The following is a 72,089-nucleotide window of genomic DNA, read 5'->3' as shown; positions in this document are numbered from 1 at the left end:
TTTAACCCGTCTACAGAATACGTTGTCAACATCTAAGCCTATAGCATAGCTTTTCAACAAAGCCCACTCCACGATTTTTTTTTACTCATAGACCTGCCCGGTCTTAGATACTACCTGAAACCGAGAGCTATGACATAGGCAAACAACCCCTATAGTCAGACTTATGAAGGGCGTATCTAACTCCGACCCTCGCAAGCCTAAATACAACAACACTTGGGATGTTTCAATTGTTTTGAATCACTTTTTTATCTTTTCAAGATACCTATGAACTATAGATTCCTTCAGTGCCTTGAGCCAAAAACAAATTTCCTAGCTCGTTTCGGCAAAACGTACACAAATGCTGAGACATCTAGTTCTTATGACATTACCGGAAGATGATGCCACGTTTGTACATTAGAGATATGGAAGGCATATCTCTAACCAGGTAATTAAAGTGCCTTCTTTTACCTCCAACCCTAAACTCTGTGTTCCGATCAACTCTTCATGAGTATATTAAATGCACAGAACATCTCCAACGAGCAAGTTCAGAAAGCAAACCCATAATTTCTCCGAAGCATGCATCCCAACAAATCGGTGACGACAAGCATCTTGGAGCGGAGGCTGAAAGCCAGTCCCTCGCAGCTGCTTGTATAAACACTTAAAATATAACTAATATACTGTCAATAGCTGTACGTATACATCCCTGTACAATGTACTGACTGCTGCATACAATTAGGTATGAATGTATTGTTGCTATGGGAACATGTACCGAGTTTATTCTGTCTTCGAGATCAGTATGAAAGGGTACCACAGGACGTACCTCGTGTTCATATACATAAGGATTTGGGAGCACAGTCATCCCGCGTTCATCCCAGACTCTGGTCTGGTAAGACATCCACGGATGCTATATGAAAGTTGTATCACATTATCAGCTCATAGCTACAGAAGCGCCGCAACTTCTAAACTTTCGCGCATGAAGTATAAAGGTCATAATGAAATCTTGTCCACAACTGACTGGACGAACGCTGGTACATTTTGAACCTTCTACCTTCTAACAATTGATTCCACATTAGTTCAACAATTCTCAGTTCTGCTGAGTTAGAAAGATACATGTAAATTGTGATAGTATGTGTATACCTGTATATTAGTATCTCAGTTAAGAACAATGTCATAATACGAGTCAGATAAGACACAAGACCATAAATCACGTTACGTTGGGCATATTGGAAAATGGCGACACATTATTCGGCCACTCGTTTAGGAGATTCGGTCCACCAAACTGATGAATTTAAACTCTAATATCAACCCCAAATGCAATGGACTTGCCTCTAATTATTGCTGCAATATTACTATGCCGAGTATGAACTGGTTAATGTCTAATTCTTCCTTCAAATGTACATGAATAATTAAGGAACATGATTAGGATTATGTCTTGATTGGAAAATCGGTACAAGAGGTCCATTGTATTTGATTGATTTGTCTGTGCGCTATCATGCTTAATCCTGCTCCAGTTAAAGCACGCACGATATCAAAATGATATCATACTCAAAACCTATGCCTTGCACCTTATACTAGTAGGTTCTCAAGCAAACTTTGCTCGAGTTCTTCTCTTGTTTGCGACAATGTGTGTCACCATCGATAGACATTCTCTATGCATGAGGAGTCATGACCAAAGTTTCAACCTTGTTGTGAAAACTGTCCATCATCCTTGTCCTCTTGCCCTCACTCATGCCACTAGACTGACTTCTGTACGGAACTTTGAACATGCTAACCTCTGAAGACTTATAAGAGTATTACGTAATAGAATTCCTAAATTATACAAGTAATAAGAAGTATAATTAGAATTCTATTAGTAATAATGAAGTATAAGTCGAAGAGGTTCCCACCCAGCATCTCATTTGATCGATACTCTTCAGTCCTGAACCCTCCCTTTACAACACTGTACAGAAGTCAAAACTGGTGGGCCCTTATACTGTAAGCTGATGTTCTGCTTAATTGCTTGACTTGAGATGTCCATACGTATAAGAATGCTCCGTGCCTTTGGAACAGCAATTGTGCTTTATTTATTGCTTGTCTGTATGATGAGAAGGACCAGTGAGCTAATTGTCTGCATTGCACCCAATACTGCATGGTGTTGCTGGTCTGTCTATTTAAAGCCGTATTCTCTTTGAAAAGATGCTTACTGCTCACTGACACGGGTATTTATAGCCAACTGGGACTGCCTGGAATTTTTACCTACTTTGAATTTCATTATGTGACTTCACTGCCTTGAACACCTGGGAAATGCTAACCTCTTCGACTTATACTTCATTATTACTAATAGAATTCTAATTATACTTCTTATTACTTGTATAATTTAGGAATTATGTGACTTGTGTATGAGTTTGCGCATAGCTCTGTGTGTGTGTGTTTGGAGTATAATAATACAAAATGTGGAAACTGTATGCATGTGTGGTATTTGTATAATGGTAGTGGTTTGTTTGTTTGTGTGTATACGTGTGCATTCTTCCATAGTATGCAATAACACACACACACACACACACACACACACACACACACACACACACACACACACACACACGAACGGACATTCAATTATCATGTGAGCGCGCACAAACACACTTCCTTGAAACAGGTAATTCCGTTACTTTTTACATGGCTTGTTTGCATGGATGTAGCAATGTAAGTTATGTGTTGGTACTTCAACGACTATGTCAAGAATCATTGTACTCCCAAAATGTGCTTTAGGGGCGGGCGATGCCGTCAGCCCTCAGCACAAATTGTCGCCAGACGAGAATTTCTGCTGGGGCGACAATTTAAGCCGCCAGCTGCATGCACAATTTGTCGCCTATTTCAGGGGGCCACAATTAAATTTTGTGTTTTGTGTTATCTTGTGTAAAGGCTACGACGTGCTGTATGTTGCGATTCAAGTCCTTACCTTATACATTGGGAACTTAATTTTCATCATAGCAGAGATGATGATTGCCTATATAAAAGGAACTGGTCAGTTCATTATTTCATGATGTGCAGTAGGAATTCCAAAGAGAAAATGCTCTGGCAACAGTCTACCCATCCCCGCCGCAAAGAACTCCGTGTGAACACGGTGTGTAATCTCTTCACACTATTAGATTCGAGCATTTTAACAGTGCAAACACATTGCGTAGAACATTACCATGTGATCACTCTGTGAAAACCAAACCACAGTGTGAAATTATCTCCACACTGCTAAATTCGAACATTTTCACATGAAGGGTTTATTTGCAAAAACCGATAAGTCCATTTTTGAAGATTTTGAAGTACGATCTCTGTCATAAAGAACAAAATAATACCTTTTAAATGATATATAGGTCACTACATACAAAGGTATATTTTTTAAAGGTAGGGGATACCTTTTACAGACCTCCCAAAATGCAGCAAAACATTAAATATGAACCTCAGGGGACTTGTTTAGGCCACTGCTGAGAAATTTGGAAGTCAACAGGTATCTACAATTTGAATAATGCACAAAACTCAACTACTCAGTAGTTCTGTGTGTCAGCCACACTTAAGCCTTTTTGTTGCAGTCTTCTGTATTTTTTCTATAAACACAAATCTAAAAGTATAAGAGCTGATGTAATAACATGTAGAATGTGCGGCAAGAATGTATATAGAAATGTTTGTAAGTTTTGATGAACTTTCTTCACAAAATATACATGATGGACACACATGAAATGCATGGGTCTGCAAAGGTAGCCTAGTAATGTACTGGAATTTACGGTGAGCCCCGAAAAAAAATTCAATTCAAAATCTAACGGTCAATAAAAATGTACTAAATGTTACCTTCCACTTTCCATAATTTATGGGAGTTTCTAAAATGATACTCTCTTCAACATACCACTGTATTTATACAACTCTTCATTTAAGGCATGTAAATGGGATTCCCTACCTTTAAGTTATTGTCAAAAGAAGCAAAATTTTTCTTATAATTCTCTTTATTTTTCTTGACCTTTAATCGCAAATATCTCTATTTGGCAAATATGGACTTATCGGTTTTTGCAAACAAACTCTTCACATAGTCTACTATGTGAACACAGTATGAACACACTGTGGGACACTGTTTTCATTCCAGTAGGGATATTCCAAATTATGTGGGGGAAGAACGTTATTATAAGCACAGGAACCCTATCAAAGGTACTGTTTACCATTGTGAACAGTGATTTTCAAAATGTTTGATTTATCACATCTGATGCCTATATAGGTCAGTTGTATCACAAAACACCCAACCATAATATGGTACCCTAGGATGTTTTGCAATGAAAGCATAAAATATAAGGATATAAAATATAAGGGAAAAACCATAAAATAAAAAAAGTAAAAGCATATTTTCCTCGATAAACCATAACTGTAGACGGTTTAGTCTAGAAACACTCTTATTGTAAATCTCGTCTATTTAACAATTCTTTACATTGATTGTACTGGTTCAAATGTTCACCTTACTTGTGTCTATTTTATTATAGGCCATGGGGTGAGGCTCAAAAAGAGGCTTAAAAAAATGGGTTTCTTTCCAGCAACACTGGAACTACATTCTAAATGCGGAAATGTGATGTTTTGTACATCCTAAATATGCTGTAAAAAGTTCGCCTCAAAATATCCTGTAGTTGTTGAGTAAATCCATAGTTTACGTTCCCATAGTGTTTCTATGGTAAAATATATAATGTACACACTTGCAAAGCACTGCTTTTAGCCATATACCTAGAAAAAATTAAAGTTTTCGTTTAATAGTTGCATTATATTTCATGTTTCATCTTTTCCTGATGCTGGCTATGCCTTGGAGGACAAGAGCAAATTGGTTCGAGACCATGAGAGAGAGAGCACCGACTGACTGTCCAAGCCCATGGACAAGGCAAATGCCTTATATTTTGTTCAAAGACATGTCAAATCAAATGACTGATTATTCAAGACAGCCAAAAAAAAAACAAAACAACAACAACAACAACAACAACAACAACTTCAGTGTGTTTGTTTGCGTGTGCGTCCGCGCGCATGTGGGAGAATGTTATTGTACACACACACATACACACACACACACATACACACACACATAGGTATGAAGATTATACCCAAGTGTATTAAAATATTCTACATGCCTTGGCCATTCATCACATCAGCATCATCATAAAAATCATAATCATAAACATGAACACACGTAATGATCGGTGAATTACACATACACAGGTGCATACAAACACTCACATATAATACACACGCACACACACACACACATGCACTCTCATTTACACACATGAGACATTACTATTAGACAGAACATATTGTTTATCAATAAACATGTTTTTTTTTCTTCTTCTTCTTCTTAAGAAGCTTTAATATATTTCTGTCACATAGCCATCACGTTGTTCATGAAATACAGGTATTATACAGTACTTTCGAAAATATAATCTTCATCAAATTTCCTGAAGTTTTCATTGCTATCATTACGACATGGTGGGACACTACTTCCTTTCCTTACACGTAAGGTAGCTCAAAATAATAATCGTTCAAATTTTCTAGTATTATTAAATTTCCTGGATCATTCCATTAACCAAATATCCTTGAAAGGATGTAAACGTTTTGAAAAATTCCAATATATAAAATAAAGGCGAAATTATAGTTTACCCATTCACGAGTGAAAAACTTATGGATTCTGTTTTGGAGGCAATGTGTACCTGAAAATCTCGAAGAGAATCAAACAGGTTTGGCATTAAAAATTATAACATTGCAATTAGCTTCCAATATCAGAGGATCTGTGCAAACCTGACTCAACTTATGCACAATTTTTATTCAGCTGGTACTAGTTCAGCAAACTGATTTTGTACTCACACCTACTAACCTTTCTACATGAACATTCTGTCTCAGTATTAATAATAGTTACGTCTTTCTTTCTTTTTTCCAGAGTGGGAGAAACAAATATTGATTTTAGTCATTCAGTTATATAAAAAAACACACTTATGGAAAAATATTTGTTATTAGAATAATTCAACCCTGATTAAATCATAATAGTGGGCAGAAATGTTTGCTACAGGGCGAACTATCACATACTGAGGCAAAGAGTCAAAACAACATATTGCATAAACAGTAGCACTCAAAACTTAGGAAACAGAATATTACAAAGACATTTCAACATGGACAACTTTGGTAAGATGTCAATTCTTGAATGTTAATCACATTGACCAAAGCATTGATGCATATACATTCTGTTGTTTCTAAACTTTGCACTGAAGTTCTTTTGTGTATGTGTGTGTGTTCCAATCCTTGTGAGATTCATTTAAGAGTACATTATGTATCTATTTTTGTGTGAAAATTATTTGCTTCAGAACGGTCTCATATTCAAGTAATGTGCAGATTAATGCCCCGTCACTGACCAGGCACGCTAACCCGGAAACATTAAACTGCACATTACTTGAATATAAGACCATTCTGAAGCAAATAATTTTCACACAAAAATAGATACATAATGTACTCTTAAATGAATCTCACAAGGATTGGAACAATTATCCTCCAGCATTGCCACTGATTCCCACTGATCAGTTACTAGCCATCCCCTTTAAATCATCACTTCTAAAATGTTGCTACTTAAAATAAAACAAAAATATATGGGTCCGCTTCTTTCTTGGACAACTCATAGTCGCATGACAATGTATTCTTTCTTGAATATTTATCATATTGACCAAAGCATCAATGCATACAAACATAATGTTGTATCTGAACTTTGCACCAAAGTTTCTTCATATACATACATGAACACCATCTCTTCTCAAAAAGAAATAAAAGAAAATTTAAGTTACAAACTTCGCTTCTTAATATAAAACAAACATATTGCTCCATTTCATCATGGACAACTTGTAATAACATGACAATGTATTTATTCTTGAATATTAATCATATTGCCCAAAGCATCAATGCATATAAACATCCTGTTTTTTTTTTTCTGAATTTTGCATCGAAGTCTCTGCGCGTACATACATGAACACATTCTCTTCTCAAACAGAATTAAAAGAAAATTTGTGTTACAAATCTTGCTACTGCGCATAAAACAAGAGTACATATATGTATATTGGTCAATTTCATCATGGAGAACTTTAAGATGACAATGAATTCTTTGATAAATATTTAAGTGAATTGCTACTGGTCGGACACTATTTTCGCCTGTTGTTAATTTCGCGGTTGCTACATTATTACATAAAAAAATGGATATCCATATTACCATCCACTGCTTTTATTTCATTTAACTTTTTTAAAGGCAGCCGATCGTCATCCCTAATGGTACGTAAACTCCGAACGACCGAAGTCTGTCCATGTAATTGCGCAATGCCAGACTCGGTGCTATATCCATAAACGTGTGGGACAAAGCTGCAACTGAGACACGACGTGTGTGTGCGTGCGTGTGTGTGTATGCATCATACACAAACATTGTCACCGCGAGCTGCGGTGATTGGAGGAGAGAGGCCAGAAGACGCGTGTGTGTGTGTGTGTGTGTGTGTGCGTGTGTGTGTACGCATCATACACAAATATTGTCGCCGTGAGCTGCGGTGATTGGAGGAGAGAGGCCAGAAGACGTGTGGCTCTTTTGGTCTCTCTTCATGCGCATGCGCATTGAGAGTGTGCGTCCATTCGGAAGCTCTCGTGGCTGGCTCGGACAGCCATTTTGGTTAAGGAGATTAGCACCGAGAGCTCTCTTGTAGCCTAGCGTTTTGTTCGCTGACCCATTGAGCCAGCGCTATTCTCATTCGGGGTCACTACATTTGATACAGAATGGGGGAGGCAGCGTGTTCCGTTCGTCTCCGTGCCGCACAAACCACTCGCCACGATTGAGTGCCTTTAAGAAAACCTATAAATCGCGGGTGTGTGCGCATTAATTAGGGTAACGCTTCGTTTTTAGAAAGGGGGGGGGGGGGTGTCAAAATCTTCTGTCAAGCAAAAAGCACTGGATCTTGTAGTACAAAGTTTGATCCTGGGATGGATGTTCCTTAGGTCAAAAGCAAATGATTCATCTAAAGAAACAAACGGTCTCTATGCAAACAACTTGTTATTTGCATAATATGCATATCAATACCTACATATCGATAATCAAAACAAACAAAAAGCAATTATGTGACAATGACTTAAATCGCTTTGAACTAAATATCCAAAAAGCTAATAGAATAAGACAATATTCCCACAACAACACTTTTCACTGTTGCTTAAATTGTTTCCATATTATATAATTAACTTAGGCATTTTATGCATAAATTATGTACATAAGTACACAAGACGTAAAATTTCGAAACATATTGGTCTTTAAAATAATTTTTACTATCAATTTTCCCTCATTCCATAAACGCTTTGCAGGGTGGGAAAAATAGCAATCGATAGTGACACTCTTTAAATCATTCGCTTGCTCCGTGAAATCCCACCCTAAGGGTGGGATTTCACGGAGCACGCGAACGATTTGCGAAGGACGCGAATGACAAAATCCAACATTCGGAAAAGTTTTTCTCCGAATGTGTTCCGACAATGAAGCCGAAAACTATTCTTGCGCAATTTGTGCGAAGTTTCCACGACGTATGTGCGAATGTCGTGTGTATCATTGCTAAAGTACAGCATGTTACGTACACGAAGAACACGCGACGGAAATGCGAACAACGAAAATTTTTCAATAATCATGGGAGAAAATGTACCCAAGGAGAGGTGGAAGCTGTCTTGAGTTGAATTTTTTTTTTTATTTCCTCTATTTCTCCTTTCTTTTTCTCTCATTTCTCTATCGTGTGCTTGCCTACATTTTTCCCTAGAACCTATCTCCACTAGTAAAGCATTTGATTTTTTTTTGCAGTTCCTCCAACACATAATCTCTATAGTTCAAATGAAATTTTACACACTTAGATAGATTAATTTTAAGTGCATTCTGTGATTTTTTTTTGTACATCAAACATTTCTTTCTCTTTGCTAGTCTTTAATTTCTTTTGTTACTATAGTTGTTAATAATTGTTTGATGTTTAGATGTATGCTACGAATTTTATTTGTAGAAAACCTATAGGTCATACATCTCCCAAACGTGTGCTAAACGTTCGCGAGAATGTCTCGAAAGGTACGCGAACTGTTTGCGATCACGTCGTAAAATGATCGGAAAAACTTCGCAGATTTCGCGAAACATACGCGAGACATTCTCCAAAGTTTCGGAATTTGTTTGGGGTTTTACGAACATTTTGCGAACATCGCGCGTGTCTTGCGAAGGTCTTGCGCATATGACGAGGCTTTAAAGACACTTTCGAGAACAATTCACGAGCAAATCACGACGAAGTGTGCGGAAAAGGTTCGCAAAAAATTTCAAACTTTTTTGAAATTCTCGCCGAAGTAAAAACGACATTCGCGAACAATTGACGACGCTTCCGAACCCTCACGTTCGTTTGGCGATCTTTTGCCGACTAAAATACGAATGCTGGATTTTGCCATTCGCGTCCTTCGCAAATCGTTCGCGTGCTCCGTGAAATCCCACCCTAACGGGTTATGCAGTGTATCTATCTGTAGGATGAGATTTTAGGGGTTTCAATATTTATAAATAAATTTGCATAACTGGCATAGTTATGCAAATTTTATGGTTATTTACATAGGTATGAAATCAATTTTTGCAGGAATTGTTTCCACATACTCTATAGAATACTTTTACCAAGTTAGGTATTTCTGCTGGATGCACATATATTTTTTATTAATTTTCATAATATTATTATGTATTTTACAAAAATTATGCAAATTAAGGCTTATTTGCATAGATACAGATTGTCTCCTTAGATTGAAAAAATTCCAATTGTACCGAGGAACATGTGTGCCAAATAGGACATTTGTACTAAAAAATGCAGCGATCACCCCTTTTTTTCGCCCTTAGCAAGCCTACTAGTGAGCGGGCAGCGATAAATGGTCCCTTAGGAAGGGGTTGACTTCACACCATAAATTTTTTTGTCTTTTTTAATATGCGAAAGCAGAGAAAAGAAATATCAAGTGAAGCTATTGCAATTTCTGAAGACCCTTGTTCAGTAAAATGAAAAGTCGTTTACGGTGAATAGATAGAGTTTAAGAAAATTCTCAAAAGCCTTTTTCTTCACTTACTTCCTACGTCATAAACCGCGTTTTAAACGTCGAGCAGGTACGTTCTCATTGAAACGTAACATTTTTTTTTTTTTGAGAGAGAGAGAGAGAGTGAACCTTCATTGAGATTTAAAAAGTTTACAACAATATATTCAGCTCCTATAATATAAGACCTTTCTCTCTCCGAAATCGGTGAAGTAGAAAGTATTGTAAAATCGAATGAATTCTCATAAGTCACTATGAAATCAGTGATGGCCGACATCACTGTTGTCTTACACTACAATTATCAAAGCAACCATACTGGAATCAAGTTGAAATAAAAAGATTCTTCATGTTATTGTCAATTCTACTTTAGAGTTGGCCGACCGTCTGTTGTGTTACAAATACAAATTGATAGAACAAGCTCGCTACAGCAGGCATGGACAATTAATACCAATTATCGAACATGCGCCATGTCAAATTAAAGGTGCATGTTCCGGGTGTTAATAGTCAAATGCGTGCGCGGGCGCACGGCGCAAGTTTCCTATAGAGACCAGCCTACGCTATCGACTCCTCTTTGGCGCTTACGCTTTGACCCGATTCCCCGAGGCCGATGAAGTCCGAATTATTGTAGTCAGTGGTGGGATCACAGTTCGGCTCATGATTCGGCCGAAGGTGATGGCAGCTTAGCAAACTTCTTTTGTGATGTCATAATAACAAGCACATATGCACGCACCATGGCAGCGTGATTGTTTAGACGAAACAGATTGGGGACCCTAACCCTAACCCTAACGCTAACCCTAACCCTAACTCTAACCCTAAATCCTAACCCTAACCCAACGTGTTTCCAATAGGTTTAATACGCGCCATGCCCCAATATGTGCCGTCTAAACCAAAAAAAAAAAAAAACAAAACAAAACAAAAAAAAAAACAAAAAAAAAAAACGCACCCTGGCATGTACTACAGACTGCGCTATGCGCAGAAAAGACGACAGCAACGTTACTTAGCAACACCTACGAACGTTATAGCTCAACATCGGTAATCTTCGTATCAATGCTAACTGTCACCGTGATCGGCAGTATCATTAACAGTATCATTAACCTCTACACAGTATCATTAACCTCTACACTACTGGGACTATGCCCCTTTAAATTTTACTTTTTTTGTCAAAGCATGCAAATTATTTTTTTCCTTCCTTGCCTTAATCTAGGCAGGTGTGGTATTCTACCGGTGTCAAATTTTCCAGCACGCTGTCGATGTGTACTTGCATGTATTCCATGACATTGGGAAGGCTTTGACTTTTCTACTGCGTGTTCCCGGAGTGTCATGGAGTCTTATTCGCCACTTTCGCGGACCCCTTTTTGTCACGGTTACCAACAAAGTCATCAAGTAGTTACTATATTACCCAACGGTGTACTAATGTCCGGATTTTTGATGAAAAAATGCATCAAACACTGTCATTATCTTGATGGGGTGGAGCAATTTGAAATTGTGAGTGTCTTCACGTATTGATCGTCTGCAACGTTCAGAATGTATGAATGTATGCATAAGCTTCAGAAATCAGCAGCAAAATTGAATCAACTTAGAACCAACACCCGTCAGATGTGTTTTACATAATTCATTTTTGTTTTTGCTATTTTTCATCCACATGACGCAAATGTATACTATACATATTTTTATCATTAACACTTTATTTGACAGTTCGTGAATGAATTTACCATCCTTATAGAATTGGCTAGAAAAAATTCATTATTCTTCCAGGGAGTTGGAAGATAATTCCACCACCTCCCTAGTTCTACTGACTTACCAACAAAATCCACCTATAATATTAAACCCCAGATAGATCAAGTAAACCAGGTAACCCCCACCAGCCACCTCTCCTCGGAGTTGTACATGTTCCCCGAATTTCCTGAAAATGGATCATTTTTGTGTGACAAGTGGCTAGAGAATGGTAACAATACATTATAATATTGTAACAACGCATATGTGGTACCTGGTGTATATTGACCTTTCACCCGGAAATGTCTTTTGAACAAGGAGTGGCTTTGTATTTTTCGTCCTCTCTTTCCCTTTGGATCACTGCAAGTTATTTTCATGAAGTTTTACAACGTGTATTGAAAAACCATCTTTCAATGTCACGACATTTCTCTTCTTGTTTGGTTACCTCAGAGTTCTGAGATTTTTTTTAAGACACACACACACACACACACACACACACACACACACACACACACAAATCTCTCGAATTGTATTGTAAGTGGAAAAGTGAGCAAAGAAAATGGGATTCCATCGGGATTCGAACCCGAGACCTCCGGATTGCTAGACCGGTGCTCTACCGACTGAGCTATAGAAAGCCCTAGTGCAGTGTTCGTCCCAGAAACCCTTAATTCTCAATGCTCGGGTGGTCAGAAGCTATAGCAGTGTGTTTGTGTGTGACACACACGCACACACTTGAACCTGACATAAACCCGAAGGATAATTCAACTTGGGGATAAATGCGAGGGATCACCGAAGTGATGCAGCTTTTTGAGTTTGTAACAAATAAAGACAGAAAAAACTGACCAGAAAGAATATAAATTATTAGTGGAAAAGTGAGCAAAGAAAATGGGATTCCATCGGGATTCGAACCCGAGACCTCCGGATTGCTAGACCGGTGCTCTACCGACTGAGCTATAGAAAGCCCTAGTGCAGTGTTCGTCCCAGAAACCCTTAATTCTCAATGCTCGGGTGGTCAGAAGCTATAGCAGTGTGTTTGTGTGTGACACACACGCACACACTTGAACCTGGCATAAACCCGAAGGATAATTCAACTTGGGGATAAATGCGAGGGATCACCGAAGTGATGCAGCTTTTTGAGTTTGTAACAAATAAAGACAGAAAAAACTGACCAGAAAGAATATAAATTATTAGTGGAAAAGTGAGCAAAGAAAATGGGATTCCATCGGGATTCGAACCCGAGACCTCCGGATTGCTAGGCCGGTGCTCTACCGACTGAGCTATAGAAAGCCCTAGTGCAGTGTTCGTCCCAGAAACCCTTAATTCTCAATGCTCGGGTGGTCAGAAGCTATAGCAGTGTGTTTGTGTGTGACACATGGGCGTAAATCCCGGGGGGATGGGGGGGATATATCCCCCCCACTTTTGAAGGAGGGGGGGATGGCCTGTACAAATATCCCCCCCTGAAATTCTCCCAAGAAAAAGATGTAGGAACAAAAAAAAAAAAAATGTGGTGATATTGATTTCAGCATGATGGATTATTGCATAGCCTATAATCTAGGCGGAGAATGCAGTTATTGTTTTTGTAATTTGCTGTTAAGCTGAACGTATGATGCAGCGAGATAATTGTCTTTGCCAAGCGATACATCTGATGCGGCGAGACTACGAACAGTGGACGCATCTACCGCGTCCGCTAGGCGCCACGATCGGTGGCAGTTTTTTGTTGTTTTTTTGGCATAAGAAGACTGCCACCGATTAAAAAAAAGATAACAAAACAACGACAAACAACTGGATCATAGGCGGTGTATTCGCGCGCATCCACTGTTCGTAGTCTCGTCGCATCAGACCAGCTGCATCCCCACCTAGGTTATAGGCTACAACATGAGCCATGACGTTCGCACGCCCGCCTCGTGAAGAGAGCATATACTGCTGAACAGTGCTAGCAGCGCTCGTGTACTTCTCTCGCACACCAATGCATGCAGTGGCGTATCTAGGGGGGGGGGAGGGGCAAGGGGGCACGTGCCCCAAGCGCCACTCCTTGGGGGCGCAAAAAAAAAAAAAAAACGAAGAAGAAGAAGAAAAAAATGAAAAAATAACAGAAGAAGAAGAAGAAGAAGAAGAAGAAGAAGAAACTCGCCCGGAAGGGGGGGGGGGGAGGGGAATGGTGGGGGTGGGCAGAAAACCAAATCAAAGAAGATAAAAACAAAACATGATGATGACGCGGACAAAATGACAATTTTCATTGCGTTCACACAAGAATTCCATGTTCTGTAAACTGAAATACAAAAATTTTCGGCTCGCTCGCTGCGCTCGCTCGCCAAAATTTATATAAAAAAAGAAGGTAAGAACAAAACGTGATGATGACGCGGACAAAATGACAATGTCTATTGTGTTCACACATGTCATTTTATATTTAGCAGGCAAAACATTTCACGGAGCAGCGGCTGCAATTTCTTTCGTTCTGAAGCGATCGCCAATTGGTTTAAAAGAAGGCGCCAACGGTTTCGAACATACGGGGGGGGGGGGGGGGGGGCGCAAAAAAAAAACAAATCAAACAAGATAAGAACAAAACGTAATGATGACGCGGAAATATACAAATTTCGGCTCACTCGCTCGTACTAATTTAGAGTATTTTTTCCAAGTCCTGAGTTTGTTGGTATAAATCGTTATCTATAAGGCCGTCACTATAATCTTGATTAAAATTGTAAGGTGTAATAAGCAAAAAATGACAAGAGTTCCATGTTTTGTAAGCTGAAATACGAAAATTTTCGGCTCGCTCGCTGCGCTCGCTCGCCAAAATTTATCAAAGAAAAAAAAAGAGATAAGAACAAAACGTGATGATAATGCGGAAATAGGCCTATACAAATTTCGGCTCACTCGCGCGTACTAATTTAGGGTATTTTTTAAAGTCCTCAGCTTGTTGGTATAAATCCTTATCTATAAGGCCGTCACTATATCTTGATTAGAATTGTAAGATTTAATAAGCAAAAAATGACAAGAATTCCATTTTTGTAAGCTGATATACAAAAATTTTCGGCTCGCTCGCTGCGCTCGCTCGCCAAATTTTATCAAAATTCATTACATTTAAATCACCCTCAAAATGACCCCTTTTAAGTTCTTGAAAAAGCATATCATATGGACTTTCTATAAAGTCCTTACCGGGATGGGGTTGGGGTTGAACACTTTTTCAGAAATTAAGGGCGCAATTTTCTCGCTTGCCCCGGGCGCCGTTTTCCCTAGATACGCCACTGAATGCATGTAAAGCAATATCGACCGTAATGCATGCTTCGGATGTTGAACTACTATCGTAGCCACACTACCAGATGGCAACCAGCTGCATTCAACCAGGGAGGTGCTCTTCCCACCTCCTTGATGCAACACAGTCTGTAGGGCCATGGACGTAGGCGTGAACGAGTGCACCATGCCGAGCGCGATACGACTCACGTGGAGCTCCGCATGAGTTACCCAATTAAGATCTAGATAACAAACGAGTTCGTTAACAGCCTTGTACGAGTTTCAGTCGTAGGAATTGCAACGCATTTACCCTCTCCATATTGGCTCATATTTGCTCAGTTAGTATAATTCGTTTGCCTCCAGAAAAAAAACAAACAAAAGGAACGGGTGTCGATTCCCATATTTTGCCATAATTTATGCAAGTACCTCCTTTAATCTAGTGAACATTGCTTTAGATTAATGGTTCAGACCTATTAAACAAACGGCAGTTTTTGGACTGTAAAATGTCAAAATTCTCAAGCTCGCTCGCTTCGCTCGCTCGCATTGAATCGTCATGCCATTCTCCTGATGTTGCTGCCGGGTAATTGCCAGCAGTTGCGCCCGGTGCCCCCCCCCCCCTTATTTTTTCAAAGCGAAAAAAAAAAATATAGCTACAAGCGGCAGTTTGGGGACTGTAAGATGTCAAAATTGTCAAGCTCGCTCGCATCAGGGAGGTGGGAAGAGAAACACCTCCCTGCTCGCATAAAATTGTTATGTCATTCTCCTGATGTTGCTGCCAGTAATTGCCAGCAGTTGCGCCCGGTGCGCCCCACCCCCTTAATTTCCTAAGCGAAAAAAGTACAGCTACAAACGGTAGTTTTTGGATAGTAAAATGTCAAAATTTTCAAGCTCGCTCGCTCGCACTTAATCGTCATGCCATTCTCCTGATGTTGCCGCCGGGTAATTACCAGCAGTTACCCTTATTTTTCAAAGCGAAAAAGATAAAGCTACAAACGGCAGTTTTTGGACTGTGAAATGTCAAAATTTTCAAGCTCGCTCGCATTTAATCGTTAGGTCATTCTCCTGATGTTGCTGCCAGTAATTGTCAGCAGTTGCGCCCGGTGCGCCCCCACCCCCCCCCCTTAATTTCCTAAGCGAAAAAATATAGCTACAAACTGCCGTTTTGGGACTGTACAATGTCAAAATTTTCAAGCTCGCTCGCTTCGCTCGCTCGCATTTAATCGTTATGTCATTCTCCTGATGTTGCTGCCAGTATTAAATTGCCAGCAGTTGCGCCCGGTGCGCCCCCTTAATTTTCAAAGCGAAAAAAAAAAAAAAATAGCTACAAACGGCCGCTTTTGGACTGTACAATGTCAAAATTCATGATCGCGTTCATGGTCTTCAGTGTAAGAATTAAGACAAGAAGTTTCTCTAAATGATACCATTTTATAGGCAAAATTGTTCAATAATAATCTACATAAAATGTACTGCTACCTTAAACATGTTGGACTGTTTCAAGTCGATAGAACACGCCAAAAAAAAAAAAAAAAGAAAATGAATCAAATTGCACCATTTACAACATCAATATGCAAAAAGTTCTCACTGTGGGAGGGGGAAACCCCCCTCCCACACCCTCCCCCCTCGCTCGCATCGCTCCTTCGCATCTAATCGCTCCCCCTAAGATCAAATCCTGGCTACGCCGGTGATAGGCCCCACTATTTAGGCCTTCACAGTGATGTCGCACAGGCGGAGCAAGAGCTGAAATACCACGATGTAGTCATTCAATTATCTATGAATATTTCTTTTTCTTACTTGTTTTTTATAGGAAAAATCCCAAATTTCACCAAAAGTGTGCACCAGATCGCTGAATTTGAGGTCTGAAAATGCCAAATTTTCCTCGTGTGGGAGGGGGATACCCCCTCCCACATCCTCCCCCCGCTAGGCCGCTCCGCTCCCTCACACAGATATTCAAACTCAAAGTCCCTCCCCTACCCCCCATCATTAAAACGGAACGATGCCTCTGTGATGATTGCTTTACTGACTTAAATCAAGAAAATTGAAGAATACAATTTATTAATAGCTACAGGAAAATATCTACTACGTTATTCAAGAAATGGATATCCTTATTAGCATTTTATTGAATTTATTTGGGTATTATTCAGGGCTGCGCTACGTTTTTGAAAGGGGGGGGGGCAAAATCGCCTGTCAGTCAAGAAGAAAGAACATTAAAAGACAAGAGAAACAACAACAAAAAAGTCTTCATACTTATAAGGTCTGACTGACAAGGAAAAACAAAAAAACAAAAACAAGAACAAAAAGTCGTCATATTTTTGCTGCCACTTCTCTCCCACTTTGCATGGAAAAGAGTGGGACATTTGATCCTTGTAAAGTGTGTGTGTGTGTGTGGGGGGGGGGGGGGGCAAGCTTCCACCCCCCCCACCCCCCCCCCCCCCCCCCCCCAGGGCTGCGCCGGTCCGCTTATGGGCTTGTAATGGTGGTGATGGTGACTATCGCCAGTCATCCCCCCCACTCCTCAGTACGGATTTACGCCGTTGGTGTGACACACACGCACACACTTGAACCTGGCATAAACCCGAAGGATAATTCAACTTGGGGATAAATGCGAGGGATCACCGAAGTGATGCAGCTTTTTGAGCTTGTAACAAATAAAGACAGAAAAAACTGACCAGAAAGAATATAAATTATTAGTGGAAAAGTGAGCAAAGAAAATGGGATTCCATCGGGATTCGAACCCGAGACCTCCGGATTGCTAGACCGGTGCTCTACCGACTGAGCTATAGAAAGCCCTAGTGCAGTGTTCGTCCCAGAAACCCTTAATTCTCAATGCTCGGGTGGTCAGAAGCTATAGCAGTGTGTTTGTGTGTGACACACACGCACACACTTGAACCTGGCATAAACCCGAAGGATAATTCAACTTGGGGATAAATGCGAGGGATCACCGAAGTGATGCAGCTTTTTGAGTTTGTAACAAATAAAGACAGAAAAAACTGACCAGAAAGAATATAAATTATTAGTGGAAAAGTGAGCAAAGAAAATGGGATTCCATCGGGATTCGAACCCGAGACCTCCGGATTGCTAGACCGGTGCTCTACCGACTGAGCTATAGAAAGCCCTAGTGCAGTGTTCGTCCCAGAAACCCTTAATTCTCAATGCTCGGGTGGTCAGAAGCTATAGCAGTGTGTTTGTGTGTGACACACACGCACACACTTGAACCTGGCATAAACCCGAAGGATAATTCAACTTGGGGATAAATGCGAGGGATCACCGAAGTGATGCAGCTTTTTGAGCTTGTAACAAATAAAGACAGAAAAACTGACCAGAAAGAATATAAATTATTAGTGGAAAAGTGAGCAAAGAAAATGGGATTCCATCGGGATTCGAACCCGAGACCTCCGGATTGCTAGACCGGTGCTCTACCGACTGAGCTATAGAAAGCCCTAGTGCAGTGTTCGTCCCAGAAACCCTTAATTCTCAATGCTCGGGTGGTCAGAAGCTATAGCAGTGTGTTTGTGTGTGACACACACGCACACACTTGAACCTGGCATAAACCCGAAGGATAATTCAACTTGGGGATAAATGCGAGGGATCACCGAAGTGATGCAGCTTTTTGAGTTTGTAACAAATAAAGACAGAAAAAACTGACCAGAAAGAATATAAATTATTAGTGGAAAAGTGAGCAAAGAAAATGGGATTCCATCGGGATTCGAACCCGAGACCTCCGGATTGCTAGACCGGTGCTCTACCGACTGAGCTATAGAAAGCCCTAGTGCAGTGTTCGTCCCAGAAACCCTTAATTCTCAATGCTCGGGTGGTCAGAAGCTATAGCAGTGTGTTTGTGTGTGACACACACGCACACACTTGAACCTGGCATAAACCCGAAGGATAATTCAACTTGGGGATAAATGCGAGGGATCACCGAAGTGATGCAGCTTTTTGAGCTTGTAACAAATAAAGACAGAAAAAACTGACCAGAAAGAATATAAATTATTAGTGGAAAAGTGAGCAAAGAAAATGGGATTCCATCGGGATTCGAACCCGAGACCTCCGGATTGCTAGACCGGTGCTCTACCGACTGAGCTATAGAAAGCCCTAGTGCAGTGTTCGTCCCAGAAACCCTTAATTCTCAATGCTCGGGTGGTCAGAAGCTATAGCAGTGTGTTTGTGTGTGACACACACGCACACACTTGAACCTGGCATAAACCCGAAGGATAATTCAACTTGGGGATAAATGCGAGGGATCACCGAAGTGATGCAGCTTTTTGAGCTTGTAACAAATAAAGACAGAAAAACTGACCAGAAAGAATATAAATTATTAGTGGAAAAGTGAGCAAAGAAAATGGGATTCCATCGGGATTCGAACCCGAGACCTCCGGATTGCTAGACCGGTGCTCTACCGACTGAGCTATAGAAAGCCCTAGTGCAGTGTTCGTCCCAGAAACCCTTAATTCTCAATGCTCGGGTGGTCAGAAGCTATAGCAGTGTGTTTGTGTGTGACACACACGCACACACTTGAACCTGGCATAAACCCGAAGGATAATTCAACTTGGGGATAAATGCGAGGGATCACCGAAGTGATGCAGCTTTTTGAGCTTGTAACAAATAAAGACAGAAAAACTGACCAGAAAGAATATAAATTATTAGTGGAAAAGTGAGCAAAGAAAATGGGATTCCATCGGGATTCGAACCCGAGACCTCCGGATTGCTAGACCGGTGCTCTACCGACTGAGCTATAGAAAGCCCTAGTGCAGTGTTCGTCCCAGAAACCCTTAATTCTCAATGCTCGGGTGGTCAGAAGCTATAGCAGTGTGTTTGTGTGTGACACACACGCACACACTTGAACCTGGCATAAACCCGAAGGATAATTCAACTTGGGGATAAATGCGAGTGATCACCGAAGTGATGCAGCTTTTTGAGTTTGTAACAAATAAAGACAGAAAAAACTGACCAGAAAGAATATAAATTATTAGTGGAAAAGTGAGCAAAGAAAATGGGATTCCATCGGGATTCGAACCCGAGACCTCCGGATTGCTAGACCGGTGCTCTACCGACTGAGCACTAATAATTTATATTCTTTCTGGTCAGTTTTTTCTGTCTTGAATTGTATTGTAATTACACCAATTACACCTAAGATAATAGCTACGGCATTTCCTATTGATTTTTTTTTTTCATAACCATATTTCATGGGGTTTCTGTTCTTGTTTTGCTTGTTATGAGTTCGGAGAATTCTTAGTGAACTTACACGAAAAACTCTCCTATTGTATTGAAATTACAGCAGTTACACCAAGGTGGGGGTCTGAAAGTGGGTGTTGGAAATAAAAGGTAACCTGAAGGAGGGCGTATTTAAGAAGCATCATGTCAGGTTTCGGAACGGTGATCGAGGGGAACTACAACATTCTCCAAGGAAAGATTGCATTTTTCAATCAGTATGCTGAAATTGTATGATAAACAATGTTCTCTTATGAATTCTATGTCAGAGAGAGAGAGAGAGAGAGAGTGTGTGTGTGTGTGTGTGTGTGTGTGTACGCGCGTATGTACGTGTGTACCAAGTCATAAAGAAAATTACTTAATTCAAGAATATTTGGAAAGAAGAAGATATGGTGTGGGGACAAGAATTTTAGTGAGGCATAGCCTTTTTGTCTGTCTCCGAACACTTTCAAAGGTATTGTATATTCGTCATGTTATGTTATTGTGATAATTCTTTTGTCTGTGATTGTATGGTAATATCACTTGTTTTTTGTATTGTCCTTTGTTTTTTACTGAAAATGTTAAATAAATCGAAATCGAAATCGAAAGAAAAGCCCCCGGGAGGGAACAAGCTCTACGTATACCCTAATTGATTGGGGGGGGGGATGTTCATCTGACTCAATATACTTATTTGTGCAGATTGAAACGCACAACCTCGCACGAATACTTGTTATGTGCAAGAAAACAGTCGTATCTTTGACATAAAATTTACATCACAAAAATGTTAGTAATGTTCAATACTATTTTGCCGCGCTCTGTTTTTAATACGAATGCTTTTTTCAACAAAACACATAATTCTGAAAGCAAAACTATATTCTAAAATTCCTCATGCGTTACGGTTATATGCAGAAGTAAAGGAAGTAAAGGAGAACATATGAAACTGTGTGTTGTTCAAGCAGCACAGCGAATGCTACTAATCCAATGATAACAATGCTTTGATAAGATGCAAAACAGATCCCTGTACTCACTTGAGTCGGACTATGTATTCATTCCCATTGCTACTTCGTATTGGCAGTTATGCATAACAATACCAGTAATACATCACGCACGCTGATTTTGTGTAAAGACTCGAATTAAGTAACATGGCAATCTTAGTCATTTTTTTCTGAAATGATATGTATTAATTTATGTTATTCTATAGTTTGGGTACACACAACTTGTGGGATATTGTTTTTTAAGGACTTCTTACAGACTTTTTTTTTGTTCGAATAGTGTTAGTGGGTACGTCTTAGTGGGCCCTTTTCAATTTCATAGAAACTTTTACATAGTGATAAATTTTAACTCTGGCAGCTTTTTAAGAGAATGGTGCTATTGTTAACCAATGGGAGTAGTGAATTAAAAGTGGTCAAGTTATCACATTTGATGCATGTTTGTATGTGTCCGTCAGTCGTATCACAAAATATCCCATCTTATTTTGCATTAAAGCCTGAAATACGGGGATATAACACTATTTTTCTCAATAAACCACAACTGTAGACGGTTTATATTGATAACAGGTTCATTCTAACTATTTTCACTTTTTAAATATCTAACGATTTTTAACATTTATTAGGCCAATACTCGAAAATTTAGCAAAGAAAATGGGATTCGATCGGGATTCGAACGTTCATACGTTGTATTAACAGATATTTTCATAAGTCGCGTTTACTGTTAGAAAACCATGGTAAAAACTCTTGGTCTATCATGGGTTCACAGAATCATGGATGAATTTCAGTGTCATTCATTTAATCACTTTATCTGGCTTCGAATTTGTATACAGAAACAGCAATAACGGCAAGGGTAACAGAATTGGTTTGAATAGGTTTGAATTCAACAACTTTAAAATTAAGAGCGGAATGTCACGATAACTTGAAATGACCCCCCCCCCCCAAAAAAAAAAAAAAAAATGTTAAGATTTATTTATAGAACCCCGGTCGAATGTACATGTTTTATATATATATATATATATATATATATATATATATATATATATATATATATATATATGTATATATATGTATATATATATATATATATATACATATATATATATATGAAGAGTTTGTTCGCAAAAACCGATAAGTCCATATTTGCCAAATGCAGATATTTGCGATTAAAGGTCAAGAAAAATAAAGAGAATAATAAGAAAATTTTTGCTTCTTTTAACCATATTTTCCAAAATGTACCTTTTATGTAGTGACCAATATATCATTTAAAAGGTATTATTTTGTACTTTATGACAGAGACCGTACTTCAAAATCTTCAAAAATGGACTTATCGGTTTTTGCAAACAAACTCTTCATATATATGTATATGTATATATATATATATGTATGTATATGTATATATATATATATGTACATATATATATATATATATATATATATATATATATATATACATATCATGGAGGCCTAATTCTTCTATGTAATTGAAATATTATGTAAATGTTTTAATTTTCATACATTATACGTTTTTGTTGATGAGATGATGTTACATTCTATTTTTGTGTTGAAGTAGGGATTGCACGACAAGGTAATATTTCAGAAGACTGGTATTATTACTATTATTATACGACGCTACGCTATACCGTATGTCAAAAAAAAAAACCAACAACTACAACGTGACTCTCCGCAATGATAACTTTATAGATAGTGAATCAATCCAAATACAAATTCAGGGTATGAAACTATATCTCATTGCCCACATCATACAGAAAACCCCATTCTATTTGCTTCAGTGGTCAAAGAGAAATAAGGAATTTTGTAGAGCAATTTTTAGACAATTTTTAGATAATTATTGTAATGTGTGTTCTGCTTAGAGATCCTGATAAAGGCCATGACTGGCCGAAAGCTCGATTAAAAGTGCAACCAAGAGAGCACCGTCCGCCTCAAACCTGATCATTTCACAATGTATGTATATAATTGTATAGTTTTATATATGCAACCATCGTTTGTAGCTCCATGATACAACATATAATCCACTTTTTACGAATAAGTATTATGTTATATCATTGTTAGACGATCCCCAATATCCACCTCATGAACATACTGCTATTTCCAAGATATCTCAGAAGAATTCCCAGACATAGTAATGACTTAATTTTTTTTTTTTTTTTAAATTACGGTTAATTTTCAACCTGCCCATGTTGCCGATCAATCTGCTACTCATATGGATATTTTCCGTCCCGGTCATCCCGGCCGTCCCAGTCATATTCGTAAAATGATCATTCAAACGCAACGACGCCGTACATGTTTCATTATGTCTATCGCTTGTTTAGTTTAACACAAAAGAGTAAATTGATTTAGTATTTAGTTTACATAGATCACGCGATTTCCCTTTTGTGCGATCAAAAAAGGAAGGGGGGAGGGTTAATCAGTCAACAGGCACAAATCCATTTCCTAGACCGGAAGAATGCGGTATTGTCACGGAGTGCTTCCGGTAGATGTCTTCCGATAGTTTTGGTGTTTTTTTTTTTTTTTTCATACTGCTACATAATACTGCACACAGTGACACACGTGCACGATACGATGCACATACTAATAAAGGTTTTTCCGTCCTTTTTTGGCAGTTTTTTACAAATTCATTTCAAAGAAATTTCTTTAATTAAGATTGTTCCATATAGGAGGACAAGAAATTTATTTTTTGTTCAAGTATTATTGTAATTCGTTTTTCGTCAACAGTTGTCAAAGACATTGCATTCATAATCGTCAATTGTCATTGAAATCCATCCCCGGCGGATATCGACTGCAAAATGTAGGAATCACATTCGTCTCTGTTCGCACAATTACATGAATTTTTAAAACAAATTAGTCAGATCTTATTTGTTGTTGTTGTTGTTGTTGATGTGAGGGTGAGCCAATTCTAAGCGGGCATTTTCTCACTTTCTTCCGATATTCGGCAGTCAGAGAAAATGAAAAACAGAACAGACAATCTTTAATCATCATGACAATGTTTGGACTTGAGATCTTTTATTTTCTAATTTTTTGTCACTGCATCTTATGAATAAAACAAACTGTATTCAACATTGAAAACGGAAAACGCATAATGTCTTTTAGTTTGTAGGTACATTAAGACGGGTTTAAACTCTTGGGCCCCACAATGGCCTGCCTGTAAATGTAAACTTGTCTTAATCATAATGTACCTTGAAATCGTGGGGCATATTGTTTTCGTTTGTGTGACAAACATTGTCTCCGTGTGTACTCTGATTAGGGCGCGTTTTTATGTGTGGGTGTGATTATATGGGTGTGGGCATGTGCATGTATATGTGTCTGTATTTTTTGTGTGGGATGGGATACAAGAAACAAGTGTGTGTGCGCTATTTCTTAATGAGGAAAAGTGAGATGGTCGCAGCGAAAATGAAATAACCAAGAAATCACAAAACTTTAGATATGAGATGAATTTGAAGGAAAATTTGACGCAAATGATAACTAAACATCGTGCTTAAAGACAAATTGCTTTTGATGTTACGTCTGCAGTGAGTATGACGGACGACTTTGAATTGTTATAAATGACGAGAATATGTGACAAATAGTGAATAGACTTGATTCTAAAATGATCCACTAAAGAAGAATTTGAAACTAGGATCCCTATATTTCAGATTTCTTGGGACAAGATGTTGAAGTACAATTAATTCAATATATCAAACGGAGTGATAATGAGAAAAAAAGTTTGAAAATGAAGGGTATAACCTATACATGTACGTATACTATATATGTAGCAATATGTGCTTTCACTTTCTGTATTCCACGACCGTCACTTGACGAAACTTCAATCAGAATTTATTGGGGGGAATTACTACAGCCGTAGTGGGTAATGTCGGTATTTCCGGTGTTATTCCCAGCCACTTTTCTCATTTTTTTTTTCCGCTGAAACGGGGTTAGTAGGGAAAACAAAAAAAAAAAAAAGCATGTCATGTTTCAATGCAGACATCACGCACACACACGCACACACACACACACACACACACATACATACACACGTACATGTTACATTTATGCGATATTTTCATCTTGCAAATCTGTTTTACATTTTACCTCTGCCCTGATGCACTTTGTTATTGTTATCAAATTGCAAAGAGCATACTTACAGTGTGTACATGCAAGCCTGAGACGAGATTATTAGTTCACAACATAATGGGAAGGTAATGAATTTCCGAGTTCACTTTGCAACATGAAGACGGTACCCTATACTAGGCCTACATCAATGTCACGTATAGGAACTTTAATTCATTTTACATGCCAGCATAACATCTGGTAGGAAGGCTAAGCAACCAAACCGAAAGATCTGCTAAAATAGCCATTAATAATGTCCTCTTAAAGCCGCAACCACGTAGCACAAGAGTAACGATCATTTTCTGAGTTGGTGTCATTGCATGCACATCATGCCGTCCATGCTGGTATGCTGTATGTTGCCGATAACGCCTTGCGCGTTGGTTTACGTATTTCCGGAGCAAGGTGTCACACTCGGAGGAGTATTCGGTGAGTAGGATTAGTTTACGTTGTTGTCAATGACTGGCTAATTTACTCATGCCCGCAAAAAGTTCAAAACTTAATCGAAAAGAACATACTTGTCGAACTGCCACGTCATAAAAGACAAAAATGCAATATTGGTACTAAACGATGTGTGTATGAATATTTTCGTTTCTCCTTAGTGTACCTGTTGTTGTGTAGATTCTTTTATCTTTTATCACTATAATAATAATTGGCAAGTTCAGACAGTTGTTTTGGTCGGTTTATAATCAAGAGTGTAAATGTGCTGCTTTTTTTTTTGTCGAACTATATATATATATATATAATTTATGGATACAGTGCGAACTGTTATCTCTGAAGCCAAATAAAGCCAGTGAAAATTTGCAAATCGATCCAAGGATGCCAGTATTTGCAACGTGCAGAACTGTACTTTTATACGAGAGTGATAAAACACACATACTCACAAACAAGCACGCATGGAAAGACTAAAAGTTTAACAGCAGCAACAAAAAATTGTGCAACATGCCCCAAATTAGTATGTGAGCGTGTGTGTATGTGTAGAAAAAAAAAACAACAACACAAACCTCTGTTCAATTGAAGGGATGGTATAGTATTGGTTAAAGTGATCAGGATTCCGTTAGCTTGTAACTTTTAAGGAGATACTTACAAAATCACTTAAATCTCAGACAAGGGTGATAAGGATATAAAACTTTCTATTATTTTCCAACGACACTGACAGTTGACAAAAATATTCAGAATTAGTCATGTAGAGACTACCGCTCCTCGTTGCAAACCGTTTTCTGTGCGTGAAAGACGACAAAGGACTTCGTCTTGTATTCAGTATCGTGATGTTACTGAACTTTATTCATCAGAGTTCTTCCATGGTGGAGTCGTATTGTGCATTGGTCGTGTTGATACACTTCTAGAATTCCAACATCCAAAGCCATCGTAAAGACAACGAGCTACCAGCACATTTTGAGGACACATATTATTGGTTCTAGAACCAATGTCACAATCAACTGAATTGAAACTTAACACACTCGAACACAGTTAACTCTGCCCACGTAAACACACGCTGAAACACAACCATCTAGAGTTATGCACAAATGAAAGCAAAATGGAAAGAGGAAGATGGGTGGGGTGAGAGGGAGAGAGAATGGCTGACAAATTATATGGATAGATGAGAAGATTGTATGTTCCACAAAGTGTTCCTTGTGTGTGTGTATGTGGGTGTGTATGTGTGTTTTTTTTCTTGTGCATTTGCATGTTCTTGTTTTAGCAAAAGAAAAACGCTTCTTAATAACTGCAGAATGTTAACTATTGAATTATCCATTAGAGATATAATGCAAAATACGGGTTGTCAATAACATTTAACTGGATTAATATTTTAGTATTTTAGCATGTTTACTCCACAAGATATCCTACGACGCTTTGTTATTCTATACTAAATCTAGAAACATTTTCAGACCACCTCAGTAAGATCTGCGCCATTCGCCATCACATTTTATCCTATTTCGAGACAATCTCCTGTATCTCACAGTTGACAAGGATAATACGTTATGTGAATCCTGTAAATAAGAGTACCGTGAGCTTCTGATGAAAAGTTTATAAGCTTGAGTTTGTACACTATACGTCAGTAACTTTAGAATACATTCGAAAGTGTAAGCATCAGTAAACTGAATAAAGAAACAGCGAACGGATAAATGCCTGTGAAGATTTTGCTGCTTGAAATTACAGGGAAAACAACATCTTGGATATCGCATTGATGAATAATACATATTGAAGAAAATGATGCAAATTTGTTTCCCCGTGGACACACCTGTGTACAACTGAGAAGCCAATGATAAAAAGACAGAAGGTTTTTTTTTTTTTTTGTGTCACATTAACATTAACCTGTATCTTAATTTCTGTCATGAAATGAATATTTTTCTCTTCCTTTAAGGGAGGATTATGAGTTTCAAGCTCCGTTCAGAAGTACATGGAATGACTTAGTCACGTGTTTCTAGGTCTAAGCGGAAACAAATAGGTCTACTTATCATGACTTGACTTGACTTGAATCTATTGCATAGGACAGTGTGTCCCTTTGGTCTTCTTCGAGTGATCTTTCTCCAGTTTGGTTCTCCTGGCTTGATGTTCAGCCTCTTTCAGGGGAATGCCAAATTCTGTTTCAATTTGGTCCCTTTAGCGGGCTGGAGGGCTTTCTGATGGACCTGAAAAAGTCATTCTTGAAGGCTTGGAATGGGATGCTATATGTGAGGGCATACGAATTACATACTCAAACCATTTCAATCTCCTTTTGGTTACTTCAGCACAGATGGTGTTAGTGAGACGAAGCCTCTGCCTAATTTCCTCATTCCTTATTTTGCCAATGAGCCCCACACCAAGGACTATTTGTGGGCATCTCCGTACATTGGGGGAAAAAAAGGAACAGCAACGAAACTTCACTCAATCACAGCTGAATTGTAATCAGTATTCTTACCTCAAGCTGGTCTGACGATTTTTGATGACCTTTTTTCTTCCTCTAACTTCTTGCAGTATGTTTTGTAAGACAGAGTGATTAGCCTTGTGGCTGTGTTTTCTGCCAAACGATTAGGACCTGATATGTGCTGTTAAAATCATTCTGATTCCCAGTCACAAAGTCTCTCTTTCTTTCTCTCTCTCTCTCTCTCTCTTTCTCCGTTTCATCCACGTCATTTTAGTAAGCAAGTCAGCATGGAGACTCGCCATGTTCGGAGTGGCTCTTGTCGGTATGTACAAGGTATTCTTCCGCAAAACGAACACGAACACGAAGCCGAAGTGCATCTACTTCTCGTCCACGAAGAAGATGAGAGCCCAAATCTTCAGGGAGTATGGGCCAGGTGCTCTAGAGTTGGATCCCGAACATCCTCGGCCCGAAGTCGTCAACCCTTCGGACGTTCTGGTGCGCGTACTTGCAGCTTCGGTGAACCCAATTGACCGTCGCTTGAAGATGGGGCACGCCCGTTCGGCATTCGACAAGCAGCGCGCAGCGCGACAGGTAACGTTCAATGCTCTGACAAAGTCCATTCAGCAAATAACCAATTTTCACAATAATTTGAACCACGATGAAATAAAATCAAAGAAAACAAACAAACAAACGAAAAACAGCACGTTCAGGTGTTATTCTAATCCTGCAAAAAAAAATTTAAACATTTTCATAACTTTACAATAGAGTTTCCGCTTTTCTTCTTTTTTATGTGTTCGTATGCTGATTATAACTGCAATCTGTCAATGAAAATGACACATTTGCCTATCATTCTCCCTTCTTTGCCCTTTCTGTAGCAATCTGGCCTACCGGATCTCATTCTTTCTTTCTTTCTTTCTTTCTTTCTTTCTTCCTTTTTTTTTAATGAGGTTATTGGTTAGACACGTAGGAACTCTTTGCTCATTCTTTCTTTCTTTCTTTCTTTCTTTCTTTCTTTCTTCTTTTAATGAGGTTATTGGTTAGACACCTAGGAACTCTTTGCTCATTCTTTCTTTCTTTCTTTCTTTCTTTCTTTCTTTCTTCTTTTAATGAGGATATTGGTTAGACACGTAGGAACTCTTTGCTCTTAAAAAAACAAACAAACAAACAAACTTGAATCATAGCGATATTCCGGCCATGCCAACCCAATGTTCTTGTTCCCTACAATTTCTTTACTTTACTGCTCTAAGGAACTCACGAAAGCAGTTATTCTTAACCAGTACACAGAATATCAATCCTATGGAAGCGGTTGTGACGTTGAACCCAATTAGAATTGACCTTGCCATGAAATTTGGCACTACAATGTACGTTGAGGTGGTGTCCTGAAGAGCCCATGCAAATGATATCATTTCCTCTGTTTGTTTGTTTGTTTGTTTGTTTGTTTTTTTGTTTTTTTTTTGGGGGGGGGGGTAGGTTTTTTAAGGCCGACATTTTCGTGCAGTCTATTTGCATAACTTATTGAATTGTTGCTCTTTAGATATTTCAGACCATTTTTTAGCTTTTCAGCAATTTTCTTCCCCTTGACACGACTAAAGACAGTATCTTCTCTGTAGATTCACTATTGAGTTTAAACGGATAAATAGTTTACATACTTTGCAGAAAGGTTCGTCGCAAGATTTTTTTTTTCTGTCAATTCAATAACACCCAGGAGAGTGGATGAAAACTCGTTCAAAATCTGGCAGAAGGAATAACTCTAGATATTAGTTTGTTGCCATATTAATATATACACGACGGTTAAGTGGTTGATTGATTTATTCATTTATGTATTTATTTATTCATTTTTTTTTTTGGGGGGGGAGATTCTTCGAAATGCACACTTCTGCTGAATCAACAGTAGAACAGAATAGTGCTTGAAATAATTGCAGAAGGACGTACAGTGCACTCCCGTTACAACGAAATGCTCGGGACCGGCAGTTTTCTTTCGTTATAACGAAATTTCGTTATATCCGAACAAATACAATAATATAACGAAAACAAGGAAACCACGCACATACGTATCATATTCTGTTTGCTAAATACTGATCATACACTGAAAAGCTATGTGAAATGGGATTGGATTAATTACAATATTAAACGCAAGTTCCCCTCAGAAACTGTGCTGGACACAAGGAGCGAACACACAGTGATGTGAAGCGTTCGCCCGTGCAGAGACGCTATAAATGCTTATTTTCGAAAGCAATTCGCATTTCGTTATAACGGAGCACATTTCTTGTGTTTTTCTTTGTCAGTGGCACTCAGGAAAGACTTCGTTGTAACGAAAATTTCGCTATAACCGTGTTCGTTATAAGCGAATTTTGTACCATAGACTTTAATGGTGTTAATTTTGGGACCAGAAGTTTTACTTCGTTATAACGAAATTTCGTTATAACCGTGTTCGTTGTAACGGGAGTGCACTGTATTGATAAGTAGAGATCCCTTTCATTTTTAACAGTCATCCGTGAGTTATTATCTATTAATTTGGGGGAAAAAGTATTTCTTTAAAGACACGCCCTTATTTGACCTGCAGGATAAAGTGGGTTGCAGTATACCCGTAAACATGAGGAGGCAAACATGCCAATGAGAATAGAAAACATTTTAGATTGCATCCATTGACTTGATCGATCAAAATATAAAAGTACGGTCGACATCAGTACTGGGTCAAAGTACACTGCAATAATTTCATAGTATAAAAACCTATAAACCTTTCTGTTCTACTTATTATAAACGTCAATCATTAGGTAGGGACTACCAGCATTAATGCAAGGGAAGCGTTGAATATTAAAGTGGGATGTTTCATTGTCTGGGCAGATCGAAGATGTCGATCTATGAGATTGTGTACACAATCAATTGTTCGGTACCTATTCATAAATATTTTTATTTCTTAGGGTATAATGGATGTCTCTCTATGCATATGCCTATCTTTTTTATCTACTTTCATATATATTTAAGTTTTCTCAATTGTAAAGTGTTCCTTTCAAATTGTGTTAAATCCAATTTTGGTGGTATGGTCGGAAAGAGAAAAACCTTTGGATTGCATTCATTTTACATGTTCCCATATATTTTCTTGCATTGGCCTCCATCAAAATGTAATAGAGACAATTTCAAGGAAAGAATAGCATGGGGGATTTTGTCGAATAAGCACGTTTTCTTGCAGAACGTTTAGCACGGTGATTTACAACACGTACATGTTTTTGTGGGAATGGTTCCTGTGGCTTCGTGTATTTTTTTTTTTCTGGCATGATTTATCTCTGCACATCCTCAGTCTTCCCGTGTCCTTCCTGTCTACAAAATGAAATTTCATAGCAAATAATCAAGTGATATGTAGGTAATCTTGAAAGCCAATAGGAAATTCAGCCAATCTTGCCTTTATGCTGGCAGCTCAAAGTTCATTCAAATTCATTCACACGGGATCCTTCTCGATATATATAGAACCATTAGGGACGGAACAGAAATGGATTTAACACTTTTTTTTTAAGAGAACGCATATATGTATTTTGCCTTTGCCTGATTCCCCCTTTTCTCATAAGAATTTACATTTTGGAGAGCTTAGTGTCTTGACAGTCAAAAAAGAGAAAACACGTCCGTCAGGAATTCATTTATAATGTAAAATAAAATGTAAGTATTTTGGAAAGAAATTCGTCAATCAATTTCACTTATTCTGTAATGCGACAAGTAACAAACACAAGAACGCAGCTGCTGATTTTCATGTCAAAGAAGACCAAACAACAACAACAACAATAAAATTGATTGTAAGTGTGATGTTAGCGTATCTTCCATTACGCACACACACACACACACACATATATATATATATATATATATATATATATATATATATATATATGATTATATGAAGTGTTTGTTCGCAAAAACCAATAAGTCCATATTTGCCAAATGGAAATATTTGATTTTGCTACAACTCGCATTTCCCATTGACACCTGCCCGAGTATACTCGGGACTCGTCCTCAACGGGTTAAAGGTCAAGAAAAATAAAGAGAATAATAAGAAACATTTTGATTCTTTTGACCATGACTTCAAAAATGTACCTTTTAATGTAATGACCAATATATAATTCAAAAGGTATTATTTTGTACTTTATGACAGAGACCCTACTTCAAATCTTCAAAACTGTACTTGTCGGTTTTTGCGAATAAACTCTTCATATATATATATATATATATATATATATATATATATACACATATATACAATGTATATATTTGCTGCCTACAAAAATGGCTTCTCGTTTTCATGCCAACAATATATACGATGACATATTTGTGAATAGATGCTAATTTCATGAATTTGGATGTCATATCTGTTTGTAAGTTCGTTGTTCTTCTTTTATTGTGTACTTGTGTTTTTTCAGTTACCGTTCGGTGGGGCTGAGCTTCCCTTTGTACTAGGTCGGGATTGCTCTGGAATTGTCGAAGCTGTGGGGACATCAGTGAAGAAGTTCAGCGTCGGAGATGAAGTATGTTTCTCAGTTCCGTATTAAACACTACTTTATAGCATGTCATTGGGGGTTCAAAAATTGAAAATAGACCTAATGGACCTTTCCTTAAAAAAATAAATAAAATAGATTAAGAAAAACACCCATCGGAGACAGCACACTTAGTGGAGGGGTAACGGATCAGTGTATTTTCAAACGTTGACATTAATCATCTTTATTATTTTTTTTTTTTCATTTTTACACTTTACCTCGACGTAAGGCTTCCGTGAATCAGCCAGGAAGAAAAGTATCTGATCTTCTTTCTGCTTATGGATATTAAGGCCAACTATTCTAACTGGTATTCATACGAAGTAGACCTACAACAAAATTCTCCTTTAGTTTGGGATATACTTATGATTCGATCCCTTTGGCTAGTCAATACCTCTTTTGTTATTATCTGTTTAAAGGAAGAAGGAGAAAAACAAATCTTACAAGTAAATCATTATAGGTGTTAGTGTTATGAAGAGTACTTTTCTACTCCATCAGGTTTATCTGTCCGTCGGACCCGGGGACACGCCCGGCACGTTTGCCGAGTTTGTGCTGGCCAAGGAGTACATGATGGCTAGAAAACCGCGTATTCTAGACCACTCTTCTGCCGCATCCCTGCCTTACGTCATAAGCACCACATGGGCAGCACTGGTAGATAAGTGCGGTCTGACTCCTGAGACTACCGTTGGAAAAAGGTGTGTCTGTAGTTTATTCGCATGCTTGGGTTTAGGACAGAGCACAATTAAAAACATGATAATAATGCCATGATATTTGGAGACTACTAGCTGAAAGAATGAGGATATGCCTTGATAATACTTGCAAATGGGCTTTTCATGTATTTTACTGAAATCTATAGAGATGGATATTTGATAATTCACTTCATGATATTTCCCAATAGATTTTAGAGTCATTGGCTAGTATGAAAAAGCAACAACAGATACGAAAAAAAAAAAGAACCAACGATGAAAAAAGAACAGCAGCTACGATTGAAAATGACAATACGATAAGAACGCTATGGGCGGCTTTTTATAATGTTTCAATTCAATTCACTTTCAATTATTTCCGTCATCGACAAAAATAATACCTGTAGTATACATTTGTCGGTTCATATTATTGAATAATTTGAAGATAAAAAGAAGTACAGATTGTGAAATCTAATTCAGTATATGAAGAACTTACTTCCAAAAGGCGCTATTAAAATCAATCATTTTTCAATGGATGTATCGCCTTTTGGTTGCAAGCTCTTCATATTATATATATATATATATATATATATATATATATATATATATATATATATATATATAAACATATATATATATATATATATATATATATATATATATATATATATATATATACACTTATGAAGAGCTTGCAACCAAAAGGCGATAAACCCATTGAAAAATAATGGATTTAGCCCCTTTTGGAAGCAAGGTCTTCATATATATACACAAGCCTACAAACAGATAATAAATCAGGAAAGCAATGCAAACCTTGAATTAGAAACCGAGGACATATTGAACCAATGGAAAATGGGATCTACTAAGAAGCAAAGCTTGTAGATCTCGCAATGGAATAAATTATTTACTTGAGGTAAATTCACAAAGTTTTGTGTACTTCGATATTTCATATTACTTGTATTGACATACAAGGGCTGGCGTTAGGAGAGTACATAATATTAAAGTATTTAAATCAGTATACGACAAATAGATAGCTGCATGAATGCAATAGGGACACAAGTTGTATTACAAGAAATTCAAGCACAGCTAAACAATCAGGAAGACTGAGATATGAACGATATCAGAAAAGCATAAAGAAGTAGCAAAGAGAGATATATTGTAATAGAGAAAGGGAGAGAGAGAAATGTGTGTGTGTGTGAACGTGTTGTAAAGATGCACAGAGATTGTTAGTGGAAATTGATCCGAATATGGCTGTACCGTCTCTTGAATTGACAATATCTATTGCCCGTTTATTGCCCAATTTTACGCAAGGTTGAGAAAAACGCTGTCTTATCATTGTTCATTTCTTTAAAGAGTGTTGATTCTCGCGGGAACAGGCGGGATAGGAACGTTTGCAATCCAACTGATCAAAGCCTGGGGCGGTCACGTGACAACTACCTGTGCAACCAACGGTGTTCAACTCGTGGAACGTCTTGGAGCCGATGACGTCATCGACTACGTCAGTGAAAATCTTAGCGAGGCCTTATCTAAGAGGGAGAGGTGTGTGTCTGAAATGCTTTATATAACCATCCTGTGTGCAAGAAATTCAAATGATTATTTGACAAAAAGTGGCTAATATTGAAAAGAACCTACGGTTTGCTAAGTACATTATTCTATGCTTCCCTTTGTGTAATATTGCTACAGCAAACAAAAACATTTTCCGAGCCTTCCATGCAAGTCGGCTCGTGTTTTTCTTTGTGTACCTTCCGTGCAGAAAAGTTGTATGTTATTGAAAGAGGTATTCACAGAAAGCAGCCATGGAAGAAATTTTTAAAGAAAGGGAAATGATATAATAAAGCCATATACCCATTATTATGCAGGATCAAAAAGATTTTCTCTATAGTCTCTACCGGCGGACAAAGAAGACACGGAATTCCTCGTTATAACTTCCTTTCAAAAATGAAAAAGTACATACAAAATAAAAACCCTGGAGAAATTTCAGAGGGTTTTTATCATGTTATAATAGTCATTTCCGTATATCATTATTACGGTGAGCATTAATGATATTAGGTCTGCATAGATATGGTGGTACAATTGTACTTGTAGGTCGATGTTCTTTTATACGGCTATTTGATACCCGTATATCTAGAAGAATGTTCAACCTCGAGAGAGGAATTTTTGTCGTAACGCTAACTTTACACAGTATAATCTACCACTGGCGTAGCCAGGGGGGGGGGGGGGGGCGATGGGGGCGGTCGCCCCCCCCCCCTAAGATTTGGACCGAGGAGTTGGGAGGCGGAAAAAAAAAATGCGTGTATACTGTATGCATGCACATGAAGCGGGTCTCCTTTGCAACCTTTCATCAAATAAGATATATTTTTTTGAATATTTCACTCAAAGTGTTCACCAGATCGTTGAATTTCAATTCAAAATATGCAAAATCTCTCGTGCTTGGGAGGGGGGATACCCCCTCCCAAACCCTCCCCCTCTTTGCCGCTTTCCCTAGCTAAGTACACTTTTTAGATTAAAAAAAAATTCTGAATAATTCTGAGTGCACAAGACTTTTCACTAATATTCCGAAAACTGAAGGTTCCCTCATGTATAAGGGGAATTTCCCCTTTTAATCGACCCTTTCCTCCCTCAGCCCCCCCCCCCCATCATTTTTTTTTTTTGATTACCCAAATGTTGATTCCATCAAATATGCTTATTATGCGTATACGAGATATCTCAATTTCAGCCTTAAAAAGATACAAGCTCCATCGGAAGGGAAGAGTGGAGATAACACTCGCCAACGCCTTCTTCCTGTCCCCCCCCCCCCCCCCCGCCATGCAAAGAAGTAGACTGTGGCTATACCAAGATCGCTTTATTTCAATTCTAAAAACGCAAAAGCTCCGCGAGCGGGAGGGGGAATCCCCCTTCCCCTAAGTTCTACCTCACTAGACTTTATACATACGCACAGATGGTGCACATTCGGAATAAGAGCTAAATTCCGTGATTTTAACACTTCGATGAAAAAGTGTTGCACCAAAAATTTGCACCAGATCGCTGAATTTCAGGTCTGAAAACGCAAAATCACCTTCGTGTGGGAGGGGATATGCCCCTATCTACACCCTCGTGTGCATGCTTTTTCTGTTTGATTGCTGAACAGACAGCGTTCATGATATTCAGTGTAAGAATTAATACAAGAAGACTAGTGTGTTTGAATTATTCTGTTTTATAGGCAAATTGTTCAATAATAATCTACAATAAAATATACGGCAACCTTAAACAAGTGGAACTGTTTCAACTCGTTAAAACACGCAAAAACATGCATCAAATTGCACCATCTGCAACATCAAAATGCAAAAAGTTCTCACCGTAGGAGGGGGGACACCCCTCCCACACCCTCCCCTACCCCCTCGCTCGCTCCGTTCGCTCGGGTTCAGTCGAGTTCGTGATATACAGTGAAAAGAATTAATACAAGAAGTGTATTGGAATTATACCATTTTATAGGCAAATTGTTCAATAATAATCTACACTAAAATATACTGCTACCTTAAACAAGTGGGACTGTTTCACGTCGATAAAACGCGCAAAAACATGCATCAAATTGCACCATTTGCAAAATCAAAATGCAAAAAGTTCTTACCGTGGGAGGGGGGACACCCCCCTCCCACACCCTCCCCTCCCCCCTCGTTGGCTCCGCTCGCTCGGGTTCAGTCGCGTTCATGATATTCAGTGAAAAGAATTAATACAAGAAGTGTATTGGAATTATACCATTTTATAGGCAAATTGTTCAATAATAATCTACACTAAAATATACTGCAATCTAAAACAAGTGGACTGTTTCACGTCGTTAAAACACGCAAAAACATGCATCAAATTGCACCATTTGCAACATCAAAATGTAAAAACTTCTCACCGTGGGAGGGGGGAAACCCCCCTCCAACACCCTCCCCTACCCCCTCGCTCGCTCCGCTCGCTCGGGTTCAGTCGCGTTCATGATATTCAGTGAAAAGAATTAATACAAGAAGTGTATTGGAATTATACCATTTTATAGGCAAATTGTTCAATAATAATCTACACTAAAATATACTGCAATCTTAAACAAGTGGGACTATTTCACGTCGTTAAAACACGCAAATACATGCATCAAATTGCCCCATTTGCAAAATCAAAATGTAAAAAGTTCTCACCGTGGGAGGGGGGTTCCCCTCTCACCCTCCCCTACCCCCTCGCTCGCTCCGCTCCCTCCGCTCGCTCGGGTTCAGTCGCGTTCATGATATTCAGTGAAAAGAATTAATACAAGAAGTGTATTTGAATTATACCATTTATAGGCAAATTGTTCAATAATAATCTACACTAAAATATACTGCTACCTTAAACAAGAGGGACTGTTTCACGTCAATAAAACGCGCAAAAACATGCATCAAATTGCACCATTTGCAACATAAAAATGCAAAAAGTTCTTATCGTGGGGTCCCCCCTCCCACACCCTCCCCTCCCCCTCGCTCGCTCCGCTCGCTCGGGTTCAGTCGCGTTCATGATATAAAATATACTGCAATCTTAAACAAGTGGGACTGTTTCATGTCGTTAAAACATGCATCAAATTGCACCATTTGCAAAATCAAACTGTAAAAAGTTCTCACCGTGGGAGGGGGAAACCCCCCACCCACACCCTCCCCTACCCCCTCGCTCGCTCCGCTTGCTCGGGTTCAGTCGCGTTCATGATATTCAGTGAAAAGAATTAATACAAGAAGTGTATTGGAATTATACCATTTTATAGGCAAATTGTTCAATGATAATCTACTCTAAAATATACTGCAATCTTAAACAAGTGGGACTGTTTCACGTCGTTAAAACACGCAAATACATGCATCAAATTGCACCATTTGCAAAATCAAAATGTAAAAAGTTCTCATCGTGGGAGGGGGGAAACCCCCCTCCCACACCCTCCCCTCCCACACCCTCCCCTACCCCCTCGCTCCCTCCACTCGCTCGGGTTCAGTCGCGTTCATGATATTCAGTGAAAAGAATATTTGAATTATACCATTTTATAGGCAAATTGTTCAATAATAATCTACACTAAAATATACTGCTATCTTAAACAAGTGGGACTGTTTCACGTCGATAAAACGCGCAAAAACATGCATCAAATTGCACCATTTGCAACATCAAAATGCAAAAAGTTCTTATCGTGGGAGGGGGGACACCCCCCTCCCACACCCTCCCCTCCCCCCTCGCTCGCTCCGCTCGCTCGGGTTCAGTCGCTATCATGATATTCAGTGAAAAGAATTAATACAAGAAGTGTATCTAAATTATACCCTTTTATAGGCAAATTGTTCAATAATAATCTACATCAAAATAAACTGCTACCATAAACAAGTGGGACTGTTTCACGTCGATAAAACGCGCAAAAACATGCATCAAATTGCACCATTTACAACATCCAAATGCAAAAAAGTTCTTACCGTCGGAGGGGGAACACCCCCCTCCCACACCCTCCCCCCCCCCCCCCCCTCGCTCGCTCCGCTCGCTCGGACTTGGTCGCTTCGCTCCCTCGCAGACTAACCGCCCCCCTAAGATGAAATCCTGGCTACGCCGTTGTAATCTACCCTTTGTCGGAGTATTAACTCTGCACAGTATATCTACCCTCGTATATGACATTGAAAAATAACAATTGTTCAAGAAAACTGCAACAACTAAAATAGGTCCCGGAGGACTACCTTCACATTTCAAATAAGTTTAAACTTTGAACCTTTGTCCTTGGCTTGAAGTATAAAATACAATACAGAATTTTAGGAAATGGAAATTACTGTATGTCTCATCATTTAAACAGTACTGTTTTCCGAAAATTGGTCAACTTATGCTTTTTGCCATAGAAAGCAGAGTAGCCGACAATGAATAGATAAATAAATAAATGAATAAATAAACAAATAAATAAATAACTAAATAAATGAATAAATAAACACATAAATAAATAAATAAAACAAACCTCGAATGAGTTACTTCTGCAGTAACGTTAACTTTACACAGTGTTATCGAGCCGAAGGCAGGAGACGAAGGCAGTCCCTCATAAACGATGATCAAAAATCACTGTATCCATTTTACTGTATATCACTAACGTATTATTATCTCGTCTCTTAGCAGACTCGAGTTTTCTTGAAACTTGGCATAAGATCAGATCATTGTCTAATAAAAAAAATAATAATAATTGGTAGCTTGTAACATGGCTGATTTGTCTCTCCGTCCTTTCCAAAATTTAAGACAATCATGAAATGCATCTGTCTTTGGCTGTTGGTCAACACGTCTGTAATAACTATGTCATTCTACACATTTTTTATTCCGTCATATATTTTCTTTCCACGTCCATTGAATCATGGAACATTATTGTATGATACTATGAAATTAATCAGTATGATTTGATACAGTAGGTGACACAACATTTGCTCCTGGGACAATATTATTGCTCCCGTCCTATTCCAATGTATTCCCTTACTGGAAAGAACACAGTGTGTTCACATAGCCAACTATGTGAAAACGCTCGAATCTAAAAGTGTGAAGATAATAACTGTGGTGTGGTTTTCACAGAGTGTTCACATAATAATGCTTTGTTTAACACTGTGTTCACACTGTGTTTCACACTGTGTTTATCACACTGTGGGACACTATGTTCTTTCTAGCAGGGTTATCTCCAAAGACTTGGGGTTAGAGTTATTAGGATATGGGTTGTGATTGGTTTCAGGTTTAGTTCGATGCAAAGATTAGGATTATGTTTATGGTTATGTTTATGGGTAGAATTTTTGCTTGGCTTAGCGTGCAGATATTTCATTGGAGCGATATGTCATGGAACCGTATGTGATATGATATGATGATTTTCATTTCATTTAAAAAATCACAATGTAGGCATCACACAGATGAAGGGAAGTAAACACTGACAAATAAATTGTCATAAAACCTTGTCTTCCACTTTTTTTTTCTGAAGGTTCGATGTGATCTTCGACACACTTGGCCCCGCTTACTTTCAATTGACGCAATCGGCCCTTGCCGCGAGAGGGCGTATTGTCACTATTGTCGTGCCATTTTTCCTCAACCTAAAGAAACGTGAAAGTTCCTAGGAACGCTTCAGAACACCTTCCTTATACTCGGTTGGAAAATGCAGGTAAGGTATTTAGGCAGCGTACACTGCCAAACTGATGAAGCTGCATTCCTTACTATGATTATTATGTATGATAACTTATGAAATTACATTTCATAATAACGATATGCTTTGAACTCGTACGCTATCTAAAAGTATACCACAAGAATGCACTGCATTACGATTGAATTTACCTTAAATCACATATTCATGGTTCGTAACGTTGAACATGGCCACCTGCCTTTTTAACACGTAGCACGCAGCGACCATACCATGTCTAAGATATAAAGAGAGAAAAATGTTCTTTATGGGTTGGCATTCGTGGGAGTGGCCAGGTAAATCGCACCTTTTCGTCTGAAGGAAAGTGAATGGTAACATGTACCCTCATCTGCTTATCATACTAAATGAAGACATGGTACTGCAACTGGGGGAACACTTTCTGCGACAGGTTCACGGAACACTGTATTCAGATTACTCTGGTGGATTTAAGATGGTACACCACCCCATCCTCTCGCGGCTAGCAATCATCTGATATAACTTCTTTTGGAGAAAGACTTATCGCTCTCAACCAAGTTACTGAATGGCAGCCGAAATCCGAGACCTCACAACTTGTATTTTTTTTTTTCCTCGGGGACTATTTAAAGAATAACTGAATAAGGTGTATGTGACTCTTCGTCATCTCCAGAAGCTGCAAAGATGCATTTGGAACGAGCTAGCTGCCTTATGCAACAACCAGGATATGAAGATTTCAATGCTCATTCATGATAACACTCAAACTTGGAAAAAGTGCAACTTGTCAAATGTTGTCTTTAAAGTTAAAGGGGATGGCTAGTAACTGATAAGTGGGAATCAGTGGAAATGCTGGGGACTGATTGTTCCAATCTATTGTTGTGTGAAAATAAGTATTTGTTCAGTTCAGTTCATTTAAGTTTTTATTTCTGCATTTCAAAATCAATACACATCAACAAATCAACAAAATGCTTACATAGTCATTTACAGAGCTAATATTCGTAACGTTTGGGTCATACATACATTTTTTTCAAGAACGAATATTATATAAGGAAACAATAGGAAATGATAAAAATGAAATGCAGGGGACCATCATCATAAGCTAAGCTTGACGAGGAAGATGGCCCCTGGTAAAGAGATACATAAAGAAATCTTGCCACTCACTGAGTGGGAGGTAATTGTGCGAAGGGCACAATAAAAAGATACATAAAGAAAATCTTGCCACTCACTGAGTGGGAATTTGCTTCAGAATGGGCCCGTTAACGATCGCCCCGTCACTGTACAGGCATGCTAACCTGGAAACATTGCGCTGCACATTACCTGAATATAAGACCATTCTGAAGCAAATAATTTTCACACAACAATAGATATATAATGTACTCTTAAATGAATCCACGAGGATTGGAACAATCATCCCCCAGCATTCCCACTGATTCCCACTGATCAGTTACTAGCCATCCCCTTTAATGTTCTCAGTCATGCATGACTTTTGTCAACTGAATTAGAAACCAATAAATAAGAGACGATTTCTCCTTTCCCCACAAATATCATTGGGCTCTCTATAGTTGATAATCATGGAAAAGTAACCCTCTAAATTTGGATTAGCTTCATTTTTAATGCACAATATGATATAATATTATGTATATTATAATCCGCATATATATATTATATAATCTTATATATGTATAATAAGGATATTTGTCTATAATATGTATATATGTAAATATATATATATATATATATATATATATATATATAGCGAAGAATCAAGAAATAAACTAGTAATGCATTATTTCGTCAATAAGAATGAGTTTATTGAACAACTCATAATTTTCGGTGGCCTCCACCTTCTTCAGGAGTTATATATACAGGAACCAATGTAAGTATCACTATTTTTTCTGACCGTTCTCATCATCGCTCAACAGGAATTGTTCACAGGCCGCAGATTCACCTTTTCATTCGACCAACCAAACGGCAGAGCCCTGGAAGAAGTGGCTAAGTTGATTGACGAAGGAGAGGTATGACATATCAATAATGTTCTAAAAGCGAAATTGTGTTGCCCTGTTGAAATGCAATAGTTTAAAAAAATTTCACAAACATTAAAGATTAAAGTGACCTTCACTTTATGTTGATTGCAAAGAATAGAATCTAGTATCTCCCAGATTTTTTAAGATCTAAAGGGAAAGAAAATTTAAGCAGAACGCACCAAAAAAAAAAAAAAAATGCTTTGGAAATAGGCATGGTTGAAATATCTCTCCCTCTCTCTCTCTCTCTTTCTTGCATGATAGTTGTGACAAAAATGCAATAAAAGCATCATGTGTTGGAATACAAACACCATTCCTTGCTGGAAAGAACACAGTGTTCTACATTGTGATAGCCACAATGTGAACACAGTGTGGAAACATTATAAACACAGTGTACACACATGAACAAAGTGTGAAATCTCTTCGCACTGTTAAATTCGAGCGTTTTAAGAGTGTGAACATAATGTGAGTCGTCATTTCACAGAGTGAAACAAAAAAACTTTACTTTGGGGCCACTCTTTGTGAAAACCAGACCAAAGTTTGAAATCATCTTCACACTGTTAGAATCGAGTGTTTTCACACTGAGGACTACATGAACACACTTTGAACACACTTTGACCACACCGTGGAACACTGTGTTCTTCCAGTAGGGTTACACAGGTTCATTACCTTTATTGGTCAAACGACCCTGCTGGAAAGAATACAGTGTCTAACAGTGTGAAACACCATTTGAAACACCGTGTGAACACATTATGAACATACTGTGAAATCTCTTCACAGTGTTAAATTCAATACATTGAAATCACCAATTCACTGTGTGAAACAGAATGATTATTTGACCCTGTGCAAACCACATCACAGTTTGGAATCATCTTCACACTATCATATTCGAGCGCTTTCACAAAGCCGACTATGTGAACACATTGTGAACACACTGTGGGACACGGTTCTGTCCAGCACAGGAATAAACCCTTTGGATTTCCACACCCGTCCTGTTCTGATTATGATGTCCATGAAGACAAGCAATTTTAGATTTTCTAAGAATCAAGATATATTCATCAATGAATTCTAGAAACAAAGCTTTTTGTTCATCGGTTTGTTTCCTTTTCGTTTTGTATTGAGTGAAAACACACAGCAATGACAGAATGATTTACGGAAAATGAATATGAATAAAAGTGTAATGAAACAATAATTGCATGATCTCATTTGCTAAGATTTAGAACGTGTAAATACGCAATGAAAATATGGCGCTTATCAGCAAAAAATTCCACGTTTGGCAAATTTAAGTACTATATTTTTTTATACACATTTTTTTATCTCTTACATTCCTTTTTCATATGTTTGATTGCTAACAACTTACCTTTCCTTTGTTTGTTTGTTTTTGTGTGTTTGTGTGTGTGTGTGTGTGCGTGTTTTGTTGGCGTCTTTATATTTCTAAATAGTTGAAGCCTGTTGTTCAGAAGGAATTTCCATTCGAGGAAACAAACGCAGCCTTGGAATTTTCGGCCCAGGGACACGCACGGGGCAAGACTGTCATTGTGATGGCAGAAACGGAAAATTCGAATTAAGTAGCCTACAACGTATTGATGATGAATGCCTTCTAATCGCTTGAATCATTTGACGCCAAGGTTAACTTAGGAATGCTTGAAATGTAGTCATTTTTGTGGTTATGCAATGAAGATCATCGGTTATATACAATTTAAAACGTGTAGTGTTGGAAGTCGAGGATGGTGATTATGTGCCATAGATTAACAAAAGAGAGGCTTTATACGGTTTATGAATATGAGCACTAAATGTTTGTACAGATTTGAATACGGCCAATAAGAGACGTCAATATCAGTTAGTGTGGTCACCATATTTGGCCTTCAAATTTTGATCTGACATTGTGCATATTAATCTGATTAATCATTTGCCATAGCACCTCTCATATTACTATCTTCTTTGGCAATTCTTTCTCCTCATTTTAGCACACTGAAAAGTAATTAAGAAATGGGAGATAAAAGGGTAATTACAAATGGTCAGCATGTTGCAAAGACCCATAAAAGAAATATGCAATAAGCGTACAATTCTGGAAAAAAAAGTTCATACGTTTCTTTTCAATGTTAGGTTTAAGTACATTTTGAAGATTACGACATTGTAAGACTACAAGAATGCATCGTGTTGTTGTATTTTTGTAATGAGCCACTGCGTCTGCATCATATGCTTTTTTTCTTTTTTCCCCCACTTTCTTTCATTCAGTTTTCTTTCGTTTCTCTGACTGTCAGTTTTGACAGGGGAGCGAAAGACAATTCAAGAAAATGACAAATTATTATGTTATACATTATAATACGAACAATATTTCACGTATTCCCTGATGAAGAATAATTTTGGTGCGATAACGATGAGAATAAGTAATATTTAGAAATGACGATATTATCATTATAATCTATGGTAACGAAGTGGCCTTTGAAGTTGGATTTGCTTATCCATCACGTGTATACTTTAACGTGGTATCTTGAAATAGGCGTATGTCTTTTATTATACTTATGATAATGCATATAATGATATATTTTAATGAAGTATATAGAAAAGTAATATTTTTTTTTCATACAGTCCCTGCTGGAAAGAACACATTGTCCTACAGTGTGCTCACACTGTGTTTACGTAGTCGACTAGTCGACATTTAAATTGAATTGAATTGAATACGTGAAATCGCTCGACTTTAACAATGTGAAGATTACTTCACACTGTGTGTGGTTTTTCCACAGGGTATTCACATAGTATAAATGTTTTATTTCACACTATGAATTGATGATTTACACTGTGAATTGCTGATTCGCAATATATTCATGCTGTTAAAACGCTCGAATTTAACAGTGTGAAGATATTTCACACTGTATTCACAATGTGTTCTCACTGTGTTTCACATTGTGTATCACACTTTAGCACTGTGTTCTTTCCAGCAGGGTTTCTACATACACTGGATCGAAATATCATTTATAAGTTACAGTTAAATTTTTAGGCAACTATTAAAGGTGGCAGTATTATGATGCGGTATCATACGTTATGGGATTAATATAGATATTTGTACTTTGTGGGTGTTCATATTATAACTTGCAAAACATGTTGTATCGGAGAAGATAATACAGATGAAAACATCGTACAAACTGTTAGCAATATGGTATGTTCTCAAATTTCTACAATATTTAAATTGATTTCCTGAGCAAGCTGTTTGTTGATATGAAAGATAGATTTGAAAATATATAATGTCAATATAATTATGCATTTCGTGTTGTTATTTTGTGCAGAGAATGCTCACATTATCGGAACGCTTATTGACATTGTCAGGAGTATGTTCAAAAAACCTTTACAAATGTACTTAAATGTCACTTTGCTGCTTATTACGTAACAGTCACTTGCGGCAAATCATTAGATAGAACAAGACTAGACAACCATAATGTAAGATTTACACATCTACCACAATTTACAAGTTGAAAGCAAAGCAAGTGGTAAAACACGTTTTACCAGGAACAAACTTGGGAAGAAAGACTCCTAAAATCATCCAGCTGTTCCGTGGTGTTTACTAATATTGTGCGTGTATTGACCTATAATGTTTATGAATCATAAAATAAAACATAATTTGTATTTTCAAAGAGAATTAACAAGAATATGGAAATATATCTACAAATACATTATATCTGTTCATCTTTTGGAAATACATCATAACGCCATATTCCAAGGCCATATAAAATGTATTCAGAGTTTCCCTTATCGAGAAAACATCCTATAGGAAAACTTGAAACGCATGAAATTATCGTAATAGCGCGTTTGAGTTGACATCAATAAATATGTCCAGTTCAAACAAGCAGTAGGGCTTATAAAGTGTCATTTAAGTCTGAAAAAGTAGAGAACGCGGACTTTGCAAAGTTGGAGATGTCTATTTTTTTTTATTTCACTTTGTGCTTGAAATCATTTATCTGCTTGATTTCTACTAATATTCGGAAAGAAAAAAAAACTTGGTTGTCAATTTGGACGGGGGGGGGGGGGGGGGTCCGTAATATTACACTCGACCCCCGGGGTCATCTGATGGCTATTTGTCTTTTCGTTTCCACCAGTATTAGCTTTGTGTGATCACACATAAACACACGTACACACAGACACAGACACACAGACACAGACAGACAGACACACACACACACACACACACACACACACACACCTGGAGACGAGACACACACCGTTACACATTTCAACCGACAGCTAGGTATATGCCCTCTTCTGCAGCTCCTTCCTGTTATCCCGACGACATGAGACAAGTGTGGACGTAAAATTCTTCTCTCTCAGTAGGATCGAGTCACGTGCTATTCGTTAATGGTAGAGTCATAGTATTATATGAATTCATAAAACGTGACAAGACGCCCATAGTCTCGGTATCCTTTGGATGTCACAGTACATACGATGGCTTCGCAGCCGCTGCTAGTCTGTGTTCTGCTGGTATCTCCGTTTGCGATCTTCGTCTTTCCCCAGGATGGTGTTCGGTGTGGAACCATACACAGTAAGCAAGCGATGTATCTTCCTTTCATATCAATGTTTCTTCAACAGAAGCAGCTATTGCTCGTTTCACTCTCACTCACAGTCACCTACTCCCCCCCCCCCCCCCCACTGCACATACAGACACACACGTGCAATCACCATCTCGGTGCAAACTTTAAGTAGGGTCTTTTGAGATTATCAGTAGTCAAAAGTATCAGAGTGGTACTTTTTCTTAACAATCATGTAATAGAACAAACGCTCGTCAACATTGCGGGTTTTTTTTTTTTTCCATTCCAAATAACCCAGTTTGATAGTGCACTATTAATATGTCAAAATGAGTGGGCGCGCTTACGTGGGATAGTGAGGTTGTCTCTGTGCGGACCAGGGGTATAAGCCAGTTCACAGTTAGCACCAGTCTGCAATGACCTCTCCGACCACAGACTTTGCTATACATGGAATAGTCTTCAAGAAGAGCAGTTGAAAACAACCACGCAAGAAGTATAATTTACATGTCAATGCTGCATGAATGGCTTTTGTTATTGTTGATGAAAAGAATGCACGTTCACCTGTAAATACCAATTTGTACCTGGTCCATTGTTAACGCAGTTGTCATGAAGCCCTGTCTAGGCTTTGAATACCTCAGTTTCAAATCCATTTTAAGAGAAGGTCTGCAATGACCTTTACTGTACATGCTCAGATTGGGACTGTGAACTGACTTATTGTCTAGGTAGACTAACCGGGAGTGAAAGAACAGATTAGAGAATGCATTGTATTCATTCACTTACATTAACGTTAGAGAATACAGTGTATTCATTCGCGTACATTAACGTTAACATGTTTGTTAACTTAAATGATGAGATGTTATTGTACAAATGGAAGCACACGTTGCAATGCCTTAAAAGCAAAGATTACTCAGTGTTTAATCCACTTGGATTATCAAGCACATATGGCTTTGGTAAGACAATTATCCAGACAACAATTATTCCACTGCAGGACATTTCTTTATCGAGTTTTGAGCAATACACCAAGTAAAATGAATAATATTGTGTTCAAAGTGAATTTACATATTATTAATACCACTTTTGGGTTAAGACATAATTTGTATGTATAGATACTGTATATCTCAGATTTAACACGTAAAAGAAACTGCCGTTTAAAGAACCTTTTCGCAATTGCAATGGCTTTGGTGCTGGACAAAACATTATTTAACGGTGTCTTAGACATGGTATGAGTTAGTTTCATATCGTAATCATGTGTTATCACGTAATGGTGTTATTTCCAGACGTATCCACATGCGGACAGTCCTTTTACTGTTCTGATCAAAATATAATAATAGGGTGAAACAAACAAAATAAACAATATTGTAAATAATGTACAAAATAAAAAAAAATGATAGGGTATGGATTGATATTTGTTTGTTGCCGGAAAGTCTCTTAAACCCAACAGAAGGCAGATGTATTATGTATACGTGTATATTCTTTGGCTAGCCCCGTAATGGCAAACCCCACCAGCAATAATTCCGATGCAAATTCTGTGGCTCTTCACATAGTGCGCTTACAGCGTTAAAATTTGTCTTTCGATTGAAGGGTGTACTGTGAGAAAAATACTGATACTGCGTAAAGAACATGGTACGCTTCTCTCTCTCTCTCTCTCTCTCTCTCCATCTCTCTATCTCCTTGTGTGTGTGTGTCTCTCTCTACCCCTTTACACATACAAGTAGAGACCTAGACAAAATCAAATTCTTTTTTTTTGAATGCCTATATTTGCAACGTACAAGTCGAAATGTATCGCGGCATCAATGTTTTGTGATATCCCCTATCGTATCATGGCAATTAACCCCCGAGGGCAACCCCCCCCCCCCCCCGGCTTAATACTGGTTAGTTATAAAGTTATAGAGTAAAGATTAGGGTTAGGTCTAAGGTTAGAGTTTAGGTTAGGGTTAGGATTACGTTAAGGATTAGGATTAGTGTTATGGTCAGTAGAAGGGTTTGGATAATTACCCATCGGTACTTGCCAGAGACTCATCTCCGATTTATTATTATGCTTTTCAATTACAGTTACAAAATTTGCCTGGAAGGCCGGGGTCCAAGTAGTGACAGCCGCCTGCCTGTACAAACTATCTAATGCCAAACCGACAAGGAAACCAAGAGGAGTCTATTTTTCGTCCACGGCGACAATGAGGGCGCAGATCTTTCGAGAGTATGGAGCCAGCGCCGTTGAGCTGCAAGCTGAACATCCTCGCCCGAAAATCGTCAACCCCAATGACATTCTTGTTAGCGTGCGCGCCGCGTCCGTCAATTCCATCGACCATCTCCTCATCGCGGGATTCGCGCGTTCTGAGTTTGACAGACAACGCGCTCGACGGCAGGTAAGGATTTTAGACAAGCATTTGACACTCGAATAGCTCTCATGATTGTTAAAGGAATGATATAGTTTTGGTTGAGATGGGGCTTAAAGATATGGTACAGTTTCGGTTGAGGTAGGGCTTAAGGTTTTAAAATAATTGGAGACCTGTCATGAAATATGAAAGAGCATTATGATTTTATGATTTTAAGAGGAATTAAAAGCTATCCAAATAAGAGGTGGGACCCACCTTTTATTTGGATTGCTTTGTTTTACTCTGTTGGTTTTTTTTTTTTTTTTTTTTGATATCTCAGCCCTTTCAAAACCGATTTTTATCAAATAAAATTTGAATTCCTTTTAGAATCTTATACTCTTTGATATTTCATAAGATTTTTGTTATTATCTCGCAAAAAGTTGAAAGCTGAATCCCCATTTTAACCAAAACTTTACTATCCCTTTAATATCAAATGAGTAAATCTAATTTCAGACATAATGTGAATCACATCCAACTACCAAAGAATAAAATAAAAACGAACATCCATATATATATATATATTTTTTTTATAATTATTATATACATATAGTGATGTGTAAGCGGCAGGAATGCCACAGAAATTTTTCACTCGCTGTGTCAGCATGTAACTTTCCTCCTGAACTTTATGACTGTACTTATCACATTTCATTATACTCGAGACACACTGTTCAGCTATAATGGAGTATACTTCATACACTCTGTAGAACATCAAAGAAATTTCTCACTCCATATCGGTTGTTACCCTATCTCTCCTGGCCCATCTCTCTCTACATATTGTCATCTCTCTCTCTCTCTCTCTCTCTCTCTCTCTCTCTCTCTCTCTCTATATATATATATATATATATATATATATATATATATATATATATATATATATGTGCGTGTGTGTGTGTGTGTGTGTGTGTGTGACCCTGCACCACAAAACCAACAAAAAGTCGCCAGACGTTGATTTTTAGTTAAGGGCAGATTCTGAAAGAGCAGACTCTAAGCTTTGAAATGATGTACGCTGTATAACTCAATTCAAATGGACTCCCCTAACCTATCTAAATACTGGAAAGAAAGCACACACTCTGGAAAAGTGTGAACTGAGAAAGAAGGCTCTGAAGTACAGAGTCTATGCAAGCGCTTAAAGGGGAAGGCTAGTAACTGATCAGTGGGAATCAGTGGAAATGCTGGGAGATGATTGTTTCAATCCTTATGGGATTCATTCAAGGGTTCATTGTATATCTATTGTTGTGTGAAAATGATTTGCTTCAGAATGGTCTCATATTCAAGTAATGTGCAGTTTAATGCTTCCAGGTTAGCGTCCCTGGTCAGTGACGGAGCATTAATCTGCACATTAGATGTGAGATGAAAGGGACAAAACAAAGGATGTCAACTACCGGAGCAACAACGATGAAGAGATTATCAGGTTAAGCTGAAATTGAGCACGTTCTATTAGCACATTCTGTCCATGATTAATGCTAACTTACAAAGCAGAAGCATTATCCTTTCAAAAGTTATTAGTCTTGAAAGTGTAGAGTATACAAAGGATTTCAAGAAATGAAAAGGGGCCTCTAATACATACCTGATCATTCTATACTCTCCCCCCAAAAGGGGTTGTAGACAAACTGCTGAAAACACACTTTCACATTCGTGTTATGATCCAAAACTAAAGAATAGTATAGGGGAAAGATAGCTCTTTCAGAAAATATGAAAAAATCAAGATTGACATAATTGACCCATTTCACCTGTTTTGAGTCTTGCAACTTTTTGTTTGTTTTGTGGTGCCCGGTCACACACACACACACACACACACACACATATATATATATATATATATATATATATATATATATATATATATATATATATATATATATCTTTGTCGCTTACCTTTTTATCACAAGTCACTTCAACAATGTTCCTTACAAAATATAAAATATTTACGTCGTCCACTATTATGCATTGCACGTAGTTGCCATATGGCGGAGCCGAACTCCCCTTCGTTCTCGGTCGGGACTGCTCTGGGATTGTCGTAGCGGTTGGTTCATCCGTCACTAAGTTTCAGGTCGGTGATGAGGTGAGGAAAAATGACATGCACAGTTTTCGACTTCATAAAGGGACACTCACTCTACGTTCCGATTGCCTGTAATAGTTTTGCTCGTTGCACCGTTGACGGGTGAAAAGTTGAGATAAAGTGAAAGTTCGACAGAAAATATTGGAAGATACAGAAAACCGAAAGGTCAAAATTGTTGTTGTTGTTGTTGTTGTTGTGGTTGTTGTGTGGTGGTGATGGTGTTGGTGGTGCTGGTGTTTTGCTTTGTTATGTTTTGTTTTGTTTTGTTTTGTTTTGTTTTGATTTGTTTTTTTTTTTGTCTTTTTTTTGGGGGGGGGGGTCCTTCCAATCATCTTTGTCGTTTTGGGTGCGCATCTCATTTATGGACGTGTGTATAAATGTGAGTGTGCATGCGCTTGTTTTTGTGATTGTATAAGCACTTTATATGAAAGAAAGTTGATTCTGTATGATAAGTGTTCCAGAGATATTGTGTGCTTCTTGAATAATAAAAACATTCCACTTGCACTTGCAATGCACTATAGATGTAACAACATCCGGATCAAAAGTGCGGTATGGAATGTACACGAGAGCTTGTTAGTTTGTTTGCTTGCTTGTATCTCTTGACAGGTGTACCTGGCCCTCGGTGCTGCAGATACCCCCGGCACATTTGCCGAGTTCGTATTGGCCAAGGAATACATGGTTGCTAGGAAACCACGCACCCTGAACCACTCATCTGCCGCGTCACTGCCATATGTCGCCACTTCTACATGGAGCGCACTGGTAGAGAAGTGTCGTCTGGGGCCTGAGTCTACTGCTGGTAAAAGGTAACGAATCTCCTTGTCCAGGATGTATTGTACATAATATTTGGTCCCGGGCAATTACCCCCTGGACAATTACCCCAGATCCTTCCCCTGACCCTAACCCTAATCCTCAATCCTGAACCTAAACGTTACCCTAACCCAAACTCTAACCCTAAACCTACCTCTAAAAATAATCTTTACTCCGCTAACGTTATCACTAAACACAACTTGCCGGTTTCTCAAAAAAACTTGTTACAAGAATAAAATCAATGATATAAGATTATCATTGTTCATGGTTATCTGCGTAATCACATATTTGAAGTCATTTGGAATCTATATTTAAAGTCAGTCCTGAGCTTGTGTGATTGCTTGCTTTCTTTGCCAGAATGTAGGAACTTTGCGTTATGTTATATCGACATTTATGCATGCATCATATCTTGCCTTAACCCTCTTCAAAATGTCAGACTATACTGCAAAGTAATCGTTGCTTCTGTATTGCAGCTTTAATTTCATATTGTGTTTTGAAAGGACTGATTTCTTTTTTTTTTTACTTGATTGTGTCACTTGAAGATTGGAACACACACAAATTGTTTACTAATGTGAAGTCTTGGAGTTTGGTGCACTTAGAAGTACCTTCGTCAGCCGGATGCATTTACGAAAGATTTTGTATCACATAATATGTGATATTATGTAAAAACATATCAAATCATGATTATCTTTGCGGAGTAAGAATCAGCATTTGAAGATTATAGAAAAAAAAAACACGTATCATGTACCAATTATCATATATTTGTCATTAATAAATAAAAAGTGATTTGCGAAACCATCGTCATTGTTTTGCAGCTGATGACATTTCTGTTCTTTGTAGCTGTACTAGAACAGCAATTACACTCATGTTCATTTCTGTACAGAGTGTTGATATTGGCGGGAACAGGGGGTGTGGGCTCCTTTGCTATCCAATTAGTCAAGGCATGGGGAGGTCATGTGACAACAACCTGTGCTACCGACGGCGTCCCTATGGCGACGAGGCTTGGTGCAGATGACATCATCGATTACGTCACGGACAACACTGAGGAGGCATTGTCACTAAGAGAGAGGTAATACTATCGTCATGATGTCATAATCAAAGAGGAGGAAAGAATGAACTTCAACTTTAATTATTATAGGCGCTTGCACTTAAAATTGGAAATCCGGATCAGCTGAATATTTTATAGTTAAAGTACAATTGGATAGAATTCAAGGAAGTTTTGAAAATGTGAAGTTTCGGTAATTTTAACAAAACACGCGATTGAGTGGTCTCAATATGAATAGGCATATTAGTGAGCTGATGATGTCCTCGCCTCACAACTCCCCAGACATCATAGTTCTCTCTCATTTGTGTATTCATAACAATTGTTCGAGAACTGTTTTACAAAAATAAGTGATTCTTTACCATTCAACATCTATGTTTTGCCCCATTTTGGTCAATTTTTATAACTTAATACATGAAAATACTCGTCGCAGAAGCCGTATGTATTATTTGGTCGATATGTTTGGATATTATTCTACAGTTTTGCCTCAAGTACAGAACATAGCTCATGGAAGCAATATCTTATCACGTTTTCGGTCCATCTTGAAGATAATTAGTTATTTATAAATTGCGTCTCCTTATAGCATAGAAATACCACTCAAGCCACAAACATAAAGGGTCCCTCCGTCAAGCGTATTAAAATGTGTACAATGAAAAACGAGACGAACGTAATTATTAAATATTATTAAACACCTGACAAGCAATTAATCAATTTCTAAATGCATATATGTAAAAGTGAAGCCATGGTTTCTACACAGTTACTGCATTAGGTGGAATATTCTATCAAAACAGAGATTGGTGGTGTCTTATACGTTTTGTGAATAATGAAGAGGCTGTATGAAAAAAATGGGTAAATAATTTGCTTGTACCATATGAAAGGAAAGGACCATTTCTTATAGTATTCGAGGTTTAGCAACTCACAAGAAAGGGCATCGGTGGTGTAGCAGACGACCAGTACTCTCCACAAAAATGTCAATAAATTGTAATACATAATTATGTAGTCTACATAATACTACTAAATTATTTTGGTCACTGTACCTGAAGTTGTAACAATTGTAATCCGTCATGGTCAGTAAATTAGGTAGATTTGAAATTTTGATTTTTTTAACCATTTTACTTTGAACAGATTCTCCCGTAGGAAACAAGTGCTGTTAAATCTAATCAAATACCAGTCTTCGTGATGTATATGAAGATTACTTCCAGCTACAAACAAGACAATGAAAAAAAAAATGCGCCCATTTTCCCTCCCCAATATGAACCCAGATCACATTATACATTTATAAGAAAAAAACAGCATTCGGTTCGTTGGAATCCCAAATTAATCTTGAGTATTATGGCTGCCACTGGAGAGCGGAGTTGCTACCAATTGAATAGTTTTTGTCACGTTTTGCTTTTATGAATGATGATTTCAGCAGCTGCAAATATTGATATTGATCTTTGTCTTTCCGTTCCTCCTATCATATCCACATCACTTTTCTTCACTCGACAATGGTCCAATAAAGATTCGATGTAGTCTTTGTCACACTGGGACCAGCTTTCTACCAGCTTTCGCGCTCGGTTTTGGTCGAGGGAGGGCGTGCTGTCACCATCGTCGTCCCGTTTGTTGCAAACCTCGACAAGTACGGCAAGATCCTTGGCACGCTCAAGAATATCTCACTGATCTTTGCATGGAAATTACAGGTAAGCAAAGAAAATAAACAGGAAGCAAGAAAGGAAAGCAAAACAAACGAAAAACAAACAAACAAACAAACGAACTGATGTTGAGGTGATGAGCTGATTTGAAACAAGAGCATTGTTTATGAACGTAGAGAGTCGAAATAGTTATCATTTTATGATAACTATATTCCCTTAAATCTGCGAATCTTTCAGCAGGCCAAACGATTTAATCTGCAGAATACTGTCTGAGTAAATCTGAAGAGTACGGCGTGTTTTGTTCCTAAGGAATATCAACTTTTGCATTAATCAGGTATTTATTTTTATGTTAAGATAAAGTTTTGAGATCGAATATTACAGATGCATTTTTATTTTGTTTTGGTTTTGTTTCGAACCATCACCAACCATTACCACAGAACTTTTTGACTGGGCGGAACTTCATGTTTACCTTCAACCAACCAAACGGCAGCGCCCTGGAACAAGTGTCGACACTCGTAGATGAAGGCAAGGTAAAAATTGGTTGTTTCGCAGCTCTACCCCGGAGTGATCCTCTTTGCCCAGGATCACATTACATACGCTTACTTATGTGGGGGAGAAATATGTTAAAGGTATTGTATAGTGTTGGTTGAGGTGAGGATTCAGCTTTTAACGTTTTGCAAGAGACTTAGAAACCACTCTATGAAATGTTAAAAACATACATTTCTGAGAGGAATTGAATGTTTATTTTAATGAAAAACGAAATGGCTGAGATATAAAAAAACAATATAAAACAAAGCAATCTCAATAAATGGTGGTTCCCAAATGTTATAAGGATCGTTTTGTTTTCGATATCTCAGCAATTTTAAAACCATTTTTCATCAAATAAGCATCGAATTCCTCTTAGAATTATATGCTCTTTTATTTCATTAGGGCCAGACCTCACCCAAAACTAGACCACCCCTTTAAACATGTTTTGTTTAGTTTTGTTTTGTTTCTCTTCTGTGATAAAACTATGCAGATTAATCCGGTGGTTCAACAGGAGTTCCACTTCGAGTCGACCAACGAGGCCCTGGAATTCACAAGGCGGGGACATGCCCGGGGAAAAACGGTCGTCGTCATGCCCCATGCTGTAACGCCGTCGTGAATTCACTAACAGAGCACACGCGTTACAGAGTATCGTAAAACTTTATACTTGCCGCAAATGTGGTTAACATAATGGTATCAGTTACAACCTGTTAATTATAGTAACTGTTAATGTTGCATGTAGAACATTTTTCAGATAATCATGTTGTCACTGAAGTATTTTTTTTTTCTGCGCTTTAAATTCCCAGTTCAATTCACAGTATAAATACCTTAGGATATCAGGAGTATAAAAGGTGAACAGCAACGTGAATTCCCAGTGAGGCTCAATTTTAGAAAATGATGTTTAAAAGTATGAAGTAAGGAGAATGTTTTTGAGCGAAAATATTGGTTGACAGCAAATTTGTATAGGATATTTAAATGTATGAACTATATAACATTGTTTAACAAAAATATTGACAAATCATACATGTTCATGATGAAAGCTACTGAGAATGTCCAGGTAAAACACAAACGAATGTATATTGCAAACAACCATCTTTCAGGTGAGGTCAATAAGCATGTATTTTATAAGCTTGTTTACTGAACGAAAAGTTAATGACTTATCAATGTTCGTTGTGAACTCATCTTCATAACCATGCACAAAACACCCTTAGGAGCCGCCTCAATTACTTCCTACTTCCACGACAAACCACCAACGAATGACGCTACCTAAGCAATTTCTTCACCGCGTGCGCTTACCCCCGCAAACGAGAGGGGCAGCAAGAGCAGAGGTCACCTGTTGCGTAATCCCCCCTGCCCTATATCTGCCCGGCAACATCGCTACTGTGTCCTTCAAGAGTAAATTGTTTTAACTTCCTTGCAGTCCGTTAAAACCCATTAATATTTTGATTACATATGATTCTTTGTACTCGGCATAGATCTAAGTACAAATAATTTGTATTGCGCCATCTGTATGTAACATCTACTCCCCGGCGCATTGTGAAGAAGGAAAAGAAGGAGACTAAATACAAGTTACTGCAAACAACTACTAGCTTGTGTCACTGAGCTGTATACTGTATGCTTTTTGTGAAGAAAGATTAGATTTGTTCGATTGGTTAGATTTGCAAAGAAAGGATTTGAACAGGGAACTGTTTTTCACAAATATCGGTGCAACAGCTGAGATGGTCCCCGTATAGATTTATTCTCGGAGTTACAAGTAAGTTCTTACCAGCAGAATCAAGGCTATACGACTGGGCACATAGGCCCTATTTCTAAATAAGATCTTATGCGAGGGAACAAAATCAGAAGTTGCTTTATCAAGTACTCAGATATATATTGATATAATTTTTTATTCAACAAGAGTGTTACCCGATGCAAACTTTTCAAAACGGTTGTAATGGGGTCCTTTTCACATCTTTCGATACAACTAACATCAAAAAGTTTTTTTTCGCTTTCCTTACCTCAGCAACCATTGCAATGTATCTGTGATGCAAGTTTTCAATTATTGTTGTAACATGCATTAGTTTTGTCACTGACTAAAGTGAGATCTACGTTTGTATATTATTTCATTGTGAAAAAAAGAAATACATTTGAACTTGAACTTGAACTCTGGCAGCAGAGTTTTGTGCTCTTTTCAGTCATAGCTAGTTGAAAGATAACTTAATGTACTGTACAAAAAGCCATTACGGTTATCAAGACGTAAAATTATAAATACATGAATCATAATGGTAACCGTTTGATCTAATCATCCCTTCCTGATATTACTGATGCTACGCAGGTGACAATAATGTATAGACATGATTTACTTCTTTTTCAATGTTTTTGGTGAAAAAAAACCCCAACAACGTTCATGAAACAACACTCCAACCCGGGATGCCAAGATTACTTGTCGATTGTGCACATCTGAGTTGTTAATAAAAATGTAACGGCATTGTTAATCAATGTTTTGATACATCGAGAAAATCACTAAAAGTTTATTCCTAGCATCATTTATAGGGGAAATCCAGTCCAAGTATAAGTTAGTTTGATAAGAAAGAGTAAAATATTACGAGTTCAACGGTTAAATTTTGATCAAATGAATAATAAGGGAATTATGACATTTTGAAGTTTCGCTAATTTTTGAGTTAACAGTTCTTGAACGGTCAATATGAATATGCAAATGGCAAGGTGAGCATGTCATCCCCTCACAACTTTCCATACAGTTTGTACATGGAATATTACTATGTACCCTTATGTACCCATCTTTGTCCCATTATGCTGTCTTTAATGAAGACGTGCAGCTACAATCCTCTGTAGCACTTTAGAAGGAAATTTCACATTGTACACATGACTGCAGATCTTCAGAGCTTCATCTAAATTTGACCACTCTTATGAAGAAAAAATAACAATTTAAAAGACTGTAGCCCATGTTTCAGCCTATTCTAATTTTGACATCGTTTGATAAGTTGTTTTCATAAATAGCGGTACCTACGAACAAATAGATATGATATAATGATATTATATCTGTTGTGGTTTTGATGTAGAGAAAAAATGGTGTGGTTTGTGCAGTCATAAGTAATCACGTCATTGTGTGTTGTTGGGCCATTTACAGACTGGGCTAATTATATCCACCGTGAAATTTGGCATGCTAAGTACTACAACAGTGCATCAGCTTATACGCATTAGCCGCTTTAAGCGGCCTGAACTTATGTATACATTGCTCAAATTTATCTGTAAGTGTAACATACAAACATTCAGGCTTACAGTTTCAAGGTAGGTTTATTGAGGTGTTGATTTCTGGGAAAAAATGTATATTAAAACGATCTCGTAAGGTGGAGAATAGAAATAACCCCCCCCCCCCCCCCCCGAAAAAAAAAAAAATGGAAGGAATGTTGAATTTATTCATTGATGTTTATGATTACGGGCAACATTTAAAGAACACTAACTTTAATGTACTTGAATACATCGTATTCTCATATATATACTTTTGTTTCGGTATCGCGCTATTCATTACGCTCCAAAAACGATTAGACATCAACGCTCTCAAGAGATTTTAAACTTTTTCCATCTGTCCTCTCGCTGAACAAAGGTGCACTAGCCTTCCCTTTCTTTGAAGAAAACAGCTCTCCTATCGCAGCGCGGAAATCTGGGTAACGGACGGTGTAGATAATCGGGTTTGCGCAGGAGTTTCCGAAGGAGAGAACAACCAATGCGCTGTTTAATGGGCTGTACAAGTAGGAGTCGGGGAGCAATCCAATGTTATAGACAAAGTAGAAACACTGCGATGGCGCCCAGCACACGATGAAGATGATAACCACGATGAAGAGCATCTGTAAGACGCGTTTCCTTGCTGCTAAGTGTCTAGCCGAAGGGTTCGATAGACCCTCTTGGCTGCTTTCATTACGGAACACCAGAGACTGGCGATACAAGGCCCTTGCCGTCAAAGCCTGCATTGTTAGTGACAACAAGGTGGGTATAACGAAGAGCATCAAGAACAAAGTCGTTCCGATGAGCATTTGTACTTCTGTAGAAGGAAACACCGTTACGCAATGATTCGTTGAGTTATTAAACTTTGTGATTTTGAAATCGAAAGACGTGACCATGAACCCGAAGATCCAATTAGCGACAATCACGACGATCACCCTCTTACGAGTTACCAAATGCTTGAACTGGAAAGGATAAGCCACAGCGATGTACCTTTCTACAGCTATAGCGGTTAAGGTGAAAATGGACGCATTGAATGACACCCACAGAAACATTGAGGTGTAAATTACTTTGCAGTACACCTGCCCAAGAACTGACGAAGGTACTGTTAGTGGCATAGGGAGCGGTATCATAAAGACGGACGCAAGAAGATCCGCCGCAGCCAGCGCACCAATCAGGGTATCTGTGGAACGACTGAGTTCTCTTCGGGTAAAAAGGACGATGATCACCAGGGAATTTCCAACAATGCCCAGCATGGCAGTGAACATCTGAAGGATCGACCTCCATGACCACACTGTGGCTTGCCAGGACCATCCAGGAGACGTCTGGGCACTAGGAGTGATGTCAGACCCATTTCCATCATTAAAAGGAGCAACAGCGTCCCAACATACAGCTCTTGAAGGTAGAGGTTTTACTTCATGGGGCGTGGTCCAGCGGTCTCTACTCCCGAAGTCTCCTCCAGAAATCTGCCCTGTAACTTCTACGGCAAACATTGTCACATCATAAGGCTCTGTTTGGGTTGTCTTCCACAACATGCCATCTGATTCGTTATCGGTAGCAGGTGGTGCGGGGTATAAAGCTGGGCTGCTTACACTCATTTCCAAATATGAAATAAGCATTGCCAGTCGAATGCTGGTAACAGTGGTAAAGGCAGACAGTGCCATTGTGTAATTTGTCCTGATAAAACAAAAAAGAATGAAAGTGGAACTGTATGATATCGCCGACAAACAAGTTGAAACACTAACTTGCTCTATTTAGAAATGCAATTTCCAACAACGCATTTTAAAAAAAAAAATAAAATGTGTACGGCAAAGGAGTAAATATCCCTCAGTAAGAACGACAGTGCAACAGAGTGTCAAACTAGTTAAACTCAAAAACGCTCCTTGGACTATCCCCATGAAATGTTGTTTATAATCCGGTCAACGGTATAACCGATTAATTCGGAGAGTAGGACCTGTTAAGGACAAAACAAATAGGAAAGGCAATTTTGCTGGCTGACTCATTTTTGTTAAAGTTACTTACTGTGGAGAGTAATCGTTTCTCCGCCTAGTGTCAAAATTTGCCGAATTTGGCCACAAGACCGAAATTGAGATATCACTACAATTCTTCTTGTTTTCTTCAATTGTTGAGTTCTTCGATTCAATGTATGGTCTTCCCAAAATGATATGTTGTTGTGTATCACAAAACCAACAAAAAGGTTGCACCCCTTCATTTTATGTGAGGATTCACGGAAGTAGGTAAAACGGGTCAACCGAGTCAACCTTTGTTTTCATATTTTCTCTTCTTCTACATTATATCTATGTTTGGGATCATAAAATGAATGGGAAAGTGTGTTTTCAGCAGTTTTTCTACAACCTTTCTTTTTGTAAAATAGTGAGATCAGGTATTTCTTAGATGCGCTTTTTCATTCCTTGAAAATCCTTTTTCACACTCTTGACTTTCAACTCTCATAACGTTTGAAAGGATGCTGCTACTGACTTGAAAGTTACCGTTAATCATGGACAGAATGTGTTAATACACCATATTTAATTTAAGCTTAATCTAATGATCCCTTCATTGTTTTTGATCCGGTGGATTTCATCCTGTTTCTGTCCCATTCATCACACAGCTAGCACGATTTTGTAAAGATTATGGAAGCGCTTGAATATAGACCCTGTACTTAAGAGTCTTTTTTTTTTTTCAGTTCACACTTTTCCAGAGTTTGTGCTTTCTGTCCAATATTTAGGTAGGTTAGCGGAGTCCATTTGAAATGAGTTGTACATCATCTTAAAGCTTTGAGTCTGCTCTTTTCTTTTCAGAATTTGCCCTGAACTAAAAATCCATGTCTGGCGACTCTCTGTTGGTTTTGTGATGCAGGGTCACATATATAATAATATTAATATACCTCAGATTATTATTCCTCTATTGATTGGTTAATGAAATTGATACTCACTTACACTCACCTCGTGTTAAGCTGCTTTAATGCTGGATAAGGTCAATCTACCTGCCCGCAGTTTCTCAACGTACCTAATTTCGGGAAAACATGCCTGCGCAAGTGAGGCTAAATCTACCTGGCTTTGAGGTTACGAAATGACTTTCAATGAATCTGCGCATGCTCATAAAAGGTAGCCAATAACGATTAATCATTGACTGGTATCCCGCTGAAACTGGCGTTTTCTCTTCTTTTTTTTTCCTTTTTTTTAGGGAAAGACAGAGAAGACATGAAATCTGAATTGCAATTTTATAGGTTTTTTTGTTTTTTTTTTGTTTTTTTTTTACAAGACGGTAACATATTCATATCTTATCTTTTGAGGAGTAAACCTTTGAAATCCATCTCATAAGATACGTTTCTTGAAGGCTGTTATATACAAGCATGTACTCTTATTTACGTATAGTTTACTCAGCATTATGCTTGAAAAAAAAAAGAATATATACGAGATAACGCCATTAGCCCTGAGCCATTTAGAACAATGATTGAAAGACAGTTTGCTACTATGCTATTTAACACTATTCCTGTGAATATCCTCAATCACGTATTATGAATGAATCAATATGTATATACATGAATATATATATATATATATATATATATATATATATATATATACATATATATATATATATATATATATTTATACATATATATATGTATATATATGTATATATATATATATATATATATATATATACATTTATTCATCGACATTAAAATAAAGAGTGAACAGGTGTCACGTAAAAAAATCATTGGCATCCTGTTCAATCGCATGCCCTGGTCCTCCACACATTGATATCCATTTCTTTTTTTTTTTTGTCAAGCAAACAATTGCAGTGATAATCAAAAAGCTAAAATAATTTTCAAAACAACTATTGAAGAACACATCTTGTTTTAATGTGTTTATATTTATTCTTAAATTCTAAAATGAATGATATTGTATAAATTACGCAGGCATATTGTTATGTTTATATGTATGTCTATTCATATAAAACATATAGATAGTACGTGTTGCGTTTGTGGTGTAGCATTTATAAAATCTAATTGCAATAGTATTTCCTCCTCAGTCTTTTCCCGATTAACTTGTTCGGTGCATGTAATGTAGTTTTGTAAGCTATGTATAAATGTATTAGTAATGTAACGTGAGTAAATGAGGAGACTGCACTATACCAGTTCGCTTTGTAGCAAGGCCTCAATTTTCATTTCCATTAAATCCTTAATGAAACAAGATTTATTATATGTTACAAGAATATGCTATCACTTTGACGTTTGTATTACCTGTGTATATTGTTTGGAAATGAAAATAAAATATGAATGAATGAATGAATGAATGAATGAATGAATGAATGAATGAATGAATAAATACATAAATAAATAAATCATACCAATAAATAATTTTCAAATCTGGCTCTAAACATTCGTAAATGTATAGTCGTGTGAATGGCAGATTCCGAATTATCCTCGCTCGACTTGAAAATCTCTTTAATGTGATCACTTCTACTCCCTAGTCATATTTTATTCAATCTCTTTGCATCAATAGAGAGAGAAATGGTCTTGCCTGCAGGTTGATGGATACAACGCGTAAGCAAAAGGACGGAAAAGTTATATGAGTACTGCGCATTCAAATCTTATTGTTTAAAACATTTTTAACAGATTACCAGCGATAGAAAGGAGATAAAAGGTGACTTCTTTGAGGAAAAGAAAACGCGGAGACGATTGATTGATTGAAAATGAAGCAACAGGAAGCAAAGGGAGATAAGGAATAAACAGCAAAATAGGAGAATAAAACCCTTAAATCGATTTGTAAAAGAACACTTAGAGGGAAAGAAAAACCCTCACGAGACATTGTAGGAGACGGGCGAAGGTAGGGAAGGTCCGCCATCCCTCGCTTTGGAATAGGATAATGTACAAATCTTAATGGACTCGTTTCTATTGATAGCTTTTGCATTCTTCTGCAAGATCACAGGATCGATGAAAGATTCTTACCCAACAACATTGCATTATTCGTTGAGAATGGTCAGGAAATTTGCATCATCTGCAGCGAAGGAAACATCAATTCGATGTCGATATGAGGACTTTCTGTCTTGTTTAATCTTGTTTTTAGTTTCGATAAAGTATATTCAAGCGTTTTTCCCTGACTCTAAGGGAGAGTGTATCAAATGAAAATGATTCACAAATGTTGTTGATTTTTTTTACTATGTTTGTTGTTGTTATTTCGTTTTGGTTTCGTTTGTTGCTTAAATCACAATATCATTACAGACCTTTTGTGATGTGGGAAAAAAACAACAGCAAGTAATTTTGTTTCATCTGATATAGTATATATATATAATATATATATATATATATATATATATATATATATATATATATAAAATATATATATATAATATATATATATATATATATATAATATATATATATATATATATATATATATATATATATATATATATATATATATATATATATATACATATTATATATATTATAATGTATGTTACCCCACTCCGGCGGGGGTGGACGGATACGTAGGTAAACTGAAAGAAAGGAAGAATGACGTCCAGTCACAATGAATGCGGGAATGAATGTGTGTCTTTATTCTCAGTATAAATCATACCGAGTTTCAATGATCATATCAATAGCAATCAAAATAATTATCAAACACTCCTCATCAACACAATGTGAATGACGCATGCGAATATGCTGACATGAATACCTAATTCTTCATCAGTATAATTGATAATTTACCTTGCTCAATATGATGCTTGATTTATACCTCAAAAAGTCTCTAAAATCAAAGGTTAATTATAACACTTTCTCATAGCAATCAATCTTATTTTTCCTTCGCAGTAAGCATAATTAACTGTAACATTCTCCTTTAATAAAAGCAATCTAGCTTAACTTTAAGCAGTCATTTAATATATCAATGATTTAATCCAATAAATGCAACTACATATCCTTTGACTATTCTCTGCTTGTATCAATGAATTGAAATGCAAATGATTAAATAAACCTAAACCTGGAATGCATTCACTTCTTTGGCAAGTATCGTTTTAAAAGCAAGAAGGAAAACTAGTCATCTTAGTACATTGCAAACAAATCTAACTTCTTTAGTTTTCCTTTGTTTCTCTAAAAGCCAGGTTTTCTCTCGCTTTCCTGCTCGTTTTCCGTATTTTTCTCCTCTGATATTACACAAAACGCTTCTGTAAAATCTTTTACAATATAAACTTTAACAACATTTGAGATGATCCCTGCCGCCAGGCAAAAGCGAAAGTATTTCGGGAATTTCACGACAGTCGCTCTGAGGACCAAACTTTGGGGACGATCCCTGAATGATTCCCTTTTAATTTCTTTATAAAAAGTGAGGAACTGGCCAAAAGTGAGGAACTGAGGAGCTGGGAAAGTGAGAGAGGTACTGACCACAACTATAAACACAAAAAAGAAATTTTTAGGTCTAAGTGGATAGTAAAGGTGAAAGATATTCTCGACAAATGCGGTATGTCTAATATTTGGTCTGATCGAGCCATTATCCTCAATTTAAAATGGGTTGAATCAGCCGTCAGTCTTCGTTTAAATGATATTGGTCAGCAGAACTGGTGTGCGGAAGTTAATAGAAACCGCCTTTGCACTAACTATAGGATTTTTAAAGAAAGCTACATTTTTTAGAAATATTTGATTAAACTTGATTATTTGGAACGGTTAGCATTATGTAGATTTAGATGTGGAAATCACAGATTACCTGTTAGTGAAGGACGTTATCTCCCTAATCAACAAGTTAAATCCTGCACCCTGTGTAAAATGAATGATCCAGGTGACGAGTTTCATTTTTTGTTTAAATGTCCATTCTTTGAAACGGATCGCAAAGTTTTAATTAAGACCTATTATGCTCGCCGACCGAATGTCTTGAAAATGAAGCAGCTTTTTAATTCTAAGAACGTAAGAGTTTTAAAGAAATTGTCACGTTTCTGTCAGATCATAATGGCCAGATTTTGATGTCTCGTCATTACTTTTCTTTTACATTGTACATGTATATATTGTAAGATACTACTGCCACTGTTTGCCATTAAGTACCGATTGTCTTACTTAATCGATCGGTTTTTTTTTTTGTTAACCGTCGTTGTTTGCTTTTTGAAGTTCATTATATGTATATAGTATATATATGCTTTCTGTATTACATCTTTATTTATGGCTTTGTTTAGCCATAAAACATTTACTTGTTTGTTATTCTTCCATGCCCCCTGGCGGGGCCGTTCAAGAATAAAATTCATTGTCATTGTCATTCATTGTCATTGTCATTGTCATTGTCACCTTCCAGAGAGCTAGTGGTCAGCGCTCTGGCCGATAAGGCGTGGAGGTTGCTGTGAGTCATCCAAACTGTGTTCACACTGGACCTCCATCTCTACATCTACACTCTAAATATGTACACTATATTACTTCTCGCTGTTTCCACTTTGTGCAATATGACAATGTAACTCTGTTAACACTGTATCCAATATCCATATACTCACAACCTGTACACTTGTCCAGGCATTTGGGTTTCCACTCAGAAATAAAATACACTTGTAAATATCAGTGACTTTGCAGTCATTCCCAAGATAGCCTAAAAGTCAATGGACTCTGGTACCGCGCACCACCTAGCAGAGTGTTTACACTGACTGCTCTACTCATCCTTCTACACTGGATTGCACAGCCTATGGCTTGTTCTCACTCACACTGGCAGTACTTAATCCGAAATTAAATCAGGTTAAGTAGTAATTATACATTTTTCATAATGAAAGCGGTTAAATCACTACAGAAATATAATAATGACACAAACACTCATACTCATATAATCACTAGCACATCATAATCAAGCAGTCACATCTCGCATTAAACAATAAGTAACTATTCAATAACTTAACTGAAAACACTATTTGTGATCTAAATTCCTCTTTTCCTGAAGGAGGAACTCTGCACTTCAACTACAAAACACTAAATATCACAGAATTTACCCAAAATAAAAGGAATGATTTAGAATAATTGAACAAGAGTAAAAGACAGATTTCTTACCTGAAAGAAAGGAAGAATGACGTCCAGTCACAATGAATGCGGGAATGAATGTGTGGAGCTCAAAACCACATCCATCGAGATGGAGTCAGTTTTCTTAGAATTTGAAGTGACTGGGTAAACTCCACTCTGATTTTAGGGGTGGGTGAAATAGACTTGTGAGGGTAATTTTCCCTGTTTATACCTCTGACAGAATACTTTATTGTTATCAAAATGTTTTCAAACAAATTTTGTAGGGGGGGGGGGGGGTAAACTTACTAAATTTATCATATTCACTGTTTGGGATGCTCATTTCTGGGTTGCCACATATATATATATATGAAGGGGTCGGTGCATTATAGTGCTAACCCACACAATGTTCATTTTGAGATAATCGCTTTTGAAAGTTTGAAAAAATCCATAAATCAGGTTAATGACTCGAGAAGGCCAATTTTTTCGTATATGAACCTTTATATACTCAAGATTGAATAGTGTCTTGAGGACATTTACTACACTGATATTTTGGTGGATTTAAGAGGATTTTTCAAGTCACATTTTGAATTTGTGGCTTAGCACTTTATTGCAGCCAAATCCGTTGTGTATACAAATACTCTTTATTTTTTGAAAACTCACAAAATATCAATATCTCTTCGCTAAAAATGGAAAATTAATGTAATATTTGAGTTTCCCTCCTATGTGACGTGAAATTAAAATAAGATATACTTGTTTTCAACTGTCTGTATTGTATAATCTGTGTGAATTATGAAGACAAACTTTGCATATATTTCAAACGCACACACGCGCACAGAATCAATCATAAACGCATAAAGATCTTGAAATGCATCGCAAAAAAACGCATCTTGAAATGTGGATATTAAACAATTTCAACAATTCAAGTTTTAAAAGACAAAGCATTCAGTGTCATACAAAATAATAATATGATTCGTTGGGGGGGGGGAGGGGTTATATCTCATTGAGGATTTTACATTTTCCGTGTACCTAAAAGCAGGGAAAGAGTCCCTTCTTCAGCATTATGCATATAACGCATTTTAAATTTAGAGTATCTAGATCAGAGAAAATAAAGTAAAATGGTACATATCAACATTTTTCCAGAGATTATCATGTCTTTTGTTAAGGGGAATAAAATACCGTAGAGTAGACATTAAGGCCTTGTTTAGCTATATTGGTTTTCTTGTTTAGGGTATCAAAATCACCAATAGTACTCTAAAATCCTTCTTTGTATGACAACGAATTTACCAAAAAAAAAAAAAAAAAAAAGGTGTTGTATGAGAATTATGACTGTACATGCCTCAATTAATCCTCTTCATGTTCGTTGGTAAATGCAGACTGTGTGAAATTATGCAGGAATGTTCTTATCACAAAATGAATGACTAACTCTTAATGGCCAAAAATCTATGAAAAGAACATTTTTTAAAAACTGGGAAAAAATCTCTTTGGAAGCCTGAACAGTTATAGATTTCGCATATTCGGACAGACCATACATGCTGAAATACAATCTGCCGAATAAGACCAAAATAGTCTACGTATTATACCAAGTTGGTGTGTTTATACACATACATTTTACCCCATATGCACGTTTTCAGACTACATTTGGATCATGAAGATCATTTAGGAACAAGAAAAAAATGTTCTCATGTCAAAGCTGTTACGGTGACAAAAACATACACGAAAAAGTGAAAAATCTATATGCTTTCAAAAGTTTTATCAATCACAAATCTCCAAATTAATTTGAAGGAAACTTTCTTTTTTGTAAATTAATCTTGAAAACAACCCTGTGAAAAAGAAAAATAACTCTGAAATTTGTAACAGAATACAGCAAATACATTTTCTTTCCAACATGGAGACTTCTTCATAAAAGTGCATGATAAATAACGAGTTTAAAGGGTAAATTCAGTAGTGGAAAAAAGGGAGCTATTGACCCACAATTAAATTACGTTAAAAAACATTATACTATCAGCATTGATGCTTTAAATTCCGCTTTGATTGCTTTCAACGTTTATTGATTTGAATTGAGAAACCGTATAGAGGTATCAACTGTGAATTCTATACGAAAGCGTTAGATTTGAAAAATAATGTTTGCAGTTATATCATAAATGTAACATCCTTTCAAAGGATGTTAAATATGTAAGTATCGTGTCTCGGTTATGTAAGAAACTACAAGGAAGCAGAGCTGTATTGACAGCGGCAGGAATTTTTTTGAAAATTTGAGGTAATTTAATCGATATTAAAAATGCATTTGTTTTCATCCATTTTCTACTGTCTATAGCTAATCCCCCTAAATATGGCTGTGAAAGCATAGCAAAATTGCACTTTATTCAAAAGAAGTTACAAATTAATCAATGACAATTTCAAATGTTGTTTCACTAGTGATCTAACTCTGTAAGAATTACTAACAGATAAGGCACATGTCCAAACATCCAGCTATCCGTACATTTTTTTTTACCCATATGAACGTTTTCAGATCACACTTGCATCGGGAAAAAAAAATTCATAAATTTAGAGACAATACACTTATTACAATAAGCCATTTCGATAAAAAAAAACACACATAGCAAATGAAGATTTATATTTTGAATATATTTCATTAGTTATTTAACTACTGATTAATTTTGAGGAAGCTTTCCTTTTGAAGCGAAATGTCAGCATGAATAAAGTGCTAACCCACTAATGAAACTTTAAGGTGCTGGGACAGACCATGAATGTTGATTAATTTTCTTATAGGTCATAATGCACAATGCTAAAATACTCCTAAAACCAGTGATTGTGGTATTTTTCTGATAAGTTCAAAAAATATAAAAAACTGGCGAAAAATGTCATGATCAGTAGAATTGGCATGAAAATAGTGCTAACCCCAACAGTACAAAAATTAACAAAAATTACTCATTAAATGCTTAAAATTTCATTAATGTTTATCTCATCTCCATTTTCATAACTGGCAGAAGAGTACAAGTTATGTTATGAATCAGAATCACTCATTTTTGTAGATGAAAAGATGAAAAAGTTTCCTCACTGTTCAGATTTAGATATTTTTATGACACCCTTCTGTCTGCTACCATGGAGGTCGCCATCTTGAAAAGTGTGGCTTAGCATTATATTCCTGCCTATAAGATGTGATTAATTTTCGGGGCAAAAAGATGCCTGCATTAAAAACCCATTTATTGCTTAAATTTCAAGATGACATTTTTAGGGATTATAGAGCAGTGATTTAGGATGGTGTAAATGCATGTAACTCATTTTTCACCAAAGTGTGGGTTAACACTATAATGCACCGACCACTTCATATATATTCATATATGTGTGAATAACCCCCCCCCCCCCCACAAAAAAAAAAGTCATGCAATGCAATTCTACGTTAGGACTCAACAAATATGAAATGGGTAAACCTAATAAATTTTATGTTTCTAATATTTTCTAAAGGAACCATTCTTATACATAATTCCTAAGTCTGGGGCCATAAATGAGTGGGAAATTGTGTTCTCCATTTGTGTGTGTGTGTGTGTGTGTGTCTGGAACAGCTTTTTCTTGAACATGTTGAAAGTGCGATTATACTTACCTTAGAAAACCATTCCTATATATTTCTGAAAACCCTTCACACTCTTTTCACTTTCAAATCTAATAACTTTTGACAGAACGATGCCAAAAATTTGGGTTGGAGTCATGAATATAAAGTTTTAAAAACGTGGGGAAAATTACAGCTTTAATACAACAATCCTTTCATCGTGGTTGCTACGGAGTTCTTTATTCGCTTTATTGTTCCATTCACTGCATAGAGCACCGCTGGGTGAGATTAAGCAGTTGAATAGACCCCACACTTCGAAGCGTGGTTTTTTTTTTTTTTTTTTTTTTTTTTTTCTCAGTAAGCACTTTTCCTGAGCGTGCATCTTCTCCCAATTCTTTAGATAGGTCAAGAGGGTCCATTTCTGTTGAGTTTACAGTATTTAAAAGTTTTGAGTCTGGCGACTTTCAGTTGGTCTTGTGACTCAGGGTCACACATCACTTTTCACTACTTTTTTTTTTCCAGGGTTCTACGGTATTTTGCATGAGCTTTTGAGTGAGACCCCTGGCGAGAAGTTTTGCAAGAAGTTTTTCAAGAAGTTTTCGAGAAGTTTACTATGAGAAAAAACTATGAGATCTTGAGATCGCCATCTTGAACTTTTGTCAATGGCACAAAATCCTTGTTCACTGACGCCGCAATGTTCCCAATTCTGCAATCTGAAAAGGTAACCTCAACGTGTCTCACTGATAATACGTTTGTTGTTGACCCTCACTAGAGAACGCATGATTTGGTGAAATACAGTAGTCCAGTAGTCCAAGTCAGACAAGGCATATTTAATGAAAACAGGACATTACTATTAAAGGAGATGGGTAAAGATATGGAGTAGAGTTTTTCTTCAATTTGTCTCCCTCTGTACAAATGAAATTTGGACTACTTAAAATAAGAAAATCGGAATTTCGGAGCTTGGGTGATTGTTCCAAGTTCATCTATCACTGCCGGCAACAAGGGATAGCCTGGTGGTGTGTGTCGCTCCCCGGAAAACAGTAGATCACGGTTCGATTCCCGCTGGTTTGTTTTTTTTTTTTTTCTTTCGACACATTTGTTAAACATGTAGATCAGTAGTTGCGATCTTACAAATTTCATTTGTACTGAAGGAGACAAAATAATTGAAGGAAACCCCTACCCCTAAGAAGGCTTCGGTTATGTAACTTGCAGACTACTTTGATAATGAGTACGGTATAAGCTGTTTTTATGATAACCATTGTTTCACAATTTCAGTTCACACACAAACATCAGCTTGATAGGATATCAAAAGTTGAGAACGTATACAGTAAGGTAATATTCTAGTGACTTCTGAAATACAACCTTATTTTCCTAAGAATGAAGTACACAAGGCATTGCAAAACAAACTCTGGACAAACGTTGGATATTTATAATGAAAGCTTGTCACACAATACAAAAGGCATACAAACGAAGGTAAATCTAAACAGCCATTTCACAGTAAGCCAGGTTGACAAACATGTGCAAATCGCTAGTTTGTTTGTATGTATTGTTTGTTGAAATGTATGAAGATTATCTAAAGAAAGAGATATTTTGAACATATAGTATGTACTATTCGATGACAAAAGGAAACGGGTATAGGTATTTTATCCTATTCCCTAAACATACCTGTCATGAAGTTGCCTTTGTAAAGATAGCGGCCAAAACGATTATACACATCAGAATGGAATCTTGTCGTTTTGATGTAGAAAGAGGAAAAACGATGGTGCCATTTATGTTGTAAGTACGGCTTAATGGGCGATCTTCCGTTACTTCGTATAGCGCATGTCTTTTCTTTTATAATATACATTATCTGAATACAGAAACAACAACAACACCAATAACAACAACATCGCGCCTATAGTTAAGATCATGAACATATCAGTTTAATGACCACAAGTGTAAAACAGAAAACGG

At 37.4% G+C, this 72,089-nt stretch overlaps 2 protein-coding genes across 2 annotated transcripts; one reads left to right on the top strand and one right to left on the bottom strand.

The window, feature by feature from the left end:
• Positions 1–28,419: 28,419 nt before the first annotated feature.
• On the top strand, positions 28,420–56,065 carry LOC140234474 (uncharacterized). The gene is given in 16 exon segments (XM_072314517.1): positions 28,420–28,710; positions 32,526–32,630; positions 33,135–33,331; positions 34,673–34,858; positions 40,263–40,381; positions 40,384–40,439; positions 42,350–42,442; positions 43,891–43,986; positions 46,955–46,982; positions 49,018–49,328; positions 51,295–51,399; positions 52,003–52,199; positions 53,087–53,272; positions 54,747–54,924; positions 55,314–55,406; positions 55,895–56,065. Coding segments are annotated over 16 exon segments (2,367 nt in total). The 3' UTR covers positions 56,021–56,065.
• Positions 56,066–58,943: 2,878 nt separating this feature from the next.
• LOC140234472 (allatostatin-A receptor-like) lies at positions 58,944–60,284 on the bottom strand. Its single transcript, XM_072314515.1, has one exon. The coding sequence runs from the start codon at positions 60,282–60,284 to the stop codon at positions 58,944–58,946; it is 1,341 nt and encodes a 446-aa protein (XP_072170616.1).
• Positions 60,285–72,089: the final 11,805 nt, after the last annotated feature.

The sequence above is a fragment of the Diadema setosum genome, chromosome 10 (genome assembly GCF_964275005.1).
Source record: "Diadema setosum chromosome 10, eeDiaSeto1, whole genome shotgun sequence".
Classification (NCBI taxonomy): Eukaryota; Metazoa; Echinodermata; class Echinoidea; order Diadematoida; family Diadematidae; genus Diadema; species Diadema setosum.
The sequence above is the reverse complement of the archived record's forward strand: the minus strand, read 5'-3'. Positions and strand labels throughout refer to the sequence as shown.

Coding starts and splice junctions, on each gene's coding strand:
- LOC140234472 (XM_072314515.1), bottom strand. CDS start 60,284: ATGGCACTGTCTGCCTTTACCACTGTTACCAGCATTCGACTGGCAATG.